General features: G+C 40.1%; 2 protein-coding genes and 1 pseudogene across 3 annotated transcripts; all 3 read left to right on the plus strand.

Annotated features, from left to right (window-relative positions):
* The first annotated feature begins 45,864 nt into the window (after positions 1-45,864).
* Positions 45,865-48,238, plus strand: LOC311509525 (guanylyl cyclase-activating protein 2-like). The gene is made up of 4 exons (XM_084574764.1): positions 45,865-47,179; positions 47,296-47,445; positions 47,754-47,862; positions 47,982-48,238. Exons 1-4 carry the CDS (start codon positions 46,982-46,984, stop codon positions 48,107-48,109), a joined length of 585 nt encoding a protein of 194 aa, XP_084430890.1. The 5' UTR covers positions 45,865-46,981; the 3' UTR covers positions 48,110-48,238.
* A 631-nt stretch (positions 48,239-48,869) lies between these two features.
* LOC311486074 (guanylyl cyclase-activating protein 2-like) lies at positions 48,870-50,545 on the plus strand (annotated as a pseudogene). Its single transcript has 4 exons — positions 48,870-49,407; positions 49,560-49,699; positions 50,170-50,281; positions 50,403-50,545. The product of its transcript is annotated as a guanylyl cyclase-activating protein 2-like (transcript).
* A 2,220-nt stretch (positions 50,546-52,765) lies between these two features.
* Positions 52,766-58,943, plus strand: LOC311486124 (leucine-rich repeat serine/threonine-protein kinase 2). Its single transcript, XM_084541886.1, has 8 exons — positions 52,766-53,926; positions 54,653-54,971; positions 55,257-55,362; positions 55,466-55,659; positions 56,078-56,577; positions 57,594-57,751; positions 57,839-58,013; positions 58,847-58,943. Exons 1-8 carry the CDS (start codon positions 53,130-53,132, stop codon positions 58,920-58,922), a joined length of 2,325 nt encoding a protein of 774 aa, XP_084398012.1. The 5' UTR covers positions 52,766-53,129; the 3' UTR covers positions 58,923-58,943.
* The last annotated feature ends 10,196 nt before the right edge of the window (positions 58,944-69,139 follow it).

Here is a 69,139-nt window from a genome sequence, read left to right on the forward strand (position 1 = left end):
TTATTTGTTAGCTTCACTATATACTGCATGTACCTTTTGATTATGTCTTTGGAAAGAGTCAATTTGAATAATTGACTCAATTTACTCCCACTCAGTTCCAAATGAGGATTGATGTCACTTGGTCTGTTTTTCCCTCTCCAGGAAAATAGAGGAGGGTTAATATTTGAGAGTTTTTTTTCCCCTCTGATCCTTTGCAGAGGAATCCAAGTTAGTATTTGTGGGTATTGTATTTTTCTCATTTGCGTGACTTATCTAAATAAATGTTTGTTTTCTGCAAATCTAGCGCCTGCATGCTGGTCCATTCACACTTCCACACAAATCCCCATTGTTGAGAGTCTCAGTGTGTTTGGGCCTTAACAGTTGCTGTAACTGCAAGGGAAAATGAATAATAGTATTAGTTGAATATTTTTTTAAAACAGAAGCCTGCAGATGGCAGTGGCTAGGACTTATTAGCTGGAACAATGGGATCACAGCATGAAGCCTTGATAACAATTTCACACATGTTTTTATTATCGTGTGTCCAGGTCATTTGGAGACTCCAAAAGAACCCTTCGCTTAACTGGGATAAAAAGGCTGCACCTCTTCCAACGCACACTCGTACTCACAGCCATAATACTGCACAGCTGTCTCTCCTGAGCGCTTATTAAATTGCTCATTCCCGCTTTTAATAATTTCAACAATGCTGCCTTGGCCGGCAAACTAGCTCCCTCTCGTCTCTCGCCAGGGCTCATATCTTCGTGCTTTCTGGGTTGGAGCAGAAACTGACCGATGACTCAGAGCAGAGAGACACAGCACACGCCAAACCTCAGTCCATCACAAATATCTGCTATATTTGTTCAGACAAACCAATAATGTTGCAAAGTACTGAGCAAATATTGTTCCTACTGCCGTCTCTAGATATTTTTTTTATTGGCAGATACAAATAAAAACGCGGTGCTTTTAAGACCTGAATTCTTTGTTGTTCTTGACCCAATTGCATATTATAGGTTATGCATTTTCCTTTTCCATACACTCACTAAATGTTTGTTTTTCAAATTAAATAATTTACATAGAAGGCATTTCATCTTTCGCCGAGTATCAGCTTTGATGTTCTGTGAATAAATGAACCAAATCATTCTGTCATACACATATACTCTCCCTCTCTAAGCTTCATATTTTTCAGCATCGTTCAGGGAAAAAAAGACGAAGGCGGAGAAGTGGAGAGAGACATAGAGGAGAAGGGAGGCATTGTGGTCATTGTCCTCTGCGTATGTGTGTGCCTCATAAGAGCCGGCTAAGGGTTTGGACATCGTGTATTTATGCCTTGGAAAAAGCTGCATGATAGATAGAAAACGAAAATGGCTCCTCGGTAAGTGCATCCAAGCCTGAACTGTCTGACTGGACTGCTTATTCATACACAGAACTAGCTTAACCTCCTCATGTGAACCTTGAAATAAATTGCTCCTCCAAGTGTAACCAATGCGCTCTCAACTTTCAGAACGGTTATGACTGTTTTGAAAGGGTACAGCCAAAGAGTTGAAGCTGGTTCGTCTCTGCAGACCAGCTTCAAAATAAAAGCTTAGAATACACTATATTGTATTCTCAAAGGATCATGTAGCCATATGCACAGTAGGTAATCTCTGCAAGGTAAGTAACTGACCTTATACTATATACTCTACAATGTTATAATGGCGGCACAGTGGTGTGGTGGTTAGCACTGATGCCTCACAGAAGGAAGGTTCTGGGTTTGAATCCAGGTGTGTGGAGTTTGCATGTTCTCCCTGTGTCTGTGTGGATTCTCTCCAGGTACTCCGGCTTCCTCCCACTGTCCAAAGGGTTAGGGTTAGGGTTAGGGTTACCCCAGGGTGTACCCTGCCTCTCGCCCAATGACAGCTGGGATAGGCTCCAGCCCCACCGTGACCCTCCAGAGGATAAGTGGCTACAGAAAAAAATAATGACTGTTACAATGTGGCTGGAGATCTCTAGAGATCTCACCAACAAAGTCTTTCTAAGGCACCACAAAAGGTCCTGAGAATGAATATCCATTCATTATTATTGGTAGTGTTTATATTATAATATATTACAATCTATTCACTGTATCACTCCCTTTGGGCTGCACAGTTATTCAGTGAGTGAGGATGATGTTCTTATGCTATGTCGAAATAATAACTACCTTACCAGTTCTTCAAAATGTTTCCCAAAGCAGATCATATGTGTAGACCATACAGGTTTTTCTGTTAGCAAATTGAAGTCAGAGCAATCCCCATGTGCTGATGTGACAATCATCTGCTGACAACATAGCTCTTTTTCTTCAGGAACTAACCACATCCACTCTATTGGTACAGGAAGCCAACTCACCTGGACCACTCTTGGAACAAGGGATGCTGGCCTCAGGTTGATGCCTCATCCCTCAGTAGCTGTGCAAATGAATAGTTTGACCATGAATTATGACCTTTGTTATCCATTAGGCTACTTGTGTTATTGATTTCGTTATCAACTTGTAATTATCAACCACTCTTCATCTGTGTGTAGTTACATTCGAGTGAAGGTTCGCCGTCATCTGGAAACGGCAAAAGGAGTCATTGAACCCTCCCTCTCAAGTCAGAGGTTGTGACTATTAATGGGATGTCAGAGAACGGACGGATGCTCTGAAATAAAAACCCAAACAGTTAGTTGGATCAGTGGTGAAACGTCTTCAAGAAAACATTTCTGTGGGGGTTCTCAGTCACCCAGGTCATGGTTTATCCAAAAGACAAGCTTAAACAAGGACAACCGGGCCTGTAGAGTTTCTTTTTTTTCTTTTTTTTAAAGATTTATTTATTAACAATGCACAAAGTACAGTCTCCATTTTTTTCATATAAAATAAAATGACTCTAAAAAAAAAACTAAAAAACACATAACACAGTAACTTAAGTCGTGTACTATGTTGCCTATGTTGCACAGCCTATGTGGCACCCTATGGAGCCTATCCTTTATTCTCCTTACACTTTTGGCACATGAGGGAGACGTTCCCATTGATCTTATGTAATCTGTGTGGGGTGAGAGAGGTTCTGTGGTAGATATTAAATTGCATTTGTCTATGTTTAGTGGAGATCAGTACAGTTTGGGATTTTTCCAATGTGTCTTGCCAGTCTGCATCTTCATAATTACAAGCTAGGCCTGTCTCCTATTTGCTTTTAATCAATAGTCAATATCATAAGTTGGCAGATTTCTGTTCAAAATGTTGTATATAGAGGATATCAGACTTGTGTATCAAGCAAATGCTTCTCAAAGGGGGATTCCTCCGGCAAATTTGGGAAGTCAGGAGAGTTATCTTGGAGCCAGTATCTAATTTGAGGGAACTTAAAGTGATTGTTCTACGATAGATTGAATTTAGAAGATAACTGCTGGAAGCCCGATAGTATGTCGTTTCTATATAAATCGCTAACTGTTTCAGTACCTTTCTGCAATAGGGTTCCACAAAGGGGTCTTTCTCAGTAACGAGATGTCCGATCCCAACAATGCATGAGTTTCCTGCCACGCCCAGTTTCCTGTTTTATTTTGTTAAGTTCTTGGTTTCCTGTCTTACGTCCCTTCCCGCCTTTGTGATTGTCTTCCCCGTCTTGATTAGTTTCACCTGTTCCTCGTCACCTTCCTGTCCTGTGATTTCCCACCTTTGTAATTCTGCTCCACCCTGATTGTTTTCACCTGTGTCTCCTCTGCCCTTGTGTGTATAGTCCTGCTTTTCCCTATGTCCTCTGTCGCGTCATGCCGTTTTCCACTGTTTCCCTGTGTTTCCTAGCTCTGGTCTTGTTATGTTACATTCTTGTCTTTTTGAAAGTTTTGATTTTTGTTTTTGGCATACCTGCTGTCTCAGCAGCGCTTTCTGTTTGGGGCTTGTTTTTTTTTTTTTTTAATTAAATTCAGTTTTTGCCGACTCCTGCCTCGTTATACCTCTCCTTGAAAACAATTTTTTTGTTATTTAAGAAAGGTTTTTCTTAGAGCCCAAGACGGAGATATTTTTAAAGAGGTACTTTTCAATGCATGTTGCTCTATAGAGAGCCATCTGATGTCTCTACTCTCAGCATGTAACCAAATCCATATTGGACGAAACTGAGATGCCAAATAGTACGGGCTTGTAGACTTTCTTATCCAAGTAGCTTCTTCAATTCTTTGGGGAGTTGGGTTTGTCTACCTGAAACTTGCAAGACTAGGGTCTGTTAATGCCCAGACACTTACTTGTAAATGGATGAATCTGCTTTCTATCTCGTTTTCCTTATGGAATAAATGGTACTCTGAGGACCCATTTTTGACCAGAGACTCCAGTCTAAAGGTGGTGTTAGGGTGAAACTTTTTGAAGACAGATGTTAAGACTGCGTTATTGGTGCCAGATTATGTCTCATTCAACCATCCCTGTTCAGAGAGAGATTTTCCAATTTGACATAGATAATTTCCTTTACTCCTCTGTCAAACCATCTGTGTTCCCTGTCTAAAATGTGGACTTCATTGTCCTCGAAGTAGTGTGATTTGTCCTTGCAGGTGGACTTCTGAGTCCTGGCCTGAAGAAGTGGCTCTCCTGTGTTGAGTCGTTCAAGAAAACTCCATTCTAGTTGCCTTTACTTTACATTAACATGCATTACTTGTATTGATTTTTAAGGAGAAGCAGTGACATTAACATGACTCCCTTTCCACACCTGCACACACCAGCAGCTGTATTTTGAGTCTGAGCCAAAGACACAGTCAACGCATCCAAGATTGATACACGACTGGTTAGGCAGTTGCCACTCATAATCGTGTCTTATCAAATCAATAAACAATCAGAGATGTCTAACATAACGGTGGCTTGATATCTGTCATTGATGGATGGCCAGCAGTGGCCTGACGTTACGCAATGTTGCACACACGGTCATGTTATTTAGAAGTGGGTCTATAGAGATTGGCGTCCCTGCAACACTCTTGTTGTTACTGTCTGTCTCCACTGGTGACCATCAAGCAAAGGCACAAAAAGACCAAAATAAAAAATAGTGCAAAATCTTAAGGCCTTTATACTACCAAAGCACGACAACATGGGACAAAGATCTCCTTTGTTTTCTTCAATGATTGATGTGCCATGATGCAGACTTGAAGAATGTATTTACTGTGTGAGTCATTTGTGCTGAAATTTCTTTCTTTCATTTTTTTCCCCCTCTCGATGGATCACAGTCTTTGGCCACACCGGACAAGCAGTTCAATGCTTAGCAACTATTTTCAGCACATGCCTTACTATCAAACACATGTTTCATCATTTCATCCACAAGCATCTTTTCTGCCACTCACTTTAAAACAATATTTTGCTCTTTTTTTATTCGTTGTGTTTCTAATCCTACGCTTTGTTCATACCCTTATGATCCCTCACTTGTTCTTCTGATCAGTCCTCCCCCTCTTTTCTTGCTTGCTCTCTGTTCACTAAGCCTTTAGAATGGGGAGGCGCGAAACCCCAAAGCATGAATCATTAAAAGATGTGAAGAGAAAAATAGATCACTGCAGATGCACCTGCAAAAATAACAGTGTGCAATGGAGGGAGAGGGAGATGGGGACAGAAGAAGACAGGGGGGGAGGGGAGCACTTGGCTGCTCTTCATCGTCATAAGACAAAGGATCTGTCCTGTTCTTAGCTGTAGTGATTATGTCTTCACAAGTACAGCAAGCCAGCACAAAATAAGCTGCTGATGATTTCACTTTACATTCATTTATCTTTTGTGGATTTTAGACATTCTGCTGAACATACTGCCCTGCTTTTAAAGTTGATAAAGATAATGCTTGTGTAAATAAGTGAAGGGTAATGACAAAGTGAAGCTGATAAAGACCAACAGAGAAAGTTTTAATTAAAAATGATCTACAATGTAAAATGTACTTGTGAGTTATGTTTCTGTTGGGGCTTGTGAGTCTCTGCCTTAGCTAAAATATAACATCAGTAAAATAAATGTCAGCATATGCAGTGAAAATGAATTCACCCCATGTTTACCACTTTATACAGATTTACTATTCATACCATTAGCCATGTAGACCTAGAGATCGAGGCTCAGCTTGTCAGTAGGCAAGGCAGGAAACTGCCTTGGGGTTCCAGGCAAGTAGGGCCCCCACCCCCAGGTCTAAACTGCAGCAGCGGCAATTTGCTAACTTTTAAATGGCAGTAGGAGACCTCCCTAAGGGGCCTCCATCTGACACGACAGTGCACACTCAATCCCCATTTGATGTCAAGTGCATGACTCTTTATAGTCGTTAAGAATGACAACGGCGCCCAATTCCTGATGAGGGAAAGTTACTGCTCTGGGAGTGAAAAAAGAAAGAAAATAGAAAAAGGAAACGAGAAAGCAAGAGAGTGATAATTGATGCAGATAATCTTGATTGATAATAAAACTAAATTGCTAACTAAATGCTGCTAGTCTAGCCAGGGTCCTGAGCTGAAACCCATTAGTCTAAGTTATTCCATGCACTACAAAGTGTAGTATTGACATATTGTATTGTAAGTATTGACCTTTCTACAATAATCAGCATGACATTTTCTTATTATTATTTGTTTCTTTTAACGGTTAACGAGGGGTTGTACAGACTAGTCAACTAGTCCATTAGTCTACTTCATTGCTGTGCATTGACGCTTTAAGCAGGAAGTCAACTAGTCACTGATCACATGACAATAACAACATGGACGACTCCGAGAAGACAGGTGAAGAGCCCAGTGAGTCGTTGAAGCAAACTAGCAGTGGTACATCAAGTGTGTGGAAATACTTCACTAAAGATGGAGCCCATACTACCGTGACATGCTAAATATGTAAGTAAATGCTAGCAGAGGAACGGTCCAAATCCTCTCGAAGGCAGTCAGTGAGTGATTTTTCCTAACACCCTGCGGTAACAGAGAGGAGGCTGCAAAACAACAATATGGTGGTAAATTTAATTGTCAAAGTTACTGGGCCTTTAGCTGTTGAAGCACTATTAAATGCTGCTGACGGAAGCAGCAGGCTATACAGTGCACAGTATTGATAAGCTCATGTGTTTATGTTCAGTGCTGTTGTGCTCTGTTATTTGACATTGTTGCTGAAAAATCTCTATAGCGTCCTTTGTGTTAGATGCTACAATATATATTCAGGTCAAGAACATAGATTTCATTGCTGCAAAACATTACTTTCTACTGTGTTGTCATGTGTTTACGCCATCGGCGACTAGTTGACGTTGACTCGACTTTCACCACATATTAGTTGACTTTAAAAAATCAGGTCGTTCAACCCCTATTACCTACACAGCATTAATAACTTATGACTGATGTTACCTCTTGACCCGTTTTGTATTCATGCCTTCCAGTGTCATGAACCAAAGTTCTATCTGATGCCTGTACAGGGTCTTAACACTCCATACATTACATAGTGTTGGCATGGTAACATTTTTACGTCCGTTTTTTAGTGTTGGCAAACTGAGCAAACAGCTGTAACACATATTGTTAAACCCACATTTTAATAGACATGCTGCTTCCACGGTATTGCACTTAATAATTATTACTGCGTTATTACCCGCTATATTTAAAGTTTTACAGACCCCGTAGGATATTTTGCTATGTTTTCATGCTAATAATCAAGCTTCTGTGTTACGCCTAGACCTAAGAGGCTAGTTTAACACAAAATGCATGTCAGTTTAAAAAAAAAAAAGAAAAAAGAAGAAGAAGAAGAAAAAAACTTTTGAGGGAAATTGATTTTCGTGCTGGCATGAGAAACATTGCCATGAGCTTATATCCTTTTTTCTTTCCACCTATACATGAAAGATTCAGACCCGTTTTCTGGGCATTGTCAAAAGTCAAAATGAAACTGTTATTGCCTAAAAGTAAGAGTCTAAAAGGTGAACTGAGGAAAAGACTGAAACACATATATTATACGCACACGACTGATAATAAAGTTTCATTTATTGCTTTCATACATTAAATGAAGCTTACTTTAACAACAACGTAGTTATGGAACATCTGTAAAAGTAATGTTTCTTTACTTTTTTTTTTCTTTTGAAAGTATGGTGTTGTTTTAAGGTTTCTTGGAAGCAGGTTAAATTACCTGTCATTAGAGCACCTCTTCCTCCAGCTGCGAAGGAGTGACCTCTGGGTAATTATTCTCTCCTCTCCCGCTGCGTGTCAGACAACTGTTTTACTGCTTCATGTGGATGATGGTGCGCTTCTGGGCTTACCATCATTAGATTTAGCTGTGATTAGACCTGTGTTAAGAGCAGATGAACTGATTAGGACTTAATAGAGACCGGACTCACCCATTTGTTATGGAGTTGGAGGGACATTTTCTCATTTATTCTTGTATAATCATTAGTTGACACTCAAAGGTGCCTTTTAAAATATGCTCAAATGGACATCATTACATTTTCTCAGCTGGATGTTCATAGCTCTCTATCTAGAGTAGTTTTTACAAATAGTTAGCCATCAATTTAACGGCTTTAAACAACATGTTTTACCATCCCGCGGTTGACCTGTAGGCTTGTTCCGTATTCCGTATGTTTTCTAAGCTAAATTAAATTAATTTTCGAGTTACAAAAGTTTGCAGGTTCTTCTTTTTTCAACATTTTAAAGTTCCCTGTTCCAGCGTAATTAACTGACCTAGATAATTCAAAAGCTATGAGAAAATATGAAATTGGAGAGACGACATGTTCACAAAGACCCTAAATAATCTTTGCCAGGGCTATAATTCCCCTGCACACATTTGTACATTAAAAGCATTCAATCATTGTAAATGTTCCTCCTGTCCATCATGGTCACAAAAAGGGTTCGCCTCTAAAATGAAAGCGATGGCAGGCAAAAATCCTTGTTGTACGTTAAAACGCGTCCTAATGTTAAGCAGAAGCTAATGAAGATTCAGCACTCTCAGTCAGACGGATCAAATTGATATGTTTCAAGGTTACGGAATAAAATTCGCTCTGTGTTTTTCGCAGACGCCGTTCTCTTGCTGAGCAGCGGTGGAGACTCATTAACAAAAGGAGTTGAATTTTCTACTAAAAGCTGTAACTGCTGATTTGACTTTGAATGCATCTTTTCACAGAACGGGGACTGTGGTTTCCATTCACCGTCCCTCGCATTTAAAATGTTTTTAAAGAAGGGATCTCTTTGTGCGCATTATGAAAAATTTGAGCAGCCGACTGTGCTTTATTCTACAAATGGGCATTTACGAAGTCATCTGTTGATGCAGATATCAAGTCCCCGAACGGCTATTATGTAGGCCTTGAAGTGAGTGTATTTTATATAAACTCACACTGTTAACAAAGAATGGAACATTTTATTGGTTTTTAAATTGAAGTTGAGTTGACAGAAAATATATCTATTATTTCATTTATTTATTTAAAAATATATATATATGAATAGTTCGCATTCAAACATTAATGTTGCTGATATTGCCCAGCCAACGTATTTAAAATTTTGTTACAAGGGACTTGTTAATGTCATACTCATCAGACCACTCTATACCAGACAGTGGTGTATTTTATACACTGTCACTTTGAGAATTCCTCCCCCTCAACACATCTTGGCCTAAATGCTTCCATCAGTGTGTGTGTGTGTGCGCGCGTGTGTCCATTAGTGAGGCCATTTGCTGCCCCCGCAGCTTGACAAGGCAGGATGAAGGACCTGCATCCACCCCCTCAGAATTAAAGCATTATAGCAATTTGCCTGCTGCATATAATTAAACGCAGCCTCCCTTGGAATTAGAATACTTGGCACAAAGTAATTGCAAGGAAGTTTGTGTATATACCAGCTGTCTTTTTAAAGTTATGTGACTTAGAAGAAAGGGCAAAAGAAAATAAAAAAAATAAAATGCCTGAACTGATAAAGATCAGCACTATTATTGAAAAGGGATTCAGAGCTATACATAAACATCAAGTGGCCTGGACTGTCTTTTGTCTAAGTCGGTGACAGAAGTGTTTTAGGCCTTACAGACTTCAAAAGGGTTCCGCTTGCACTATTTCCTGTGTGTTTCATCAGATAAAGTCTTCAGATTTCTCTTCATTAAGTTCGGGGGGTGCTGTTTTGCTGCATGCGGAACGTCAGCATCTTGCAGATGCTCTTCAGATTGTCTACTTTGAACCAGGCGGAAAACAGACTCATCATATTTAGCTCGGGAGGGCTACAAAACACCGCTGGCTGGCTGTGTTGCTGCCATTGCATCACCTTGACTTCCCCACTTTGGACTACTTAATTGCGCCTCGTGCTTTGACTGTGAATAAGCAGGGCGGGCTTCCATCCCTGATGTATCATTTTACTCTCAGAATGACTCAACGCTGCCTTATTCATGCATGACTGTAAGAATGAGATGAAGAGTATGTATTTGTTTAGATATATTTTACAATTATCCGCAGGCGAAATGGCTACAACAACGTTTTTTGGATGGCCGGTTTGTCTTTTTGGCTGGTGAGCATTTTCACCACGCATCCCACTGTCAAGCCAAAGGAACGCTGTCATTTGGATCATCTCCCCCTTCTCGCTGTTGGTACTCGTGTTGCTGTCCTAAGCGTGCCACGCAGCTATCGATTCTAGTGAAATGGCCTTTGACTAGAAGGTGGCGCTGAACCAGCAGCACATCACTACTCTGTATTGATCGCAATTCCTGCTCTACAGAACCTTTCCATGCTTGTTTATTTAGGGCCTCTGGTGTGTTGACAGACCAAGGCAATAAATGGCCGGGCACACAGTAAAAGCATGTCAAGCCGAGTGGGGAGAGACCACGAGTGATTAAATGTGATTCATTCACTCTTGTCAGTTATCGATTGCTCGTGAGCATCGGGGCAGGAGGGTGTCTGGTGTAAATAAGTAGGCAACAAATTAAAAACAAGACAAAATATGAAACAGGTGAAGTGCATGGGAATAAATATCAACAGTTTGCGTAAGCTTTGCATCTGGGCTTAATCAAATTAGGCACATGTGCTCTAAGATACCACTGATTAAAGGGGAATTACCGTTTTTTTTTTACAACCTGGACCTTATTTCTGGCACAAAATACGATCATTTACTCACCCATATAACTTTGGTGTCATTTGGAGTCGTTCGGACAAAATTTAGATTTGCGTATATCCATATATTTTGTTATGATATGCTAGTGCTATTCCCCATTGAGTCCCACTATATGGATATGTGCAGATCTAAATATAGCCGAATGACACCAAAGTTATATGGGTGAGTAAACAACCGTATTTTATGCCAGAAATAAGATCCAGGTTGTAAAAAAACGGCAATTCCCCTTTAATTAGTGTAATTTGGAGTCGTTCGGATGCTATTTAGATCCGCGTATATATCCATATATTTTCACTAGATGGATATTACGCAGATCTAAATATCGTCCGAACCACTCCAAATGACGTCACAGTTATATGGGTGAGTAAACAATCGTATTTTATGCCAGAAATAAGGTCCAGTTTGTAAAAAATGGTAATTCCCCTTTAAATCTCAATTATTGAAATAATAAAGCATACAAATGGCAGCAGATGCGTATCTTTCAGTCTCTCTTGTGTTTTCTTGGTCATGAGAGTTTGTATTTTCTCATGACAGATGTTCCAGCCTACTCGTGATATGTACCAATGAAAACCACTTGATTCAATGTATATTTCACCCACTGCACTCTTTGGTTTTCTGTCTCCTCGGAGAAGGACAGGCTTTCATCCATTTGTTTGGACATGGATTTTGGAGCCTAACACCGCAACCTGACAGGGATTGTGTGATTCATTCTGAACACTCTGTGCTCCTTTCACTCTCAGAAATCCTCATTCCGAGGCGTGTCTCACCAGCAGGTGCTTTTCCAAGTTGTCACTAGGGCTGTCGGCTTTTGTGACATTCAATTACTCCTTCGGTGCCTGCCATCACAGAGGTGCCTCACCTGGAGCACAGGAGGTCACTCCATCCCTCCGCTGATTGGTTGAGTTGGCCTGGTCAAGAGAGCAACTTTTGCAGCTTGAAATGAGACGCTGAGCGCATCTGACAGGGATCAGCGAAACAAGACTTTCTTTTCTGATATATATATAGTTTTGCAGTCACAAGAGAAAGGCATCCGTGTGTATGCCTTCAATACTGGGTATTCACAGTCCCTCAAGGTTTATAAAAAGGCGGTTATTGTTGTAGAAGCAGATAACTCTCCTACACAAAGGTCTATGTCACTACGTCTGGAAAATTTTAATTGAATCTCCTTGAAAGTCATTAGTAGCAAGACCTTTGTGTCAAACAAACGTCACTGTGTCCCTGTTGTTGCCTTGACCTTCTTCTCTACAGACCTTGTGCAGTCAGACCTGTTGGTTTCATTCCTGCAATAAAAGTATACGTTGCGGTGTTGTTGTGGCCAGAATTTTTGTTATACGGAAAATCCATGCAATGGAACCACCCCAATCAGAACAGACTGGTCCAATCAGAAGGAGTTTTCAATCAGATTGAAAGAGGTGGTGTAAAGCTTTGATAACCTCTTCAATGTGAAAACATTAGCGCCTAATAACTATGGAAACACTTGAGCCGTTTTTCTTTGGAATAAATACATTCCTTCGGGTGACATGAGTTCCAGTTCCAGTTTCTCGGAGGATTTTTATTCAGAAAGAGCAGAAAATCATACAGATGTGTCTGACGACTCGTCACACCACAGCAAATCAGTTACGTGGCAGCACACCATGTCTGCTAAAATATTACACGCACAGAGTAAACATCAACAAGACCTTTAAGATGCACTACTGAGAAATGTTTGAACCACATTAAAACTCTTTTCAGGGTAGTTCTCGGTGGTGGTTTCCTAAATGTCAACTCAAAGTTCAGACTTTCCTGAAAATCACCACAGACTTGGGATATGGGATCCCTTTGAGGTACGTGTGTCATAGCCTATCCATCCATCCTTGGGGATTTGTTTTTGATAAACACGTCTTCATCTTGTGATGGAGAAATTGTTTGGGCATCCATTGTACTATACGTGCACCATATCATCATCATCTGACCACCAGTAGCAACAAAATCTGTTTTGCTTTTGTATCTTTGAATTATGCGCCGACATCATTTTTCCAGCTTTTTACCATCCTGATATGTCACAAATTTGGGGCAGGCACAATGAAGCTATCTATGCGTGCACTTAGTGGTGCATGATAGACAGCACACATTTCGTTCTGTTGCGCATTTAAAATCACAGTTCACTGTGTCCTCTTTTGTGATGCTTAAAACATGCTAATTGGTAATGTTGGCTTAGGAAACAAACAGTAAAATGCCATGTGAGGAAGCCAGCTCATTTCATGTGGGGAAATGTGGCTTCATACTGATGAAAATTGCTGCTTTCCCAGTTTCTGACCTTTGCAAATGTGTCACTACTGTGCTATGTGTGTGCGTGTTTGTACTCGCGGAGCTAAATTCTCCCTCTTTTGATGTCAGAGAATGGGTATCCAATCATTTGCATTAGGGGACAAAGGGTTTTCCTTCCATTCAATACACCAAAAGATTTAATTTCCTACCTGTTCACAGTCTGCTTCAGTTTGTGCTAATCCGGTGATTTTCCTCCTCCAGACTCATTTATATGTAATATACCAGGCAAATTTTACTTATACTAGAAACTTGACAGAATACAAACCCATTACACATTTGCACAGAGAGCCAAGGCTGATAGCAAGAGGTCACCACAGGAACCAAAGTTGCTATGCTATGCATTTAGTATAGATTTGAGTCTAGTTAGTACAGTGAAGTATTTAGCGTCCTAATTGTCTCAGTTCTGAGATAGCGTCTTTAAAAGTTCAGCCCCAAACTAATTTAGACTTGTGATTAGCTCCTGTCACAGTTTAATTTTGTCAATTTAATTGCTTTTCTTTGGCAAGGTTACCTCTCATGTTTGGATAAAAGATTGATTCTTTAAGCTGTTATTACAGCAAAGCCTGGAAATCCATAATCCTTCTGTAAAGTTGCAGACACTCTGCCGCTGTGTGCCGTATCTCTTAAACACAGAACGTTGAGCATGAGCAAATTAAGTGCAAACCTGTAAATTAAAAGCCTCTTGACATTAAGAGGACTAAAGCGGGTGCATGGCTATGTTGGCGAACAGCTGCTTCTATGATGCAACCACGTTGAGATTTTTTAATATCTTGAAACGTACATGCTGAAGTCCAGTTTTGCATGCAAGTGATGATTATTGACCACGCGTACACCTTTAGAGACGGGGGGCGTCAATATGTATTCTGTCTGCACTTGTGAAATGTCATTCCTTTCTGCCCAAGTACTGTTCCAATTCAAAGTACGCATCTGAACAAGTGCAGTCGAAATGTCGGGATGTGTTCCTGCAAGTTACCTCTGGCTGTTTTATCGAGAGGTAACTTGTGTGGACTTGGCACAGCCATGTATCCTAGAGTGCATACGGGAAGCATCATCAAAAAGTTCCAGCTACAGAATGACCGTACTGCATCCTCCCGTCCTCCGGAGTTTGTACTGCGGTCAAACTTGTCTGAGAAACCAAGTACACAAGTCTAAAGTTCACGTATTTGATTTTGATAAACATTGTGGGTATTTTGGATATAGTTTCCTCTTACCATGTGACAACCCTGGTCATATTGTCCAGTCTGTGTTCCAACGTTGGGTTTGTGTCAAAGATTTTTGGGTGTTACCCTGCAGATTCCTGGTTGTTTTGTTCCCTCTGATTTGGTATACAGTATATCCACCATGTTGTTTGTGGTTCACTTGAAACAATCAGTTTTAGTACCTAACATTGTCAGTGACCTTGTGAGGTAAAGCTTTGAAGTTGGAATCAAAACAACAGAATTGGCTATGGAAAACGGTTGTACTGAACCATGAAAACTAGATAGATAGATAGATAGATAGATGTGATTTGTGTCTGTATCTTTCCCATGGTACAGATGTTGGATAAGTCCAAACTTGAGAGTGAACTAGCAGCTCTTGGCAACACCTTTCCTAAGGCATTGAACAAAACAGAGGGGCTCACTGGCTTCGCCACATTACTCTGTCCAGAAGAAAAGTTCTTGCTGATCACATCTTGTTTCCTTTTATGCTATAAAAACGTAGTTTGTTTAGGTCTTGCACTTATGTCCATTATAAATGATCTGCGACTTGGAACTTTATTATTTAATCTTTTCATGTTCATTCCACAATCACACTTCAGTCGGTGTGAGTAATGTCACAAAATCGCATCAGAGGCCTGTTTCACAGAAATGCAACTCAGCTTTCTCCTGAGGCACCAGACTGCTGACTCAACACCCACCTCCTCCACGCCTTAACGTCAAAAGCGCTGCCACAGTATGACTGAAAACTTGGCCAAATTAGACCTTTAGTCACATCGGTACTTAAACGTTGGCTCATGTTTAGTTAATGCTTTCATTACGCTAGCTAATATCACAAATGCCTGTCTGAACTTATATTCTTACTGACGAGGGCCGGCACTCTGTCAGTTTAACTGCGACAATGTGCGGGACATGTGTTATGTCACTTCCCTGTGTCTGTGCACGTGCACGATCATGTGCCACGTTCCTGCAGATTTGACGCTTCGCAGTGGCCAGAACCACTTTGCACATGTCAGAAAGGTTATATTCCGATAAACTTTTGAGAGTTTAACCCTGTAAAACCCAAATATAGAAAAACGCAAATGGGTTTTGCTTTTCCCAAACCAGTATACAACATGAATAATAATCTCGTGTTGTTATGAAGAGTCATTTATTCCAACAACATGAACTTTGACATATATTTACATTATTTACAGTGATAGTCGAAATCCATGTCCACATCACTCTCCGTTTTGGATGATGGCAATCACATCCTGCACACTGTACCGAGGATCTCTCCTTGCTGGTGGCATTCTGAAATAGAAAAAATAAAATTGAAACAAATGTATATACAAATAGCACACATGCTTATTAGATTCTAGATGACCAACAGGGAAGATGGGGTGGTGGGGAGACTGATTTCATTATGAAGTGTTTACACATTGCACTGAAGTAGCCTATTCACATATTTCACTGGTCACACAATACTGTATGGCTGACCTAATGTAGACTGTAATTATCATCCTAATAGGAATGCATGTTGCCTCCAGCTTACAACCACACATTACATTCATGAACATTAACACCTGTTCCAGAACAATGCCACAAATGCACCAGGAGCATCCCCCACAACTGCTTTGACTATGAATTGATATTAACATTTTCTTATCAATAGAGACTAAGACAAAGGGCAGACATGCACAAACAGAATTTCTTTGTGAGAAAGTCCTGCATTCTGCGATAAGAAGAAAATACTGAGAGTGTTGAAGGTGGTTAGAAATCATTATAAGTAAATGAAAATGTTTAGATAAGGCAATATATCTTTGCACTTTAGTTTCTAATACAATAAAATATGTAAATATGTAATCCAATATAAGGCTAAAGGCTAGAATGTGTAAATCATGTGTAGTTTAAAGCTATATTGACGTTCCTCTCAAGACGTTCCTCTCAAAAACAGGGCTGTTTTGACTACCACTCTCACCCAACGTTGTAATATTGCAACAATTATGAAACAAGCTCTAAATAAAATGTAGGGCATATTTTCCACAATAACTACATATGTTCATGTTCTAGACACTGTAATAAACACACAAAAAAAAAAAATATTCAAAGCATTTATCTTACTTGAATCAGATGAATCCAGTCCAGTAAATCGAAGGGATGTTGCTCGGTCAAAAAATTGGAGGTTGTGTGACTTCTTGACCTGAGGGCGGGCCTTATATACAAATGTTGGATCCAATTGCATTGTGAGAACAAACAATAGGATCCAATGATCATGTTAATGTGGTTGAACCAAAAATAAAAAAAAATATAGAAAAATTTAGAGTTTTTTTGGGGATATCCAAAATTGTTGTAATTCTGCAACAGTGGGTCTTACAGGGTTAAATGCATATTGGATCATTTTATTTAGTGTTCATGAAAACCGTTAAGCTGGAATCTCTGTTCAGATTGATTTCAACCAGGCTGAAGGAGACTAATTGTCCATCTGAATGCTGTCCACACATTTCTTTCACTGCAACTGGTGGAGCTGTGTCCGAACTTTGTTAGTGATCAAACGGATAAAATAATCACGTGTTCACAGATGATCCGTCTGGGCTTGTGTGCAGACCTTGAAAAATATGACACAGTTCCCACAGAACTACTTCTGTCGTCTGTTATGTTTTAAAAAATTTTAACAGTCAAATGCAACACTGTGAATGTCTTTGAGGAGAGACCATGCAAAAGTGTGATTCATTACACCTTGCTCCTCTTCATGAGGACCGCTCACCCTTGACCGTGGCTGTTCTTAACGTGGCAGTTTGTACAAATTGAATCATCTGAATCCTTTAGAGTTTGAAGGAGGTTATCAGTTTAATACTACTTACTACACACTGCTGGAATCTACAGCAGCATCCTTAGCAATACTATTACATTTAAGCTGACTTCAGAGGCAATGGAGGGGACTGTTCAGCAGGGGTTATTCAGTTAGTGTCTTTTAAAACTACTGTAGAGATTGCTCTTTTTCACTGTAACTTAACATCATTTTTGAATAAACCTACTCACATCCTTAACAGAATGCGAAGTCGGCATGTGAGGCAGCAAAAAATAAGTTGTAAATGAAAACTCTTGAAATATAGATGACCTGGATTATCAACGAGAAACAAGCAAAATTAAGTGCCATTAATTTGTTCTTTCAACATGATCAGGAACATTAGCGGCTGCAGAAATGACTGCCCTCAGCATTCTACTGTTTCCCTGTTGCCGCAGAGCTGCTTCCTTCCTCGTTTTTGAAAAGTAGGACAGGAAGCGTGGAGTCATGATTTTGCAGTTGACTGGGCTCAACATTATTAAAGTCGGGGGCATACATATTGCCATGTCACACACTGTATATTTCAGCGGTATATTAGAAATAAACTCTTCTGGAAATATTACCTGTTAAAAAAAAAAAGTAATTATAGGCATAACCAGCATTGGAAAAGTGGTAAGCTCAGACCCTTTTCTTTACCTTGTCAGCTCTCATTTCCAAACTGATACGCAGCAGTTTGCACACCAAATCTTGAATCGTAAAAATGTTAAATGCGGTATGTTTACGGTGCTTCCCGCTACACTCACTGAGATATTCCGATCGCGGCCCAGCTTTCTGTGCACTGCTCAGTGTTTAATGCTTTGCTGCGTTAGTTTTAAATGTGCACGTGTAATTAAAAGATAATTGCAAGCCTCCAGTGCTAATAAATCAAATCCACCATCAATTTCCATATTTCCTTCTCTGTTTTATGCCCCCTATATGGCACAGTCATAAATGCATGCACATTGCCGCAACATGGAAACAGCATGCACCATAAAAGTAAGAAGACAATGAAAAAAAGAAAGTATGCCCCCGTCGCACTGTAGTCAGAAACGATGCATATATAATAGATGAATATAGCCAGAATAATACACAATAAGTAGGGAACATAAGGTTCATAAACATTCATTATATCTGCTGTTGACACACACATTAATAGGAATGGGAGCTATTTTTCACACTTACAAATTAACGTAGAAAGCATAACATTATTCTTCGGGCTGGTCTCATTAACACCTTGGCCGACAGAATTTTCTCCGAACAAAGAGTACAGCTCACGTGATAGTTTGCGCATGAAGCCATCTCTTTGATCAGTTACTGTGGCTTTGTACAAACTGCTGTCACAGGCGTATTGTCTGTGTAAGGCCACACATTCTCCATTACAATCCATCTTCATGCTTCTGTTGCAGCAACAAGGTGAAATCGGCTCCTTTCGAGTTGTAATTCATCCTTTACTCCTTTTGCAAGACACAAATCCTTACAGTTTCTTGAAAGAGTTTCGTTGGCGCTGTGTACAATAACGGCCACGTCAAAAAGTCAAAAAGTAATCGGTACAAGTGGAGTAAGATGTGTGAACATGCTTGACAAAAGAGATTCAAAGTATATAGCAATGGCAGTAAGAAATTAGCATTTAATCAAACAAGCTCTACCTAAAGTTGTGATGTTGTGGCGTACATGGCTCTGGCAGCCAGAGTTGGTTTAAATTCCCTTCTGTTTGCAGCATAAGGCTCACTGGGGTGTCACACAAAGCTACAGACACAGCGGGAAATGTTGACAGTTCGTGGCTTTGGTCTTACAGTCACTTTTACTTAAAAAGGTTCCTAACTGAGTGAAATGATCCGGAAGTATCTGAGTAGTAGTCCAGTTCTCCTAATGCTAAAGAAAGAGGCTTCAATTAGCATTGCATATGCAACCATCAAAAAGGAAATTAGAGGATTTCTGCACAACAGCTATATTCGAAGTGACGCAACATCCGGTCACTTAAAGAAATGTCTAATGCCATAACTTACTGACATGATTGAATTTCTGCATTTAAATAGGGTCGTGATTAAGGTTTTTCACAAGAAGAGTCCACGAACAGCGCCCTCTTGTGTTATCAACAAGCACATAAGTGGAAGTTAGCTTTGAGTTCACGCTTTGTGACATTGCGCTGGCATTTTAAGATGTGGATGCGGAAGTGGATGCTTAGTTATTCATTCATTCATCCATTCATCTTCTGTAACCGCTTGTCCTGTGAAGGGTCGCGGGGGGTGATGGAGCCTATCCCAGCTGTCATCGGGCGAGAGGCGGGGTACACCCTGGACAGGTCGCCAGTCCATCGCAGGGCTAACACAGAGAGACAGACGACCATTCACACTCACACTCACACCTATGTTGTGATTCCCATTGGACTCATCCTTGCATTATACCTTTGCATTTCCTTCGTGAAGATACAGTTGATTGCTTTTATACGACAACAGTAGCATTTTGCGGGCACATCTTTTCGTGATCTAATCTCAAGCTCAAAAGTTTTAGGGCAGCAGGTTCTCCGGGTTATTTTAAGTGGTCTGTGAATAAGAGGTGCTCTCAGTGGTTTTTATAATTGGAACCATTTAGTTTCACCACAATAGACCCACATTAGCAACATCCGTCACTGCATTATTACATAGCCTGGTGCTGGATTTTTCTGCTGGTCATGTTAAGTGCCCTGTGAATAAGATGTATTTTTAGTGGTTCATTATTGGAACCTTTCAATTTCACCACCACAGACGCACTTTAACAATATTTGCCATTACGTCATTCCTTGACCCTATGACATTTCTGTCATAAAAACGTTTTGAAAAGACAGGATGGAATTTTTGGGGTCTTTTTTTTGGACTACTCAATTGCATTTTTCCCACTCTCCTTTATTGTTTTGATGTGCCAAAGTTTGGTTTGAAAACGTGATAATGCTTGTTTGCGAGCGTGACATGACCGCGATCAGCAGGCAGTAGAAGGTGAGAGAGATGACACCGCAGGCGAAAATCAAAACCAATTACAGATTTGGGGTATTGGTTCTAGGGGGTGTGCAGGCGGCAGCAGCAAGTGGCAAAAGCGACGGCAGAAAAAGAGTCTGGATGGAGGGAGCAAGTGATGATGTAGATGACAGAAGAGGGAGTGAGCTCCTCGAAGCGCCTGTGAAAATCAGTGGCCCCCTGGGAGACCAGCTGAGCTCAATTACCAGGAGAATACAGTTGCAAGGGGAAGCCGAAAGGATACAGCATCGATCTGTCACACACTGACAGCAGGGAAGAGAGCACAGGCGGTGAGGGAAGGGTGGGCGGCAGACTAGAAACGGAGTGAGAAAGAGAAATGAAATTGGAATAGGGAGCGAGGCAGAATAAATAGTGTGGTAAAGGGAGGTATGAGGAGGCCTAAGACAAACAAATTCTGCAGTTTAAAGATGAATTATACCCCCTTAAGTGAGTACATAGGTAGGATGTATAGTGGAAGACAGAGCAGTTTATGTTAGCCAACAGTTCTTTCTATAATGAACAATCACATTCTGATTTGACAATCTGATTCTACTACGTAGGACAGCAACATCTGGGGCTGAAGAGTTAAGCCAAAGTGCAAGTGCACAAATGCAGTTCCTCAAATGACCACTTAAGTGAATCAGTCTTTGTAAAATCTATGGTTAAAATCTCAGTTAAAATGTCCAGTTTTACAGGAGAAATAAACACTTTTACATGCTGATACAAAAAGTATCAACCTGGACCTTATTTCTGGCATAAAATACAATCATTTACTCACCCATATAACTTTGGTGTCATTTGGAGTCATTCGGACGATATTTAGATCTGCGTGTATCCATATAGTGGGAGTGACTGGGGCACCGAAACGCAGCCTCTAAATAACGCATTATCTGCCGCTAAACTTGTTCTTTTCTCCAATATTTTGTTATGATACGCTAGTACTATTCCCCGTTGAGTCTGGAGTTAAGTTATATGGGTGAGTAAACGATCGTATTTTATGCCAGAAATAAGGTCCAGGTTGTAAAAAACGGTAATTCCCCTTTAAATTATATCAAGGCTTAAAGTTATGCATAGCTAAAAGTAAGTGTAAAATCGCACGTGGGTGTCCTCATAGGTGGCTAGACGTCTGTCTCTGCTCCATTCACTCTACACCTCTTTGCCCATTTTTGAATTAGCCAGGAGTTAGGTGGACTCTGACACTGCCAAGATGGCGACAACTGGGCCCACCACAAATACCTTCAAAACAACTCTTCAGGAACTAGAACAAGATTTGCTCAGGCTACCAACTGTCATTTTCAGAAGAAAAAGTTGGCAATATGACGCTACAAACCGACACCTGGTTTTGATCTCCAAGGGTGCTTTCACATCTCGGTCGTTGTTCCAAAACCAGGAGCGATTATCCTTCAGGTTACTTTGTTTTGGCTGGTGTGAACGCAGCATTCACACTCCAGGACAAAATAATTGAGCTGAGCCCAGTCGGAGAGGATCTCAGCATTGTAATCGCTCCCCGGAGGAGTTCAGTTCCAGTGTGAACACACGTTATCTGCTGATCAATGCGACTACCTTATAAATATATAACTAAGTAGTTCAGCTGATGCATCTTTAGAAGAGTTCACACCAGTGTCAGGTAGCCCGCTACTGATGCTTTTGAGGTGTGTAGCTTCTCCTCATTTATGTGTAGTCAGTGTTTGCGAGGCTTAGATTTCCTGAAATCCCATTTATCCTGCAAAATTCTAACCAAACGCAAAACTGTTTTCAAGAACATACTGTTGGGGACACGTCAGAACTTTTTCTTGATTGCTCTATCTTGATTGCCCTGTCAGCATGAACCAAACCATGATTAAATGCAACACTGTTGTCATGGTTCTGAGTTTTTAGTATTTCCTTGTATTAGGTTTTCCATAAATTTCCTGTTTTTATTTTGTACATAAGTTCTTCCTTTGTGTTTCTTGTCTTGTTTTACTTCCTGTGTTTTCCCCTGGATTACTGGATAGGTTTCTTCTTGTGTGCTCCGACCTTATTCGTTTCACCTGTGTCTCATTAGCCCCTCTGCCCATATAACCCTGCCTTCCCCTTTGTTCTCTGTTGAGTCGTCTGCTATGTTACCTCTGTTCTGTGATGTTACCCTCTTTGTCCTACACTCACGCTTCCTTGCGTTTCAGTGTTTTCGTCCTGGTTTTGGATGAGTGTTTTTGGATTATCCTGCCATCCCTGCAGCGCCTTTTGTTATTTTTCATTAAATTCGTTATGTTTCCTACTCCTGCCTCAGCCCTGCGTCTCGCATTTGGGTCCAACTGCTACAAAACTGTGAATATACGCCAACCAGCCACAACATTAAAACCACTGACAGGAGAAGTAAATAACATTGACCATCTAATGACAATACAATGTTCTGCTGGGAAACGTTTGGGCCTGGCTTTCATGTGGATATTCCTTAGACATGTACCACCCACGAGACCAGACCAGACACCCCCATCCCATAGCAATGACACTCTTTGATGGTAGCAGCCATCCCTAGCAGGATGCAGCCTGACATAGACACACACACAAAAATGGTTGACCTGGCCTCCAAATTCACTAGATCCCAAACTGATCAAGTATCTGTAGGATGATCCACAGAGGCCCCTACCCTCAACCCACAGGAACCAAAGGCCCCCACTAACAACATTCTGTTACCAGACATCACAGGAAACCCTGAGAAGGCCCATCTGTTTTATTTATGGAAGGTATTAGGTATTAGGTTAATATTAGGAAGGTGGTCATAATGTTATGCCTGATCAGTATAAGTAAAAAGCCCCATAAGAAAGCAAAGTTTGGCTGGCATCTGCAATGACATACCAATCCCCCAAATTTGTGTTGCGTTCCCTTATTTATACAGTCGATGGTTATAAGTACTTGGCCATTTTATAATTTTTTTTTTACTTTGGCACTCAGCAGGTATTTTTATATTAATTTTATTAATGCAATTTTGAAACTGCACTTATATATGGCCACATATTTGGGAGCAGATTGTGCCTGACTTCTTTGAACCAACAGATTACCCATTAAAACTTTTTCTTTTTTTTTTAATTTAAAAGTTTTTATGGAGTTTTTGAATGAGGCCTGAAAGTTTGCATTTCAAATAGTTTGTTCCTGTCACATTTTGCAGAGTTTTCTTTGAAAGGGCTTCACAGTTGAAGCCAATTTTCATTGTTAACAAGATTGTATTTGTGTAATGAAACAAACACGGAATTTCAATCAATGTCAGGAACACAACTGCTTTGAAACACATTTCAAAGCAGGGAGTTTGTGGTATTTTCTTTGTGTATCTTATGTAAATTATTTTTTTCGAAGCTTAACAACTCTGAAGTGCGCAGTTTATTTTGCTGTTGACTTTTATCATATCAGCTAATTTTACCATTTCGTTAGCTCCTCTCACGTGCAGCTCTCCCCTGTTCCTCAAATAAGCCAGCAGCACCAAAAAAGTATTGACCATTTCTTTGAAGAAGTGAAAATGAAAACGTTCTCTCGCATGAACTTGTAATTTTGCACCTGTCAATGCAGATACCTCACATGCACTAATGAGGCTGTGAAATCGTGTTCCAGGACTTATTCACCCTTGAAGCTTAAAGGGCAAATCATTCTTAATAATTCAGCCAAACTTTTGAGTAGAACATGAGCAGGATTCAGCCGTACTGAGAGGAAAATGAAATAGCTGCTGGAAAAAACTTATATAAGATGCACAATAGTCTTCTGTAGCATTTTTGTGTTTACCTGATCTGTGACTGAACTGCTGTCACTTCAAAATCTGAAACATATACACGCTACTCAGTGTGAGACAGTTTACATGCTGAGCAAATAAATTCACATTTAATGTGATAGTACCTGCTGTTTTGTGTGCTATCGCATTAAAAAAAGGCAAGATTGAGCTCTGATGAAAACTGCGTGGAAAGGGTGGAAACCACACTAGCTAGCTGGCTAGCTTGCGTAAAATAAATTCACTGCACAGGGTAGTTTTAATATTTTGTGATATCTGATCTGAATTTATAAAAAGGAAGTGGGGATAATTATTATGTGGGAAGTGCAAGACAAAAACATATATCAGCGATTTTATAAATGGTGTGAAACTGCCCTGGTCACTGAAATGCACAGAGAATGCAAGACTAATACGAAGAGAAGGCATAAGGATAGCAAAGGCAAACACAGTTGCAAACATATAGGCATGAACATCATCTACAAGCAAATATGTCAGTCACTACTTGGCACCACTTGAATCGGCACAGAGCCGAAACAAGACATGGTAATAGACTATTACGCAACATTTAATCTTGAATCATAGTAGTACATCATTCTTCTGTTAAATCCCTTCAGTTTAGCTAATCTAAGCAGGTATTCTGTCCTCACTCAGCGATGCTTTCACTTCAGAGATGTGCAAGCAACATCTGGAACTGCGATGGCGAGTGCAGTGCGGTGATTCTGTGGGCGTTTCCGAGCGCACCTGCTATTTTAATCCATGCATGCGCAGCAGCGCGCCATGCAAAAAGGTTGGCTGAAGTTGAATATGGTGGTGATCAATAAACCCACTCTCAGATCCACTCTCAGCCAGTCTCATTACAGGTCTCAATGCTCTGTAACAGCTGCGCCGATCACAGCGACGCATGAAAGCAGCTCGACGCCAGCTCCAGGTAATAGGATTGCTCCCTAATGCATTTCAAGTATAAAACACAAAAATGCTACCTTTTACAAAAAAAAAAAAAAAAAAGTTGGAATTGAGGCAGTGGCACACAGGAGTGATTAGCCACTTTAATCCATCATCTCCCACATGAACAACAGAGTACTGGGTCGTAATGGTCTGATGTGTGTCATATTGATTGGGATTACTTTGTAGCGGCCTGGTGTCATTTGCACATGAATAAGGCTGAAAGAAGGTGAACAGTTGGGTATAATGGCACCGCACTCTGATTCAGTACTACTCAAGACCAGGGCCTGCAGGTTTATCATAAGTGACCTGCTCACTTTGAATGACCCGAAGAAGCTTTGTATGCAGTACAAAGCAGATGTAGATTAATTTATAGATTCTCTTCCGACTTCAAACACTGTTCTAATTAATTTTTAATACCAGTAGTTCAGTTACATTAAACACGTTATTCCATCGTTGCTCTGTATTTTATTTTTTCTGAGTATTTAGATTGATCCTGTTGATAAAATCCCCAGCAGCACACTGAGGTCATACCAGAAATGCATGGTTATTAGACATCTTTCCTCAGGGCGAAGTCCTGCTAGTTGCTCTGCAGGCTGCACTTAGCCACACTAATGCACCGAGCTTAATGCCCACTCACCGTGACAATGCTAACGTTATCGCGTTTATCTATATTATCAAATGTACGTTGTGTTTGGACGTACCCAAAGCACCGAAATTATTCCAGTTCCCTTTCAGTGGGACATAAATGTGTGCAACACATGGACAGGATCTCAAGATGGAGCATCAGAATTGCGTTCATGCCTTTTGCAGATGATCTGGTTCTGTAGGATTTATCAAGCTGTGACCTTCAGCGTGCACTCAGACAGCCATGTGCGAAGCATCTGGGATGACAGTTAGCACTCTGCCACCATATCAAATCCACCATTTCCTGCTGGAAAAATGGTGCGTTGTTCTCTGCAAGATGGGAGTTTTTGCCCCGAGCAAAGGAGTTCAAGTATCTAAGGGTGATGTTCACAAGTGATGGTATACAGTGGAGCAGGAGTTGGACAGTGGGAGCAGGGAGCTTAGTCAACCTATCCTCTGTGGATCATGAATGTGTATAAAATCTCATGGAGATTCATCTGTAATTAATGTAGTAGTGGAACCATCTACCTCTCATCAATGCCATGAAGCTTGTGTGGCCTAAAATATTAATAAGGCCTGAAAAGTTTTTGTAATCCATGCTAGAGAATTCATAAACCAAATCCTCCGGCGCTGCAAACAAATCGATGTCTTTTAGACAGATTTTATGAAAACATTATGCAGGTCTTTGCTACATTAGCGTGACTCTTGCTTATGAATCAGAATATCATGAGTTTCCTGAGTGCCCCAAGGCGAGGGAACTGCTGCTCGCCAAGGATGATCTACAGCTGTCTGAGTCACTGCTGCCGTGTGCTGTGTCTGCTCACTGCAGGATGCTTGATACTTGCATCATGCATTCACCTTTAATGAAGAGTCTATAGTTTGTGGAAAGCCTTCCTGTTTGTCTGAATTAAATCTGGTGATCTAAGCGGTGTCCAGGATGTGTGCTTGTCAGCAAAAAACGTATGTAAACCTTTTTCTGAGTGCTAGAGAGATGCCGTAGAAATTGTGCGATGTGCGAAAGAAATTAATTTTGCCATTTCAAAGTGAATGGAAGTGTCACAGCCACAGGTGTTGGATCAGGCTCATTTTCAGATGCAATTATGAGATTGGACCAGGAGGGTTGGTGAGTAATCATTTGTGGAAAATCAGATTTCATAGAGTTTTGATGGCACACAGTGTCTCAGCACGCTAACGCAGCGGATATTCACATGTTGACTAGTGTGTCTGACGGGGAGACGGTCACGCCTGATTGATGACTGACCCCCTGCAGCATGTTATTTTTTTTTCCCTGGCTCTAATAAGGTTGTCTTTTATGCAGCGAATTGTCAAAACTGTCTCTATTTTTCAAGGTTTTAGAGATATAGAAAAGGAGTCCTTTAGTCAAAGCAATAAAATAAAAGGTTGAAATTGCACCCACGCACACACACACACACACACACTGCTCTGAGCCTTTGGAGTTACTGTCAATACATTTCAAAATAAAACATGGAGGGACATAAATGTAATGCTGTAACAATAGGTTTTTATGATGCTCAGAAAATACAAAACTGACTTGCTGGCTCCAGAACTGACTGCAAACAGCTGACCTATGCAAATCTGTTAAATTTTACCCATGCAAGCGAGGGTTTTCTCTACCATTGTAAGACATACAGTAGGTGCACTGCATAAGATTGCTGAATTACTCTTGAGAGAAGGGATGGGTCCCTATAGCAAGTTTCATTTCTATTCAGCTTCGAGTTGGTGAAAAATATGTAGCCAAAGAATCTTTTCTTGTCTCTTTTGCCCCTTCCCCTGATACTGCTGGCTCTGCAAGAGAAGAAGACACTCGTGGCATATATGGGGACAGTGTTAAACAAAACAAAGCAGCTGAAAAGCAGCTGGGAGCTTACACTAGTCACCCTGATATATGCTGTCGGCGACGGTTTTGTGCAAATCCTCTTTTCCACGAATCTCTGCAATGAAGATGGAGAGTGCTTCATGACCCACAGAGCCACGCTAATGCTCTATTAATAGGAAATATGCCAGGTTGAAATAAATCTGAATTGTGCTTTAAGAATTATATTTCCTTGTACAGGTTGCAGTCACTCAAAATTAGTTTCAGCAGAGGCCCCTTTTGTTGTAACGTTATATCAGCTAATGTTACTTTCAACTGATCCAGGTTCCTTTCTATGATATTAATTAGAAAAGTATTTATTTACCCAAGTATCTCAGTCCACTACACAACTCTGTACCCAGGGGTAAAGTCACATCAATCATGACCATAGACAGTATAAAGATGGACAGCGGAATGGCTCCTCTAAAGTGAAGCCAAAGCAAGTAGCGCTCCCCCTGGTGGCCGGTTGCAGTATAGGTCATAAGCTCCGCCTCCATGTAAGTGGATGGGATTTGCACCAAACTAAAACACTAAAATACATGTCAAATAAATTTTTTAAAGGATAGTTTCTGTCATTTTAGGTAGTTAATATAATGTTGATGCATGTTCAAGTGTCAATTTTACGTTTCATTATAGTTTTTAACAGGATGTGACATAATGGCGACTACCAGTAGCCATGCCTATGTATAATCCAACATTTTTTTGTAACTGGTGGAGGTAGAACAGAGCGTATTATTAATTAAACGAAAAGTCGAGTGAGTCTGGCAGAAGTGCGGTCAGGTCATCAATAATTGTGGCTATGTACTGCGCAGTGGCAAGATGGCACCGCCCGTATGTGCAAGGATGTGGCAAGACGTTGTCCATATTTATATACAGTCTGATCCTGACCATTGCGTGCGATTGAGAAGCACCTTTTTTTCACATACAGTAGTAACCAGGATGCTTGGGTGTTGTAAATTTCATGACTTGAGGTCAAAAAAGCAATTGATCCCTGTGTGTTTGATTAAGCATGGAAGGTCTCTTTCTCATGTTACCTTTCATGTAAAATGTAATACAATAGCACTGTGATATATATATATATATATCCCTCCTGTAAAGCTAATGATCAGTATTCCTCAGTTTTCAGACTTCAGAGAGACGTCTCTTGTTCATTTTATGAGCCTCATTACAAACTTTATTACTTTCTTACGCTACGTTCCTGTCTGCATACTTGAAGCAATTTTTTTTCTTTGCTTTTATCACGATAAAATAAAGCTGAATCCCTTTTTTGATATGAGAACAGAAGTACCATCCATGCGGAGTAAGTCGCTCCCAGGTGTATAAATTTATTAGCCTCTCTTATATGTGGTTTTTCAGAGTTTTCTGGTCTTCATCAGAAACTCTTTGGCATCCTGCGGTGAGTTAGATTACCCGTCCTCTCAGGAAAGTGATATGGACATTATGGTATTCATTTTCCTTCTGTGTGCTGATGAGCCTCGAGCTTTAAACACTGTGAAGGTGTTCATACAAGGATATGCCCAAAGGGGGATTCTGAATATGTGGACTTTTCATTCGTTATTGGCTCTGTATTCAGTCCGGCACCTTGTTAGAAATGGATTTTTTATTTTTTTTTTTCCTACTATTCTGCTGACTTCTCAGACTTGACAATGATCCTGATTGGCTATGAAAACCAGCAGGTCTGATTCAAAGAGTCTGAGATTGTTTTCCTTACAGTTCATTTCAGTGTGACAAGTTTGACATCCTTCCAACTCCATTATCTCTCTGGAGAGCATCTGGCCTGCTTGTTATTTTTCAAACCTGTGCTGGAGCAACTCAGGGCTTCCTTCAAAGACATATGTTATTTTGGATGTTAATTTAATCAGGCGTACTATGTATATTTCATTGCCGAACATTTCATTGTGAAGAGAAATAGTATCAGGCTATTTTGAAAAGTCCCACACTGACAGCAGCTGGTCCACATTAAGCAGAGAAATAGAGCTTCTAACTTAATTGCTCATTAAAGGGAGGCTTATTAAACTTGCATTGTAATTGCATAACTTTTTTTGTGCACAGATAGACTAGCTGCCCGAGCACTGATGCACAATAATACACAGCCAGCACGCTAGACAATAGATTTTTCCACAGCCGGACGCTGCTCAATACTTCATTGTGAAATACAAATTACAGAGAATTTGCCCTTCAACCTTTAAATCTGACATCACAACACAGCCATCCCCTCACCCGGACAGCTTCAATGGCTCAGATCATCCACAAGCTTAATGTAGCAGAAGCATCAACTGCCAGCGACAATCTGGCCTGCCTTTCATTATGGTGTCCTCAGGACAGAAGTGATTATGCGTGGAAGTAATATGACATCTTCAAAAAGGCCGTGAGACTTTGAAGAACAGCGTGCGCTTATGCATGAATGGAATAAATGAACTTTAAATGCTACAATAGGAAAAAAAAGGGCTTTTGCTGGTATAACCAGCAGTAAATAGGTGGCGGCACAGTGTTTTTTTGTTTCACATAAGTCGAAAAAGCTGCCAGTCCAGGTTTATGTGAAGAGAATTTGCAATTACAGTTGTTACATATGCTGAATACTGTAGGAATGTGAATGCAGAAGGATTCTCTGAAGGGATTTTTACCCAAGTCCGTGCGTACATACAAGCCGCGTAGTGTACTCCTCCTGCTTGGACTGAGTGTGCATATTTTCATGTGCAATGCTTAGCCACTGAGTGTGTCTGTGTTCGCCAGACTGCTGAGGGCCCCAGACATCAGGTGATGTTATGGCTGAACAGAGTGCTGGATAGAAAATGTCAGGGATTGCAGCACAGGCGTAACACGCACAGAGGAAAAATAATAAGCACAATGCTGACGCGATTTGGGACGTCTGACTTAAGATTTTAGACAAAATAATAAATAAATAAAATAACAAAACAAAATGTCTATAAATAATGCTTGTCTGGCGTCAAACAGATTGGAAGCAATCGTCATATTACATTAATATATTTGTAACATCAAGGATTACACTGACATTGCTCCCAACCTCTGTGTGAGTGGTGTTGTATCAATGTGCAGATTTTTCTGGCACACACTTCAGTTAACTGATTATAGATATAGATGCATGTGAGTCTTACTCTAAAGGTCACCAAACAGCTTCACATTGCTCACCGAGGGAATATGAGGGAAGTCAAAAGTAGATTTAAGCCACTGTTGCAGCAAACGCTCGGTGGTAGTTTCATTCTGTGGGCTTTGGTCAAGACTATACAGACATTCGTGCTCAGAGGATGAATGCTGCTGACCTTGATCCTCTGCTTTCTTGGAGCATCGCTGCAAGGTTGTGTAACATTTTTTGATGCAGGTAATTAGACTCAAATGGAAGGCTCTTAGACAAAGGCAGGTAAAAGTCAAAAAGCTCTTTGCTTAATTCAGACTGGGTTCACTTGCGGAGAGGCAATCAACAAAGGCAGACTAGGCAGAAGGAGGAGGTAAGCAAACTTAGGTTTAAGTATGGGAGAGAAAAAAACTAGAGAAAAAAAACAGGCATAAATTCAACTCGAGTGCAAAGACAATCTAGCAAATTATTACTATTAAAGGTCAGGAATATAGACTAAGGAGGGGATGAGGTGAGGAAGAGGATGAATCCTAATGACTCTGGTGATCCCCTTGACTTTTTCTCCAGTCCTCCCACCTTTTATCCATCGAATTATCTCAGCATCTAATAAAGTCACCGGCACAAAATATTCTACAGACATTCACAGTTCCTAATGACTTCGGTGCTGCCTTGAATTTCTTTTTGTGTCATGTCGAGTTAAAATATGCAACAACTACTGAAGTGACTTCCATGAAAATGGATACAGACACATAATGAATTGTAATAACTTTTGTGATGCCTTACTTTTCCTGCAGCACTGTTTAGTTCAGCAAGCTATTATTTGTATTTAGGTCAAAGCAATGCTGTGGTTATTATATACTGCGAATATTTAGACCAGTGGAGGCTCCGGCAAAATTTCTAAGGGATGGCAATGCTAGCAATGTTAGACAATGTTGTAATAATGTGACCCATTCACCGGCTTTATTAACAGTTGGCTAACTAGACAGTGTCTCATCTAGTTCAGCAATTGTTTTATGTGATTCAACTCAGGTGGCATTACCATCAGTAACCTCTAGATGGCAGCCATTTAGCAGTTTAGCACCATTGGATCATAGACTGTATGAAATATAGACTACGCGTAACACTTTGCTGTGCTCTACTTTTGCCAGATAAAAGAAATGCTGGTTTATACTCTGTACTTATTTATTTATTTCTTTATTTTTTCTTCCTCGCACTTTTCTATGGGACCACTTTTCAGAGTGGTTGTCACGGCAACTGTTAGTCATCATCATGTCACGTCCTGTTTCTATAGCTTCAAATAACTAAATCGAAAAATTGACACTTGAACATGGATCAACATTATATAAACTACCTAAAACGAGAGAAACCATCCAAAAAAATGTATTTGACGTGTTCTGTGGTGTTTTAGTTCAGCCCAAGTCCCATTCACTAACATGGAGGAGGTGGAGCTTATGACCTATACTGCAGCCAGACACCAGGGGGACTTGCTCTACTTGCTTTGGCTCCACTTTTGAGGAGCTGATGTGTCATCCATCTTTATATACAGTCTATGCTTTTGATGTAAAGGCAACTGTTTTGATACTGATGATAATTGTCACAATCATCTGATTTGGTTCATCACATTCCATATAAGGAGCAAATCCAGAAAAAACATTGATCATTGCACTTAATATACAAGATGTTCCATCACCTCAACTCAGGGACATTCCTGCTATAGCAAAAGAAAAAAAACTGCCTGAAACCCACTCATATTGCATGAGAACTATCTGGCCGATACGCAGCCATGTTGAAATTGCCCAAAAGGGTGGGCCAGCAGAACTACATGGAACACAGCTAAATGCTGATTGGACTATATTTAGAGACACGTGGACAGTCTACAGTCGTGACAGTCACCGCCAGCTAGCTTTACCCTGTGGTTGAATATGGCAGAAAAGAAAATCTATATTTCTTCTTACTCTAGCAAAGTGTTGCACCATTGGTCCCAATGGAAAAATAACGCCCATGTTGTAGACTTATTTTTATCACTCCAGCTTGTCTCTCTTGTTGCTAATGTTGGCAGTACAACCCTGAAGATGTACATGTACAAAGTAAGATGCAGTTGCTGACCTCAGTTATGAATGGGTACAGTAGCACAACTTAGAAAACAATGAAATTTACAGATATTTGACACATAAGCCCTGTGATTCACTGGCAACCTGTCCAGGGCGTGCCCATCTCTTACCCCATGCCAGCTGTCAGAGGCTCCATCTCCTCACAACCCCCTTTGGGATAAGCCTTCATAGATAATGGATGGATGAATGGATTTTTGATGTATTTTTTTCTGCCTGCTCTGTTGTGAGTACAAAGTTTATGGGTCGTTACATATCAACATTATGGCACCTCAGACGCTTAACTTGTGTCTCGTTACGCATTTTATACCTTCTGTGTGTTGTTATAGGCAGCATATGACATGCAAGATGATTAGGGCTTAAGGACAGGGGAAGGCAGTAGTTCATTGCATTTGCGTCATTGATTCATTTATCATCTATTACTGCTAATCCTCTAGAGGTTTGCAAGTGGCCTGTCCCAGCTGTTATTGGGGGAGAGGCGGGGTACACTGTGGACAAGTCACTGGGCTAATACAGAGAGACAAACAACCATTTGCACTCATATAAACACCAATGACCAATTGACCTATCAAGCATCTGGACCAGCTTCTTCTCACGGTCCAAAGACACAAGACTGCACCGTGCCTCTTTTCTCTTTTCACCAGCAAACAAATGGGAAATTTGTGTAATTTAAAGCCATTTTTATTTACTTTTCTAAATACAACCTGTGATTGTTCGGTTTTATATCTAGTGAAAGGACCATTTTCATCTCTGTATGTGATTAGAAAAAAAACAAAAAACAAGCCCTCTAGCTTCTCTGCTCTTTGGTTCCTTTTTTTTTATTCTACCTCAGCTCTGTCTGGAACAATTTCACATGGCAGTAATTACAAAAACAGAATGCTTTTGGAGCCACTAAGCTTCTGGACAGCAGCAGATAAGAGAGGAGTTCTGGACTGCATAATGGTCAGGATTAACCTCCAGTACACCCTGACTTTTCCTAAAAGCAGGGACAGAGTGGCTTCCATCAGACAGTACATCTCTTCAAACCTTAATGACAACAAATCTGATTCGCAGACATTTATTCTAAAATGCGGTCGACAAAGAGAAGCCAACAAAGTAAGTGGAGATGATTAAGTCTCGCCACATCCGAGTCAATTTCTTTTGGTTTTCAGTGTTCACAAATAAAATAAAACTATAAATAATTATATTTCTAATATTTTGAAAGAGCAATCAAATTACTTACAGGTGACATTCTGATTTACAAAATTAAAAAAAAAAAAAATGAGACAAAATATAAAATGCAATAATATTAATAAAAGTAAAATATCAGACAAACATAGTGTAATTGCAGTAATTATGAATTCATTAGCGCTCACAAGACGCCACAGCGATTAGTAAAGTACCAGAACTGCTCAGTGTGTTCCGTACAACAACAATAATACCAGCAACAAAATATGTGGAGTGGAAGCAGCGGAGGAAGTACAGATGACAGTTAAATGAATGAAATAAATGTGCGTGCACTCACAGAACACTGGTAAGTCACTAATCATTCCTCCCTGTTTCCCTCAGGCTCTGTTTTTGCGTAAACTTCACATTGGATCTGAATGGTCAGTATTTCCAGTCAGCTGAAGCAGGACCCTGTCTGCGACCTTAATCATTGACCCAGACGCTGTTTCTGGAGACAAAGGACATGATTTACAGATAACCGCCATAGGCACACACACACACACACGCACACACGCACACATGCACACATTACTCCCCTCCCTTGTCTGCTTAGCCATGTGGTCGATATTCACCAGTGCATGTCACTGTGTCTGGGGAAGAGAGAGACAAAGGTTAATGATGGGGTAAAAGGGCAAAAACTCCCTCCCCTGTGTGTAGTTTGTACCCATTTTGATGGAGGAAAACAGGCAATGCACCAAGGAAGACTCCCAGGGAAAGTAATTGATGTACTGAGAGCATGTGTAAATTTCCCTAAAATGTCCTTGATAAATTCTAGCATGGGCCATATAATTTCTCATTAAGCAAACTGCATCGGAGTAGTTTCACTTGATTGTCCTCTGTCTTGTCTAAAATGGGAACACATTATACGCTGATTTACTTACAGTAGATTGTTGTTCTTTAGACATAATGAAAGAAATATGATCATTTGATGGCTCATGAATGCATTCTGCTAAAATCATTGTCAGTTATTATAGTTACCTTTTTACCAATAGGGAAATAAGGATCATATTTTAGCAGTTTTTCGCTTTACATTCTTACCTGTGCAAAGATTGTAAGGTGCTGGAGCTACAGCTTCACAGCTGGAGCTATAGCTTCACAGCAACGCTAAGAGCTGCCGCAGAATAATCCATTGTTAGGTAATATAAAAAACACATGCGTTCATCTATTTTATGACACTGATTCACAAGACAAAGAAGTGCAGGTGCAGGATCCCTGCAGGTGGTGGAGCAATAGATTGCTAGGTATAACTGAGAGGCAACCTCCGGTGATGAAAAATGAAGCTGACACAAAAGTGTAAAAAACTGTAGTTCCTTGAATGGCCACTAAATGAGTTAAATCACATAGACCTCCATGTTAAAATGCACAACATTACAGCAGAAATCAACATATTTACAATATAGCACAAAATAAAAAGAAAAGAACAAACAACATTGGTCTCTATCACTAATTAATACTACTAACTAATTCACTGTAAAATTGTATGAAATTAAATTATATGAAGGCTTCAAGTTGTGCATAATAAGAGCTTGGCTGCTTTGAGTGACGGGTGGGTGCCCACTAGCTATCTGATTAGTTCAACTTACACCCCACCTCTCTGTTTTCTAAAGGTCGGGTGTGAGTTGAACTGAGGTTCCAAGATGGCGACTATTGGCGCCAACACTGGGCTTCAAAAACTGCTCTTCAAGAAACCTGTGTGTGACATAATGGAGGGTTTTTGAATCTTTTAAACTGAAATTGTCCTTTAATTTATGATCATCAAATGTCTCGGCAGCTGTCACTGAACTTTAGGAAGTTAACCTAAATTATTCTAAAACTATAGAAACAATAATCTATAAATTACACCAGGTATGGAAGCAAGACAAATATAGATTGTTGGTAAAAAAAGATAAGACTTAATTGTTTCCTGTGTAAGTAGTCTAGTCCAATATATTATACAATATATATTGTGTATATATACTGTGTATGTATACAATTACTTTAAAAAATTCTGCAGAGGAAGTTTTGACAACCTTTTGAGCAATATGTTCTGGATGGATATTTAAAAACATCTATACGTATGTACAGTTTTCTGTGATATCTCTGTTCTACATTAACAACTCCAGGTCTACAGTGAAAGCAGGCTCCGTTTGGGAGCCCTGTTCCCTTTAATCCTCTTTAACTTCCCCCTGCTTCTCTCACCAAAGAGAAACTAGCAGCAGAAAATCATTTTTCTACTCCATAGCCCGTCAACAAAGGCTTACATTTGGCTCACGGCTTCGCGCAATTTACTCATGGAGAGCGTGAATTAGTGAAATGGAGAGACAGAAAGAGTGAGAGAGAAAATAACACATCAACAGCTGGCAACAGAAATGTTTAATGCCACAGTATTTTTTTTAATCCAAACTAAATAAAATCTCATGTGCTCTCCCTCAATTTAACTTTGTTTATCTTGACCCTGCTCCCTTAAGTGCCCCATAATGAAAATTGTAGTGGTGCGATTCCTCCTTTTTTCAAGTGACCAACTGCTCCGGACTGTGTCTTTTACATTTTTATCCTTCTTTGGCAAAGACAGGCTCATTGTTTTTCCAGCGCAACCCTGCATTTATAGCCCGAGTGCTCACCCGCTGCATGAACACAGTGGGTTCATTGAAACAAACGAGAGGGCTGCATTTTTTACACATTGCTAACATCGGCTTGAACAATCCCTAAGTGAGCTCATTCTGCTGTGGGAAGTGACATCTTAACAGGATTGCAGTATTTAACATTATTTTAAAATAGATCCTAAATTTCCTAATTCCTCGTCATCTATTTAGTTGCTTATGTGAATTAAACCAACTACATCTGATGGAACATCAGTACATTTGGTGACAAACAACATTATTAATAAGACCTAGAGATGGATAGAGTAGAAGGACGAAAGTAATGCTCAGCCTACATGAGACCCTTTGTTACCTTGCAGAAGAATGTGTGTGTTTTGCTCTTATTGTAAGGTGTATAGACCAGCCTTGATGCTGAAATGTGGAAAACTGCTTAGGTTTTAGATGTTTTTCCTTTGTTGTGTTCCAAGGTAGACTTGTGAGTGGTTTTATCTGCTTCCTCTCATGCAATCATTTGTCTGAGTCCTGCTCCAAAAGAGTAGACAAACAAGTAAATGTGCATGCTGCATACGCCAAAGGAATAGTGGGCTCCCCTATGTGTTTGAACCAGGAAATGAGAGACGATTTGCAGGGGGCCCCGTATTAATCAGGCACATCAGCTGTCTAGCATTATTTAATTAGATGTAAAAATAACCTGAGCGTGCTGTGATAGCTGGGCTCAGGGAAGCCGGTTCTGCTTTAAAACAAAGGGTTTATAAAATCCAGACTGATCAGATCAGCTGAAAGCAATGATGTGAATCTCAATATAGACAAAGGGAGATCAAAACTGACACATATCACTGTGACACTGCAATGCAAATGTGCATACAAACGACTGCCACTCTTTCGAGTTTTCAAAATTTCATTGTTTTCACAATTTGTCAGGTACCTCAGGTAAGCAGATTATGCTACTGACAGTTTTTTTATTCTCCATCCGTCCGTGAGTGTCGTGTTTCTAAACCATTAACAGCATGAAGATGGATGGCGGAACAGCCCCCCTGGTGGCTACCTGCAGTATAGGTCATAAGCTCCACCCCATGTTAGTGGATGGGACTTGGGCCAAACTAAAATCTACTCTTTCCTGAGAGTAGTAAAGAATAAACAAATAAATAAGTACAGTGCATAATCCAACCTTCCTTCTTCGTTGTAATTCGTGGAGATAGAGCAGAGTGCAGTATTAATTAAACAAAAACGCAAGTGAGTCTCTCCACGTTTCTCCACGTGACTCCACTCTCGGACCGTACTACGCAGACTCTGGCTCCAAACTCGCAAGATGGTGCTACCCGTATGCCCAGGAAACTAACGTCAGCTTGGCTAATGCAAGGGAGTGGGAACGTTTTGTCCATATTTATATACAGTCTATGCTCTAAACCATTTGACATTATTTTGCTGACTTAAAAGCATTGGGAAAAGACTCATTAAACATGGTATTACACCTCCCACTAGACAATATATATCCAGGGTTGGGTCAGATTACTTTGAAATGTAATCCATTACTGACTACAAATTACATGGCAATTTTTGTAATCAGTAACGTAATCAGTTGGATTACCAAAAACATGTAACGTAATCTGATTACTTTTAGATTACTTCAATAAATATGCACCTTAAGTAAAAGACACCGTCACAGAATTGATCAATGAATTCTCTTTTTATTTTTCTCTTTATTATTTCATTACATCTAAGAAAACTTTTTGCTCTCAGTAAAGCATTCCTTTGTGAATGAACTAAAAACTGTATTAACTAAAAACTTTATATTTATTACTAAGTACTTTCTTTACTCTGAACATATCCGTTTTTCAGACCATATCCTCATATCAACCTGTTTAACTATTTTCTCACATCATATTGAATGTTTACAACTAAAAACATTCCTAAAACATTTTTCTATATTTTCTCATATTTCTCTTTCTGAACATTTCTCATAACATATCCACAACATGTCTTTCAAAATCTCAAAATAAGTCTGTAAATAAGTCTGTAAACATATCATAGAACAAAAGTGAACATGTTCTTTTTAAAATGTAATCAGGTAATCCCCAACAATGTAACTGTAATCTGATTACACAATTTTTGTATTGTAATCTGGGCTGATTATAGTTACTTGATTTTTGTAATCTGATTACGTAATCTAGATTACATGTAATCCATTACTACCCAACCCTGTATATATCTATATACAAACTCACATCTATGGGTTACTTACATAGGTAGGGACATGATTCTAAATTTTGAGAGGGCATTTGATGATAAGATATCAATTTATCTCAAATGTAGCATGTACTTCAAACATAACAACATGTGGGGATGTTGTTCAGCTCCGGCCGGTGTTTCTGCCGCAGCTCTTCTCAGTTTGATTTGTCCCTCTGTAGCCTTTTCCACATACCTATGGGTGTTTTTCCTGCTTTAGCTCGGCAATGCTGCTGGGATCAAACTGTATAAATGATTCAGAATTTCCTATATCTCTCAACCCAGACCATGTCTATTATTCCCACAACATCCCTTTGTTCAAAAAAAAAAAAAAAAAAAAAAGAGGAAGGAAAAAAGAAATCTGCCAAATAAAAACACACAACACACACTCTCAGGCACTCTTGAGAAGGCGCCCCAAAAATAACTGCATTCACTATTTAGGAGGCGTCAGATGTGCTTGCAGGCATGAAACGCGTTGCTAAAAGGGAAGTGGCAAGAATGTGGCGTAAAGGATATTATTATTATTATTGGGTAGGTATGGGTTATGATGTTCCAAGCAAAATGTAGAAATGTTTTTTGGTCAGTGTAATGATTGACAGTGTTTTTAGATTGTTTTGAGAGAGAGATGGATCTGGAAGAACATACCATTGATTTTGGTGATGACATGACCTTTTGTTTTCTCCTGCCAACTGTTCTCCAATGAAACTTCCCCTTTCCATTACTCATAAAAAAAAAAAAAAAAAAAAAAAAACATTCTGTACATATTTATTCTCCCTTTTAGTTTCAGGCAACTCAAGGGAAGACATGACGGCCAACCGTTGGCATGACGCTTATCTATCTATCTATCTATCTATCTATCTATCTATCTATATATATATATCCACAAATGATAGAAACAGCAAATACCATTGATTTTGGGCATGTTATGACCTTTTGTTTTCTGCCACCAACTGCTTCCAACGAAAATTTCCCTGATCCATTACTCATAAACACACAAACCACTCTCTACACATTCATCCTCCCTTGTGAAAGAAACCAATTTCACCATCGCACAACAATCTGATTCTCTCGCTATAACTATTCTGTCATAAGACAGTGTTGTCAGCGAATGTAATGGTCAGCTGGGGAGATTATGGGGTCCTGATGAAAGTCTACACGCTGCTGAGTGTTTTTGTACGAGCCTATAATTTACGCACCCTGATACGTTCGCTTTCTGAGCAAGAAAAAGGTACGAAGATTAATATTTAGGTGGCAAATTATCCAGACTATCTCAGGGGACACCAGTCTCCACAGTGTGTGGAGTTTATTAAGTGTATTGTTCAGTTTTTCTGACTGCTGCTCATTGCACATGAGAAATGGGGATGTGATAGAACTAGGGGAGGGACCAAGGGACCTCTGTTATAAAACCAGCAAGAGATCTGCCCTGTCCTTGGGATTTAAACAAGTAGAATAAGGAAGTTTTATGACCATATGTTGACAGTGTCACGCGGAGAGAAATTAAAAATCGATGTGTCCTCCTATCATCCGTGCTACGCCTCAGTTTCATCACAAGCTCTGGTGACTATTGACCTCCACAGAGTATTCATCATGACATGTCAGGGGAGGGGGAAGAAAGTCTCAAGAAACACTGCTTCGACCTTGATTTTTATTCATTTATTTTGTTAAACGATTGATGAAACTGGTCATTAACTGAGAAATCAACATTAATCACCATAGGAGCCAAAGCATAAAAATAATCAACAGCCTCCCCCTCCCCGGTTTGAAGCAGGGAGATTTAAACACCTGTTCTTTGTCATTCCAGGATGTCCATTTCAAGGACAATTATTACAAAAGGGATTAAAACTCTCTTCTGTGCAGTTATATAATAGGCAATGGGATTTAGATTGACCTTTTCCTGATGAAAGATGAGTTATTATTTCCTTCTTTACCCCGAATGGAAGCGATACAAAGATGAGTGGTGTAGTTCACTTGTACATAACAGGAGCTACTTTCAGACCAACAGAATCCATATACAACAGCAGATGGAACAACAATGAAGCCATTTATTGAATCTATGCTATGCCACTGTTGGCCTTGTGAAGACTCATGATGGTTCGGTATTTTTCTTAATGGTGTCACAAGGCTATAATATCTCAAAGGTCACACGTTAATGTTAGTTAGTCATGAATGCTTTCTGTGCAATGTTTTAGCCTGGTCATGTGACTCTCAACTGTTTTATTTTATTACTGAAAGTTGACCAGTGTCAAAGACAGGATTTACATATAAGAGCAGCGAGAACCAACAAAACATATTTAATCCAAAAAAAGTATAGTGATGTATTTACCAGCAAAATATTCTGCCTATTACTTTCACACGCATTTATTAGAATAGGTAAAGTGTGTCCTGTGTCTCTAAGCCTTGATTGCAAGACAGCCTTTGGCATAACATGATAATGGTATAGGGTTCAACTTGATGGATCTGTTGGGTCTCTAAATTGCCCTCTATATGTGCCAATTTGGAAAACCAGTCAGTATTTTGCATGTTTGCTTGTGTAGTTTCACAGAAAGGCTTTCCTCTTCTCTTTTGTTACACCTCTCGCCTTGCACTCTCCTCGGGGTAACTGGTATTTACGTGCTGTCCTTGTTGTCGTCCTTCTTCTCCTGAATTCGTTGTGATATTTTTTACTTCTATTTACTACAGCAAATTTCTAGAATATCTCTGTAAGCTGAATTAAGAGCTTGTCTGGCCATGTTCTGTGGTTGATGGTTTGTGTTGTCTATTCATGTTCAAACTCAGGTACTAAGGTACATGCTGCACACCGTGTCTTAATAGTTGTTTTCAGATTTGAAGAGTACAATGCTTTCAGATGGGGGGGGGGGGGGCAGGATTGTTGTGGTTGGAGTGCATCTGCAGAGGATGCGTCCATTCTGCAAATGCTGCCTCACACATGGCAAAGTGTACACTCTTTGGAACACAACAAACGGACGTCCCAAATCAGTTGTTGCCCTGGCCAGTCTTTATTTTCTAACCTTCCTGCACTGCTCCTTGAAATTAACAGAAATAATCTAATAAATATCCAAATTGCATGAAGACACAATCCTTTCTCAGATGGTTCAGAGTTGAATAATAATAAGTCTGCTGAATTACATATTTTCCATATTACCGGCCGTTTATATGCGTCATTTTTGACCCCTTGTAACAAAACTCCTCTGAGTCATATTTGAAATCGTCCAAAGCATCACTTTATTGCCTAGATACCGGAGTGAACTGGTCTGCACACATTAAAGGCTCATCTGTATATATATATATATATAAAAAGAATCTAACAATTTGTCATCTGAACTTTTAGCAGGAAATAAGAAAAGAGTTTTGTCCCATATTGACAGCTGGTAACAGATGGAGGAAGTAGTGCTAGCAAGTACGGAAAGCTCTTATATGATATGAGTAATAGATGAAACAAGTATGATTAATGGGGTTTTGGTGAAGCCTTTGATGTGATTCTTTGTCACCACCTAGTGGTCATTACAGTGACTAACCACGTGAAACAGCAGTGATTTAGAAACGTGGTCCCAGTGTGGAATTCACCAAAAGTATTTAGCAAGAAGTCATTCAAGCATTGTGTAGTCATGTAGTCATAAAGTATGGCATGCTTTCATATTTGATCTTTTTTGATATACTTTCAGTTAATGTCTTTATTCTGTTCTATTTTATTCATCCGTGAACATGTAGTTCCAGCACTTAAAAAATATGTTTGATTTTCATTGATCTTTCAAATATCACTGCCATTGCGTGACCAAAGCTTTACATAGCAATCTGAGTCAAGCAAAAATTGTGGTTTGGTTTTCTATTACTGAACATACATGTGACACACCCACTGTGGTCTAAATGATCTTACACAAATAAGATCAAATGGAAAAAATGCAAAGAGGGCAAGAACACTCCCCGCTGCCATATGCAAAAGAGAGTATTTGACCTATCCATGTAGCCTTAGACATAATGTCTTATTATACATTATGTAAATAATGTCCATGAAAACATTCTGCAAGGAATTACTTGAATTGAATTGAATTGAATGAACCCTTACAGTATGAGGGAAAGATTTCAACCAAAAAAACAAAGTGCTCTCATTATAAATATTGCTGTATGCGTTGTGTAGTGAAACACTTTCACAATACCTTGTGTCATGTGAACCTAACAACACCTCCCCTGTGCAGCCCAGCGGTTCCAGCAGTGAACCAATGTCACCCTCTGCTGGAAATAACCTTAGAAGGTACGGCAAACAAAATAGTTCAACCTGAAGCATGTGTTTTGTTTATTCTTTTTTTTTAATCAGCTGATATTTACACCCCCCAAAAACCACTGTCACCATATTTTAAATGTATTTGAATTAGAGTTTCCGCGGAAAATAAGGCAGTGATATTGTCTTACACTGGTTGATGAACAAACACTAGTCACATTACATTAGCAAATACACTTAGTGGCCACACCTGTACAGTCTAATCATGTAATGCAACACAACCGTGTCAGTCCATAAATATGACAAGGATATTTTTTTCTTTGGTTATGTCTGTGTCATGCATTAATGGCCAAAGGTCAAAACAAATACAGAAGACTGGACTTGACTTGTTAAAATTTGAGTCAAATCACCTGACCTTATGTTACATAACTATGGATGAATAGAAGAGGCCATATGAGAGCAGTTCAGGAAGTGTGGGTAAGCCCTCCGCAAGGAGAATTCCCTCGTCAGGAGCATAATCTTGTTAAAGGATTGCTTGACTTGTTTGGGTTAAGCATAACTGAGGTCTCACAACAAATCATAACCTCTAACACAGACAAGCTTAAGAAATATGACCAGGTCTCTTCTTTTTATATATATATATTTATAATTTAAAGCAAATATACTGTACATTTACATCGGCCAAACAAAGTTTATGTTAATATTTGCATCTAGTTTGCTAGATGCAGATCTTTGGATTCAGATTTGTATTTTAAAGCCCACGTACAAGCAATACAGCAAAGTTGAATGTCACGCTGTTTTGTGCAATGTGCATAAAAAAATAACAAATGAACAACTAAAGCTGCAGAGGAATATGCAAAATAGGATGATATAATAAAATAATACTGCAATTAGCACGTTTACTTTATGATTACTGGTTTCTCTTTGGCACCTTCAAGACATGGATAGTAAAATCCTCTCATTTAATCCTCCCAGTGACACCCAGAGTAAAACCCTTTCTAAACTTGGTCACGGTGGAGCTACTAATTTTAGATCCACCCTGATGCCTGGCCATGTATCGGTTTAAGACCCCCAGTAGTTTGTCCAGCTATTTGCTTTTCACTTAAGTAACGAGACATTGCATGAAGTGATGCAAACTCACAATGAACAGGCTGTGGAAAGGTTTGTGTTTTGTATCTTGGACAGTTTGATATCAGCACACATATATCAGATAATAGTAAAGAAGAAGTAAAGTACCTAGTAGATTTTTAATGAAATATACTTGGGAACATAAAAAAGGTCATCAGTGGAGAAAGGCCACAAATAAGGATCTGGGATTAAAGATCGATTTATTTCCACAGGTTCACTAGCCAAACTCATTATCAGGTCTTAACTGATTACTGAGTCACAGTTAATAAGTTAAACAAACCATGATTGTTTGGTTGGGGAAACGTAGCCAGAATAGGACAGATGCTCATTTGATATATTCAGTGAAAGGCAGAGGAGACCTTGCAGTGGTTGGCCGACTGCAGAATTTTAAAGAGATTTGTCCTTAACTTTATCTTTTATCAAACCTACTTATGTTTAAAAGTCAGTAGGGTAAGGCGTGCTTGTTTTCACTTTGGTTTTTAATCCTTCAGGGACAGTAGACAGCAGCAGTCAGAGCTGGTCCACGGAAAGGAATATGTGTGAATATCAATGGCAACGCGATGCACGAACAGAATGGTAATTACTCGTCAAGAAAAACAAGTCGCAACACATGCCCTCTTTATTTCAACTCAAGAAGTCATCCGGGGCAAGCGCTCGTTCACAACGTCGAGCAACAGATAAAAATATCGGATCAATTAAAGGAGGCACAAACTGAAACCGAGTGTGTTATGATCATGGATTTAAAGTGAACAAACCTTACCAAAGAATACAGATTTAGAGTGCCTTGTCCTTGTCAGGAGTTCCAGGTGAGTTGAAGCATAGTCACTAAAAAAAACATCTACAAAGCTCAGTACGTACTTGAGGGACTTGAAGGGAAGGTGAGTCATTAGACTGAGGTTGATACGGCCCAAAGCACCAGTCCAGAGCAGAAGTAATGTAGGATGGCAGCTTCCCAAACAAGGCCTAGATGAACGATAACAGGCTGGCATATGTCCCAATAATTAAAAATGTAGCACACTTATATTTGCAGCAGAAGGGTTTTTGGATATCTATATTAATTTAAATGAATGCTTGAGGATATTTTTGTATTAATTAAATTATCCTTTTTGTTTCAGATCAGTTTTATATAGCTGCCACAATGCGATTAAACTCTGCTGCAGTATCTGTTTCCGTTGCATATACTAAGTCTGCCAGAGCCACATAATCAGATCAGCTAAGTCAAACATAACCGAGTTCTCTAAGGTTACAGCACCAAAGAAGTGAACACGGAGGAGCGACAGGATGTTAAAGAATGAAGGCATGACCAGCTAGCCCATCACCCTCCTTTAATTACATGCGGACACCGCTTTTGGAGACCTCCTGCTGAATGATAATCCAGAGTAACCCTAGCAGGGATTTAGGAGTGGATCGCACTCTTAATACAGTGCTCACTAACCCATGAGGCATCAGCAAGAAAGGAATTACATAATATATTTATCTGGGATTATCAAAGTTTTCCTCAATTCATACAAAGAGAAAATGGAAGCGCGTTCACAGTTCTAACATCTTGTGCATCAACAGCATAACTCTAAAGTGTTAAAGTCTCTGTCTGTATCACAGTTGTGCAAATCTCTGAACACAAATCATCATTTAGTATTACTTGAAGCTGCAGAGGAATATGCTGCCATCAAGGAGTGTCATTGCTATGGGATGGGGGTGCCTGGTCTGGTCTGGTCTAGGTGCATGGTGCATGTCTAAGTAACATCCACATGAATGCCAGGTCCAAACGTTTCCCAGCAGAACATTGAATTGTCACAAGATGGTCAGTGTTATTTACTTCTCCTGTCAGTGGTTTTTAATGATTTATATATATGTATGAATCACTGAAAGTGAATTACCGGATGCTAGGCAGTTGTTCAGTTGTTCGTCTCTCAAAGCACTGTTGGACCCTCCTGGTTTACTTGAACACACTGAGGGATCCTCTCAGTCCACAGGATTTGTTTTCCTGGCCTATCTGCCGCTCTAATGCAATCTAATTAAAAGAGATTGATATACCTATTCCAAATTACCGTGATCTAAAGCGCCTTAGTTTCTTCAGCTTCTTTTTTTTTGCAACCTGAAAAGCAACCCTGAGACTGATTAAAGACAGCAATAGACCTGGGCATCAGTCATTTGGCAGATAGATTAATGGACACAAAGCGCTGCGTCTGAAAGCTCTGAAACTCAGCTTCACTCAAACTAGAAGACAAATCAAACTTTTTAACCTGATAATGAACTACGGGATGAGGTATGAGATCACCAAAAGTGACGGGACAGTTCATCTTAAGAGGGTCATGCTGTATGGAAAACCATAATGTGACTTCACCTGTGGCACTGTATACTGCATATAATAAGGATTATCACTCTCACTCTTATGGACAAACCCTAGTGTGCTGCTCTATAGAAGTGTTGGCCTATTTTGCCTCCATCTTTGGGTTTTGTAACTAAAAAGAAAACAAGGTTTGGACTTAAAACACCGTGCAAAAACCTGTGCTTTTTAATCAGTTAACTTTACACAACACACCGGAAACTGAAGAAATACAGGAAGGAGTTTGTTCTAAGTGGCTTGATAAACTTGTCACAGGTCATCTGTAACTGTCTCAATTGCTTCTGTATGCACTATTGCCATTGGTGATGTGTGGTTTTTCCACAGAAGCGTCGATACATTATATGCCCTTGATTGGAATGCACATACCATGCATGTTCATGCTGATATCATTCCTGCCACTCATGTTTGACCTGGATCTACATTTAGCTGCAAACCTAATTAACTCAGCTAGAGGAAACCCCCACATACGTAATACCGCAGTAGTCTTGAGGCCACACTAATCACCCGCCTCATAGGACTCTGCTGGGTTTTACCACCTGATGCCTATTTCAAGTCTGGACGCCCTATCGTGCAGACTACACCCAAAGGCTACAGGGCTATGCTGCTGAATTACATCGTCAGCCATGGGACAGACACAGCAAACAGAGAACAGTGAGGAGATCGACGTCAAAGCGCTCCAGGACATGTATAAAAAGTTTGTCATGGAGTGCCCGAGTGGACTACTTTTTCTGCATGAGTTCAAGCGTTTCTTTGGCGTGGACCCGACGGGAGAAGCTTCTGATTATGCGGAGAACATGTTTCGAGCTTTTGACAAAAATGGGGTGAGAGAATGATAAAAAAAAAAAAAAAAAAGCTTGTTCTGTTGCAGCTTGACTTGTTTTAAAATCATCCAAAATGTTCAAACCTGAACTGAGCATTTTCTCTTTTAATCTTTTAGGACAATACGATCGATTTCCTTGAGTTTGTGGCAGCGCTGAATCTTGTATTCCGTGGAGACCTGGAGCATAAACTGCGCTGGTCGTTCAAGGTGTATGACAAAGATGGAAACGGATTTGTGGACAGGGATGAACTTCGGTCGATAATTGATGTAAGTGCTATGAGTCAAAACGCCTTATGAGTGTTCTATTGGCATCCCTTGGAGTATGTTTCCCTCATACATAATGGCAGTTATTTTCAGGTTAAATTGCAAATGATGAAGTTCAGGGTATACTTTTTCAACATCCTGATGAAAAATACAGTTAAGATGGGTTAGAAAAACTATGATTCAAAGCATATGTTCAAAGCATATCTAGGATTTATAGCCAAAGCCCAGTTTTATTCCATTGTTTCATTCCTGGATGTACTTGGTTTCTGTGTTATAAATAAAATAAATTTCTGACCATTTCTTCCATCTAGAGCATTTACCGGATTAAGAAAGGCTCAAAGGCCGACATGAGTGAGTCACAGCTTTCAGTGGACGAGGCTGTGGACCGGTTATTAGAGGCTGTCGACAGCGACGGAGACGGTGAGCATTCAGTCGCACGTGGCATTTTACACCGCAGCGAGCGCACCGCGGACAGGCGACAGATACAGAGGGATGTATTTAACACTGGCGCCGTTTTGCACATTTCCTTCGCCCCACAGGTAACATCACTATGGAGGAGTTCATCAGAGGCGCACAGCAGGACCCGTGGGTGCTCAACATGCTGAAGCTGGACATGAACCCTGCCTCATGGGTGATGGAGCACAGGAGAAGGAGTGCACACTTCTGAAGAGTTTAAAAAAAGAAAAACACCTCTGCCTTCCGCGTAGGGACAATGGATAAAGTGCACACTTTTGATTACAACGGTTACATCTTAACATCAAGATTCATCTTCAGTATTTGCTCAGTACATGTAGCTTCCTGTATTATTTGAACATACTATTTAAACGTATTGAAAAATGTTCAGTCATTTAATTCATTGCACATACTACACTCTGGTTTTGGCTTAGCTATCTCAAAGGATCCTTATGTAAATATCATCGTAATGCTTTTATATTGTTTTCTGTATTTAAGTGTGAATTATTTATGCTTTTTTACCCTTTTAATAACATTACAAGTATATAATCACATGCATATTGAAAGCACTGTCAGCTAATATTAATTTCCTTTTCAGTTGTCAAAGGTCGATTTTAAAACCAATGAACTGACTGTCAATAAAAACAAATACTATGTTAACGCATGAGTACTGCTATTATTTTCTGTTGATATAGGGATTAAAAGCACATCTCATCATGAGAATATTTCCCATTTTCTAGAACTGTACATGACGTACAGAGACCAGCATGCCCCACTCCTCCCAGTTAGCAACACCTTAAACCCCTTAGCGACACTTATGTCATTCAAGATGCAGCAACATTACGCATCAACAAAACACTAACTCACACTTGATAATGCAGCCTGCACCATGTAGAGTAATTGTGTTGTTTAAATCGGATGCCAGTAATACATTTAAAAGGATTCCCGTTTCTGTTTTTACTCTTTAAGTTATTATGTCAGTAAGTAATAGCATAAAGTGTATTGGTGACCCTGGGGCAGTGGAGGTTTAAGATAGGATCAGGCATGTGGATTACAGCTTTAAACTCAGCTTGCTCAAGACTTTGGCTAAAAATAATCTTCTCGGGTCAGGTCAAGCATCACATGAATATGTTATTACCCTCGACTCAGTTCTAGACCCCTGAACTGATCTCTAGGAGATGTCCAGCAGCCGCCATGACGTGGACACTGATCTGTTTGTTGCAGGCAGTGCAGCCAGTTTTAAGGACGTTAATTTGCTAAAGCATCCGGATAGATTTATTTTAAATGTGAAATAAGAACTTTGGATTCAGCATGGGGCAAAGTCAGCAAGCACAGGCACAGGAAGAGGAACTGGAGTTGAACAGCATACAGGACCTCTACAAGTCATTCATCATGGAGTGTCCGAGCGGATCTTTGTACCTGCACGAGTTCAGGAGGATGTTTAGAGTACATGCTGGGACACTGGAATCAGAGTACATGGACAACATCTTCCGAGCATTTGACATGAACCATGTAAGTTGCAAAGCTGCTGCCTACTAAAATGTTTCAGTCTTCAATTTAAAGTCCAAACAAAACAGCATGCTACAATGCTTGATTTCTACAAATCCCTTCTTTCCATGTTGGGGTTCCATTGCTAGTATTATTTTTTATTTTATTTTTTTCAGGACAACACAATGGAATTTATAGAGTATGTGGCTGCACTGCATATTGTTCTACGTGGAAAACTTGAAGATAAGTTAAGGTGGACTTTCAAAGTGTTGGTAACGGCCACCTCGACAGAGATGAAGTGCTGAAGATTGTTAAGGTCAAATTATCTTGTCTTCATGAAATCAATTCTTCACAGTCCCATTTCAACGTAAAAGTTTGCGTGTCATAGTAAATCAGTTGTAATGTCATATTTTGCTTTTTTAATGTGGACTCAATATCTACCAGCAAACTGGGCGTGTAAATAGATACATGTAGATACAACTGTTAGATAATTAGTGGTTGAAATTACGTTCTAGTCCAGTGCAAATGCATAACAACTTCCTTAATTTTAAATATGTATATATGGAAACAGTATTTTTGGACCACTTCAGACCCAAATCTGTACATACTCTAACATATTAGCAGAACTGAAGGTGATAAGCCCTATCATGAGCTTTCACGTGTTGACAGTAACAATACATGCTGATGTTTAATGAGTATAACGTTTACTATGTCTATTTCTTTGATACACTGTTGATAATAATGATGTTGTGCCTCCAGGTCAGAACTGTTGGATTTGTCTTTCAGATAATTCACAGGTTGAAGCAAGGTGACGTTTCTGATGAAACGGGAACCGAGAGACTCACTGCTGAGCAAGTGCGTGATCACATCTTTAAAGAGGTGGACGTAAACAATGATGGTAAGTTGACCTTCCAACCAACAAAAACACATCAACCGTGAAAATAAAAAATTAAAATAAAAGTTTCCTCAATACTGAACAACGAACGGTTAATTTAAAGATTGTTCTGTTTGTGCTGCAGGCGACATTACACTGGACGAGTTCATCCAGGGGGCTGAGAGTAGTCCGTGGCTGCAGAGATTTCTACATTTCGATGTCAATCCCAGTGTGTGGGTCCACAGGCACTTGTGTCACAGGAAACTCACAAGCGCCAAAGATTTGTGATGGACGTCAAAAACAATCTGGCAAGACTGCCAAATGAAAAGCTACTTCATTTTGAACTATTGGAAAAACATAAATACTTCAACCAGCAGTCTGTGGGAAGGCTCCTCTTGCCTGCATTGTAGAATAGTGTACTGCGTCTGTAAAGCGTTCTGGAAATTCAGCACACATTTGCATTTTGACACCATGAGAAAATCAATATATAATATGTGATTTTAGCAGAAGTTAAACATTGTGTTATACTAACATCAGTTTGTGGCCTCATCATCATTGTAAACTGTAAATACGTGAACTGAGTGTTGGTAACAATGCATATGTTATGCTATTAACATGTTGATGACATGGAGTGTGGACTACAATACTGAGGCAGCTGATTTAAATGTGCACTTTGGTAATGGAGTGCTGCACATCCATAAAGTTGGGAGGGTTGCAAAAAAGGAATTTAATAAAATGTCAGAAATGACAGAGGGGAGAACAACATATTGTGACTTTTAGTGTCAAACCCTGGTGTCAAACCTGTTATTCCCCACTAAGCAGCTGACAGGTAAAAATTCATGTCTTATAAACAATAACTGTTATTTTCCAAACTGGAAGTCTTAAGTCAAGGTAATTTTCAACAATATTAAAGACCTAAAGTGGGAATTTCAACCTTCCTGAACCAAAGATAGCCCTGCAATGTCCAGGGTGTACCCCGCCTCTTGCCCAGTGACAGCTGGGATAGGCTCTCTTCAGAGGATGAGCAGTTACAGAAAATGAATGAATGAATGAATGAATGAACCAGAGAGGAAACTATGCTGCAGGTTTCATAAGGGGGGTATTTCTCCCTAAGTCTACTCAGCCTTATGTGTAAAGGTGGTGCAGTGGCCCTTTAAATTATCAGAAGATTAAGCTAGACTCCATCATAAGTGTCCATAAGTCCTCACTTAACACAGTCCTGCTTATGTCAGACTGCGTGTATATTTACACACACTCACATGTACGTTCTTTGGGTAGTCCCGCCTTTTATGGAAGCTGTAGATGATCATAAAAACCTGCACAACGTTCTTGAACGTAGTGTATATTTAAAAATTGCTTTTCTCACACGTATGTGTGACCCATACCAACACCAAACAGGGAATTACTGTTCATTGCAATTCACTTATTTTGTCTTTTGTTCTTGTATACAGCTCAACATGTTTCTTTTTAGATGACAGAATGAACTCTGAACTGAGGATTGCACTGACTTAAATGACACATCCCATCTGGTGCCAGTTGTATAATGACACAGACTGATGTGATGCAACATTAAAAGTGATTTACAGAAGTGCTCTCTTCTCTCTTTTCTGTAGAGATAGTTAGAGAGTTACAATGGAGTAATGTAATTATAAAGTTGGACAGTTCCACATTCTTAAACAGTAATGTGTAATAAAGCAGTAGTTTAACGTAGCACAATATTTCAATCATGCAATCACTGTTGTAAAAAACATTTACACTTCTAAAAATACAAAATATGTTTTTCTTTTTCTTTTTTATTATTATTTAATGATCCATATAATTTGCATTTTGCAGAAATGAATCAGTATTTGAGTCTCATAAACACCTTGTAAAAAGTAAAACATTTTATATACCACAACTGATGTAATAATACCATATGAATTTGTATATTCAAATGGTACTATATTACATATTATATTACATATTGAAGCATTTCTGTTTTATGTGTTGGAGCAAATAAACAAAATGGGAAGTAACTCACTTTATGTAGCTTACTTCCCTATCTCAGGGGTGGGATCTAGTGGTTTTGCATCATTGGCAGCTGGCCCTCTCTGAAGACAGAACACTTCCCGAAAACATCGCTAGACTTGAACTCCCCATGACTTTATGAAGTAGATGCGTAAAGAAAATGTCCTTTGTAAAAGGTAAGCAACCTAACATGTACTTTGAACATTGTTAGAAGTCTGTGATAATTGATGTGGATGTTGATATTTCTGTCTGTCAAGTCAGAGATTTTGTATTTAGTGTAGTTTCAGAGTTTCCTTGCTGTTGCTGCTAAAAATGAGGCCACGTTGTGCTGTATGGTATACCACTGATCATGAACTGGTGTCAAACCAAAATCATCACCGTCCCAGAAAATGTAATAATAATTGCACAGAAGCAGAGCGTACGCACAGTTTTTTTTTTTTTTTTTTTTTACCAAGGTAGCAGCAGCAGCTCTGGTGTTTTGTGTGTGTCTACACTGCATTCAGAGATGTAGGTCACCTGCATTTGGCACAGCTGGGAGCTCAAAAAAATATTACTGTAGACTTGTATTTCAAACGTCTTTAAGTGCTACTGATCTGATTAAAGTTGGAGTGGATCTGTTCCATCACACATGGGAGATGGAAGACTTGAAATGGTTGTAGGTAGGCACAACTTCTAGACTGTTAAACCAGCTGAATTGACCAATCTCTTGTTCACCCAACAGTTAAGTAAACTTGCTTCATGAAACTCTGATCTCACACATACTGTAAACCTACTCATTCGTCATACAGGAACCAGTTGGGAGACATGGGATCTGTCAGGACAGAAACTGAAGTCCCTTCCTCAGGATCTTCTAATGCACGACACCATGTGTACAAGTGTGAACTTGCAGAGGAATAAACTGAAACGTGTCATTGGCATCTCCAGATTCAACAATCTGACAGAGCTTAATCTCTCCAGGAACAAGTTAATAGAATTTTCTAGTGAGATACAATACTTGAACAAATTAGAGACACTATGTTTGAACCAGAATAATATCAGGTCAATTCCAGAGGGAATCTTCCCTAACCTAACTAAGTTGAAGTACCTAAAACTCAACAACAATTGTTTGGCCAAACTTCCTTCAGATATTAACCAGTGTACCAGTGTCACTTACCTGGATCTTTCCAAGAACTACCTGCAAAGCATCCAACCACTTGTTGGTCTACCAAAACTGAGAACGCTTTTGGTAGAGAAGAACCGACTGACGGATCTTCCATCCGAGCTCTTCCAGACAAGTAGCTGCGAGCTAACCGTGTTTGAGGCCATGGGGAACCCACTGAGGTGCCCACCAGAAGAAGTCTGTGCTGGAGGGGTCATGGACATACAGAGCTACTTCCTTCAACTAGAGGAAAACCCCAACACACACTCTGCCTGGACAGTCAAGACCATGTTCCTCGGCTCTTCCATGGCAGGGAAGTCCACACTCTGCCGCAGCCTGAGAGAAGGGAAACCTGTGGCAGTGGCAATGAAGGACCGGACTGAGGGGATCGAAATCAGCCAGCTGTACACTGAGGAAGTCCGTTTTCTTCTCTGGGACTTTGCAGGGCAGGAGGAGTACTACCTGACACACCATGTCTTCATCACTTCACGAGCCCTCGTCATCCTTACCGTTGATATAGCAAGGTGAGCAAATGCACTGTTTTAAGAAGCATCATTTATTCGCAAATCCCATCCTATGTGTTTAGGTTGTTAGCCTCATCCCAGTTTTTTCCAGAGCCGAAACATTTCTGCATGAATAACTGATTGACTTCTGTAAATCTAATCTGCATTCAATTACAAGTTACACCTGGATACACCTATCTTAAATTAACACGTTCTAATACAAATTACGCTGCATGGCGGCTGAGATTTATAAGATCACATGACAGTGCATCTTGTCAGACTTCAAGTTATGGGATTGCGGATGCAAGCGGACCAGTCAGTGTGTCCTGTGAGGAACGACTGGCAACTATGGATGTGTTTTAGGTGTGACGACCGTCAAGAGTGACTTTTATGTGCATCAACATGCTAGCAACATAGCTACACTGACTGCAGTCTTTAAATGTTCTGCCATGTTAGCACCATGCCAAAACCAATCCGTGAATGTTAATTACTGGAAGACTTTTGATAAATTTTCATTGAACTAACTAAAAAAGATTGTATTTGTCCAACACTTTAGTTCATGACCAAATATGTCTAGCGCTAAGTAGTCAAGATAAGCTATGATCTTAAGCTATTAGCTAAGATGTAATTATTCTTCCGTCACTATGCTAGCATGACCATTCCTTCACAGAGCTTTTAACATGGCAGTAGACTGATACTGTTTACTTCCTATGGAGTCAGTATGATTTTGAGGCCACAGTGAAATCTTCCATTTTGTTTTCCTATCAGTTACAGCATTGTTGACCCACAATCCTTCAAAGACCAGCTGTGGTTCTGGATAAACAACATACAGCTACGCGTGCCAGATGCGGTAGTTATGCTTGTGGGAACACACTGTGACCAGTGTAAAGACCTGGATGAGATGATGGAGAAGAAGAATGACATTGAGGAGAAGATCAAAACCATGCTCGCAAACAGGAGGGTGGTTTTAAACCACCGGAAGCAAAACCTGGAAGAAAGCATGAACCCCTGCCTCTATATGGATCAGATGGATGAACTGGATTGCCTTTTGGACTACAATCTTAAGGTACTGATATGGATTTACACATACATTATATTAATCCTTATTTTTATTTATTATGCTATAATTGCTTTTGGATTTTAATGCTGCCTAATTACATTGCTTATATTGGTAAATCAAGGTCCCTTGGCTTTTGAATTGTGTTTGTGGACAAACCTTTCTTGCCTTTCCAGCACAGCCTCCCACAATTGCCCTTAAACTTTCCTGCAGGTTTTGGATCTTTTAACTCTCGATTGCACAAGCAATGAGGATATTGCAAAACTCAAAAGTCATATTTTGAAATGCATTCAGTCAGAGAGTGTGTTGCTGTGTTCTGAGAGCATCCTACCAAAAAGTTATGAAGAGGTGGAGCAAGCCGTTCACACACTTGTTGCACTGGAACTAATTCCTCAGCATGGTAAGTTCAATTTTTACTCCAAGGACTTCATATTCCAAGTGTTATGGAACATTCAGAGGGTGGTTTTACATCTGAGTTGAAATGTATTGATTCTCTCTGTCAGGGATTATTTTACTTGAAGAACTGAGTGATTTAATCAGGAACCATATTACACAGAGCGGAGAGCAGCTCCCCTCCATCTTGAAATTCCTGTTGCGATATCTCCACCGAATTGGGGTGATCATCTGGTACGAAGACATCGATGTGCTAAGTGACAGAGTGTTTGTCCAGCCGTCATTCCTCATCTCAATGTTCAAGGTCAGCAGTTGTTTTTTTTTCTAAATGTAAATTACCATTTAACTAACCTATTTTTTCAGATTTTATCTCAGCTTGCTGCTGATGAAAGATGTGAGAATTTGGGTCACAAACAAAATCAAGGCAATGATGCAGCCAAAGTGAACATGCAACCACGGTACAAGTTATATTTATGAAGATGGGATAAAGTTCACATTCCCCACAGCTGAAATTCCTGGTGGTTCTTCTAGCTTGGCTTTGCATTTCAACAAAAAAAACACTATTTTCATGGCTATGAAGCCAATTAGCAAGCAAAAACTAAAAAAAAAAGAGTGCAGTGCCATAACTCATAAGATTAACTAAACTCGTTATGTCCCTCTATCTAAAAATGGTCACATAGTTCACAAACAATACTTTCCATCTCTACTTTCTGTGAATGCAGACCATTGTGAGACATGACTTGGTGCAACAGCTGGAGGGTGTATCCAGAGACCTTCTCATGCGGGAAGGGGCTCTGGTGAAACAGAAGTTCACCTGGGTGAATGACCTGAAGTCCAGAGGCACTCTGCACAATGCAGCCATACGCATCTTGGTCCGCAGAGAGTTAGAGAAACTGGTCGACGATGACGACGACTTGATCAGAGAGGTGGTGGGAACCAAGAGGGATGAAGGCATACTACTCACCCTGTTGCAGTATTTTGAGGTTTGCCTCCCGACTCGTGTCAGAAGCCCCTTAAACCCACAAGCACTGGAGTTCTTACCTGGCGCAAAGCAGTGGGAGTCAGCGAGGGAGGCCAAGACAGATCCAGACGGAGCTTGTCTCTTCCCCATCTATCTGAAGGACGACCTCGTAGTGTGCCAAAACTGGGGCGAGGACAAGCAAGATGACATCAGTGTTCACTTGTACTTCCTTCCTGAGATTCCTCATGGGTTCTTCCACAGGTGACACGTATCATTATGGATGCTTTCTATATGATAGTATATGATTACAGTTATTGCTGGAATTAATAACGTTTTCAGTCTGCATATCGTTAGAGCCGTTATCCTGCATTTTTTCAATATACAGGATGACAGTTCTCCAATAGCGCGGCACATAGTAAAACAATGACATTACATGGTTGACATTATACAGTATTGTTTGTGATAATTGTGCAGATTACATTATTTGTCTTTGACTTTACTGTTTGATTCAGTAAAATGCAGATAAAATCTAATCTGCTGTGTGAGTGCAAAACAAATGGCGGTAATCAATCAAGCCAAAATATGCAGCGCAAAAGCTGCAGTTCCCCGAATGGCCACTTGAGGCTGTATTCAACCTCCACAGGCCTCATTGTTAGAATGCTTAACTTTACAGCAGAAATAAACATACTTACAGCAGAGTGTATATTCTTAGTCAATTTCCCTTGCAACATGCCTGTAGGGCATGTGAATTTTATATAACCAATACATATAACACATAAGAGTGCCTGTGCGTCACCTTCCACTCACACTCCACCCCATAACCGTTTTTTAATTAGCTGGAAGTTAGGCAGAGTAAGACTCATCCAAGACGGTGACTACTACTGCCACTTGGAAACCACACATCAGAAATCCAGTCAGTGAAGTTATGGACAGGTTTTGTTTTCTTTTTAGACAATCTGTGACAGCAGAGAGCAGAGTTTCCTGACTAACATGCTTTGCGTATTCTTTTGGCATAACAAATATGCTGATCCAGGTCACTCTTCAAGTCTTAATGGTTTTAGTTGGCTGCCAATAGGATTACCTTGAATATTAAAAAAACAAACAAAAAACAAACAGCTATAGCCTTCTTTATGTGACACTTTGTGTTTTATAATTTGATTCGGGGCGTGTGACTCTTTAGCACCGTTCTCTCACTCTTATCTATGAAGTTATCTGTCCAGCTACCAGTGTTTTAATTCAATTGTAAATGTGTCTAATGTATCTGCTGTAACCACCAGAGTGATCATCAAGACGTGCTCACTGTACACGACTCACTGGGCGGGGAGAGAGCAGTGTCTCCTCTGCTGTGGAAACCGACTGGCTCTGATGAGACAGAGGAATAAAGATGGAGATTCGTTCATAGAGATACGCTGCAGGAGACCCGAGAACAATGATGGTAAAAATCTATAATCTGTGTCATTGTGAGGCTAAATGATCTACACTTGCACTGCACAGGCAGCTGTACTCTCTTCTCTCCCCTCAGAGTTTCGGCCGATGTGGGATCTGATCTTGGCAGTGATGTCCAAGCTGTTTGTGCTTTCGAGGCAGTGGCCAGGACTGACCCACCAGGTACACACTGCCTGTCCGGAGAGAGGCTGTGCACACTACTTCACCTGGAGGGACTGGCAGGAACTCAACAACACTGACTTCTACAACCTGTAAGTGTTGTGTCAGTCAGGCTTTTGTGAGCTCGATTCACTGAGCTAGACGCCTGTTTCTTGAAAGTCAAATCCCCAAATAATCAGAAAATAGTTTAATAACACTGCAGTGTTTTGAATCTGCCTGTTGGTGAGTTTGATCATTACAACCCAAACCAAATCAATTTCCGCATTACAAACACTGTCATTAAAATCCATTAGTTGCAATGCGGCTGAAGGTCAAAAATACATGGAGAAAGGGTGTTGTATTCTCTCTGTTTATGAAGAGAAGCTGATGGTGTAAAATAGTGTGGAATAAGTTTGGGAAGTGAATCGGGGAAACGTATATGTACATTTCTCTGCTCACAAAATTACACTGATCAGACACGGTGTCAGTCAGTCAATCAGCCAGTCAGACAAAAGCTTAGCTCCTTGACTTTCATGTAATGGTTTTGGATGAGTGGCAAAAACAGAAGCAGAAGATAAGAGTGAAGATTTAAATCATATCACATCTAAACAAATGTGCTTATATTTGCAGTTAAATAGTTAATTTCATTTTTTTTTTGACACTACGCTCTTAGTCAACCATTAAACGTTTATCTCATTCAAAGGTGATACATTTTTAAAAATGTGCAAAAAAGAAACCATGCAGTTCTTGGGTGATACCCTTGTGATAAGACGACATGACTTCCTGATACATTTCCACCTGGCGGCATTGTTAAAAATCCAACTTTCTGTGGCCTTCCCCTCCAATTATGAATGGTTTTGAAGGTTAACGGTACCGGTATTCGATAGAATTACTAAGCTGGACACATTGCCGTTCATACTATGTCCATTTTGTTTGTTTTTAACAGTGTGAAGGAGGACAAACTAGTTTGCCAGGGGGGCCATACACGCCGGACAGAACTGATTTTTCCAAAGGCTAGATAAATGCCTGAGTCATTATTGAAGGTAAATTGTAAAACAGACCTGAATGTGTGCTTTGAGCTTTGATTAATCACGGATTTGTTTTCTCTTCAGTTGCAGCTTTGCAGGGAGGAAATAACCTTCACAGCACCACAGAGATGACAGATTCCAAATCACCATTCATTGTGGAGATGAAAACACACACAACTGTATCACTTTTTTCAAAGCGTTTAATTGTTATTGCTTTTTTTTTTATGTGAAAACCGGTTAGTTAATAATGGATAATCGATAATGGATTCTGTAACTGAAAGTATGAGTAGCAATACCACATTTGTAGCTGTTACATACTTGCAGCAATTTTTTGAACCATCTGAGCTCATCTACTTTATCAGTTGCTGCTTACTGTTTCTTTTTTTTTTTTTTAATTACTAAAGCATTTGTTTGTTCTGTGGTCTGAGAGTATATTCAAGAAGCCCACTGATTTGATTTTTCTTTCCATTCGTCATCAGTTGTCTCATTTGTGTGTGCAGTACTGACCTCTGCTGGATGATAAGGAACATGACAGACGGCACACTCCTATGTTTGGTCTGTGAGATTGTTTTACACTGTAAAACTAAATAAATACATATTCTAACAGCTTTTATTCTTAACACATCAATTGATTTGGAACAGGCTTTTAACAGGCTTGTACAGTAGGCACTAGGTATGATCACTTCATCTGCCTCTCTTCTTACCCTGATGCCCCCATCACTCTGTAACAGAGTAAATCTGGACTCATCAGACCACATGACCTTCTTCCATTGCTCCAGAGTCCTCCCTAGCAAACTGAAGCTTTTTTGTTTTGGTCAGCCTCACTGATTAGTGGTTTTCTTGAGGCTACACAGCTGTTCAGTCCCAATCCCTTGAGTTCCCTTCACATTGTAAGTGTTGAAATGCTCTTACTTTCACTATTAAACATAGTCCTGAGTTCTACTGTTGTTTTTCTTCAATTTGATTTCACCAGCTGCTTAAGTGATCGCCGATCACGATCAATGAGGATTTTAGCAATGGGAAATTATTCATTACACACAGTAACAAAGGTGTTTCCATGGTGGAGGATAGTATATTTAGCAAAAATACTGTGCATCTCCAAATTGTTTTTTTTTTTTTGTTTGTTTTTTTGTTAGTTTGTAGTTTGTTTTGATCTAGACAACCTTTATTTTTTAAGCTTGTGTAAAAAGCATTTAATCCTGCATCTTACCATTGGCTTAAAAATGTAGAAATTGGGAGATATATACACAAAATGTGAGAATCACTGAAGTCACTGAGGAGACTAAAACGTTAATCAAAGTACAAATGTGATTATATCCACTGCTGTAGACACATGTTGGATTTACTGAATAAAGAAAAAAGAGAGTTTCCTGAAACTTTGAGGTTTAATTTGCTCAGCATCGCAGATTCAGAGTTATTTTTGATCAGGCAATCTTTAAATCAATGTTGACGAACGATAATTGGCTAAAAAAAGCAAGAAAAAGTACAACACGCTCATTACAAACAATAACTTCAGTCTTAGCCAACACATACGGTTATGTGAAATAATTAGGACACCTCATTAAATATGTAGTTCTAAATGTCTGAGGTTTAAAAAGGGGCGTGCCTTCTTCAAAATGCTAAATAACGATGTGCTAATCATGTGCACCTGGTGTGATACACCTTTGTGTGCTTTTAGCCATTTTAAGTTCGAATAAATGTGGGGGTGTCCTAATTTATTCCTCACCAGAAACTGCATTTTTTTTTTAATTATTTTTTTTTTACATTTTGCAAAAACGTTTAAAACATATTTTGTTCAGTTTTACGTATTTAGCTATATTACTCAAATCCCTCGTTATTGTTAAAATATATAAAGAAAAAAAAACCAAACATTAAGGCTTTCATAGGGTGTCCTAATTTTTTCAGGTGCCCCATTCAGGCATTAACAAAGACAGTCTGGGCACGCGCTTGGGTCTTTTTTTTTTTTTAAAACACAAACCAGGAAACTTTACAATGCGTAATAATGATGAACCACAGTGTATTCTTTACCTTATGTAGCCTCGGTTTGTGCAATACGTAGCTTTGAAAATTTTCGTCTAACTATTCTTTGAGATTTAGTTTTTTAAATTAGTTTATTTTTAATTTATTTATATTTTATGTCGGCATTTATTGTAGGCTACATCACATTCTAGGATAGCCACGCTCCCTCAGTAAGATTAAACTGCTCTCCCTGATAAATGAATAATACGGAGGAAATTTCTGGTAAGGACAAAAATAAACCAAAAGCTCAGATTACTACTGTAGACAAGACCTCCAAATTTGTCTTAATTATTATAAAATGATGCATTAAACATACACTCATCAGGCATACTATTATGACCACCTTCCTAATATTTTGTAGGTCACCTTTGAGCCTCCAAAACAGTTGTGGCTCATCAGAGAATGGACATGTGCCTTCTGAGGGTGTCCTGTGGTGTCTGGCAGCTTAATGTTGTTGATCATCCCACAGACACTTGATCAGTTTGAGATCTAGTGAATTTGGATGCCAGGTCAACACCTTGTTCTGTTCTTCATGTGTTTTTTTTGAGTTGGTCCTAAACTGTTTTTGTGTGTGTGCCTGTGTCAGGGTAGGCTACATCCTGCTGGGGATGGCTGCTGCCATCAAGGAGTGTCATTGCTATGGGGTGGGGGTGTCTGGTCTGGTCTAGGTGGGTGCTACATGTCTAAGTAACATCCACATGAATGCCAGGTCCAAAAGTATCCCAGCGGAACACTGAATTGCCACAAGATGGTCAATGTTATTCACTCCACCTGTCAGTGGTCATAATGTTGTGGCTGATTCTAGTATTGTGTTTATGTGTGATTGAGACTTTAATAAGCTGCCGTGCAGCAATTTTGACTGAACTGAAGTTTATTGCAGCCAGATTTCTAAATGTATTTTCCGAATACATTTAGAAATTCGGCAAAAATTACTGACATTAAGATATTCTAACCCAGTTTAGCCAAGTTGCCATTTTCCCACAGTCTTCGAATGCAGCATCTCCATCCCTACATCGCCGGAGCTCACAGGTGTCACTGCCGGGCGGCTGAACAGCGGAGCGAGCGGAGACATGAGAACGGGGCGGCATGGCGGACAGAGACAAGAGGAAAGCCACCCCGCCGTCTGGCCGCAACATTCACGTGAACTCCCCGGTCAGCTTCAGGTAAGAGCCCCGGCGGAAAGAGCCTGGGGAGGGCGACAGATCGAGCCGCACGCCTCCCCGCTGTGGCTGGCAGGCAGGCTGCGAATGAGCCAACCGCGGCTCTGCAGACCCGAAGCTGCTGATGCTGGCTGATCGGAGCCGCTGCAGCAGCGTTTTTAGCTCCGCTAAGCTTTCCGAGTCGCAATGTGTTGTTGAGTGGCATGTTTTTGTGTTTGGGCGTGTCTGCTCCCGGGGGGAACAAGCTGAGCGGTGTCTTCCCTGCATCCACTTGAAACATGTTTTTAAATGCGTCGCATACTTTTATTTATTCCCCCCTCTGTTAATGTGCAGTTACCAGTTTCAGCTTCGAGTCATGCCTTTAGCCTACTGGCCTTTTCTTTTGCATGTTTTTACTATCAGTAAATTACCAATTTATCCATCCTTTATATATGTATAAATATCTATATCACTGCACTGTGCTGGTGAAGACATTAATTCATCTTTAGTTGCTTTCTCCTAACACAATCTGATTTGTATGGTTAAAGAATATTTATAGTAAACTTTGAAGTTTATTTGCAGTTGAAGAAAAAAAAAAAGATTTTCAGGCCTATTTCTGAGCCAGTCTTTTTAAAATGTCAGTTTAAGCTTAGAGTTGTAGAAAGAAAAACATAGATGTCCCAATAACTGGACGATTTTGGATCATTTAGGGTCATAATCTGGCCACATAATTAATTCATGCATGGCATATTTTCCCCTGCATCACTTCTTTGAAATGATGCAGTCAGTAACGCAGCACATGTCGTGACGATAGTTTTAAACATTTCTCTGCCTCGTTGCCTGTTTCACATTTATGCAGATTGTTTTCTGTTGTTGCAAATCTAACCGGACTAAAGCAGTGCTGCACCGTGAGTTCATCAGGCCAGGTGATCAGTCAGAGATCACTCAGCCTGCACAGGGTTTCAGCATGTCGGAGAGCCGGGCACGTCAAGGGATTAGCTGCATGCTGTTGTTATGTTTTCACACGCGCCGAGCCTCTGGCGGTGTTGCCTGAAGAGAGGCTGTGATTCTTCGGTGGCGTTACTGGGTGGATGGAGGCCTGTGATCAATATTCCCCAGTGAGACGGCAACGGACACACACACACGCACACAAACACACACCCTCAGGCCTGGTCTGTCCCTGTCTCATTAGCTGAGACTGTGAATAGCCAGATCTAATACCGTCTTTCTTTTCCCCAGGAGTGTTGGATCTTGTCTGAGAGAAAAATGTATAAAAATGCCTCAGAGTTGCACAGAACAAAACTCCAAACTGAGAAAATAAATGTAGTAGCTTCAGTAGCACAACTAATTAAAGACGCATCAGAGATCTGAAATTGAATTCAGACACACAAGATGTACATACACTCACCTGCCAGTTCATTAGGAACACTAGAGAAAACAAATGCATGCTAATATAACAGTCCTGCACTAAATCTTAGCTTCAAGAAGGTTATGGTATTCATTCATTCATTCATTAGTTTAAAATAGCTGAGAAAGTTGTTGATTCAACTGTAGGAGGCTGCAGTTGGTATAGAACTGTATTGTGTTGAACTGACGCATGTTTCTATTATTTTGGCAACCCCATTTTAGTCTGTGGGCTTGGCTAAATAACAGAAACACCCTCCAAAATGATCATACCACCTTTCTGATGCTGCGTCAACATAAACTGAACATTGTAAGAGTCACGAAGGGGGATTTAGTGCAGGCCAGCTGTATTAGACTGCTTTGGTTTTCACTAGTGTACCTAATGTTTTGTCAGTGAGTGTATGAGAACTACTCGGAGTCATTCATATTCATGTCACCTAATTAAAAAAGAATTCCAGCAACAAACAAAAGCTTGCTGTTAACTGTGAATAAAATAATCATGTTGTTGCACGATTCAAAACCTGATCCTGTTTCTTCTACTGATGTGTTATTAGAGGCCTAACAGTATTGATTGGAGTTGAGATAGACTACTAGAGAAAGGAATCCACATAATCCTCAGCCTCGGGGTTTGGCCCAGTCCCAGAGCAGCCATATGCTGGCATGTTTTTTCTGTCACCCTCCTGCCTCCCACCCGCTGTGGTCGAATCCTCCGCGTCCTCCCCGACCTGCTGCCGCCAGAGAGCAGCCGAGTCGATCGGGCGACGCCTCCGTTTGGAGATGTTCGGCGACTTTCGGCTCTGCGGCGTCTTTTTGAGTGTGACCCCATTTTGAGAATCCTAAAATATTCAGGATGTGAGCAGAGAGTTGGCAAGCATGAATTTGAAGTACAGTTGATTACACAGTCGGGAAAGAGTCGGTGAAGGAATAGGTTTGAATAAATTTTATAGAAAGCATGACAGTAACTTAAATCTAAAGAGAAGTCATTTGTTATGTTTTGTGCCTCAAATACAATACAAACAGACGGATGTGAAAGCAGCGTCAGAGTCTGCACGGAAATAGTCAGCACAGTGTAAGTCAAGTCAAACATCAAGCAGCAGCAAGTAAAACACACACTTTATATGAGTAGAGTCAGGATTTAAACAGCTTTACTAGCTCTTTTAGCTTGTATGATTTGGTCATTGTACTCGTCGGATTGCTTCTTTTTCTTCCAAAGCCTTTTGGAGATTTTCCTCTTCAGATGTCTGAGCAAACATTTTTTATTTATTTTTTTCCGTATCCAGCGCTGACAGCAGAGTTACAAATAGACTCGAGCGCAGCTTTTCATGCTGTAGGTGAAGAGAGACTGTTCAAACAGACCCACGCGGGCTTTCATGTCCCTAGAGATATTAAACACAATGTTGCTGCAGTATAGACAATCATGATACACCTGGGATGCGGGCTGCATTTAAGGGGGCCAGTGATTACGGAATTTTAGGTTCACGATTCAGTGTCATGCAAATTAAATAAAAAATAAAAGAATTAACTTTTGCAACATGTCTTTAAATGGGTCTGTTTTCCAGTCGTATTGAACAGCTGCATTTCTTCGGCTATGCACTGAAGTTAACAGCTGCAACAGAAATAATTAGCGACATGCGTTCCCCACTCAGATAATCCATAGCACACATCCGAATGTTCTTAGACCCATGAAATTAAAATGATTATTATTATGCAGTTTGAGTTCTGTGTGCTGCTCCTTTAAATTCCCCCCTCACTGCGTTGATCATCTGTGGCACGAGAGGGCGTAGCAGGAAATCTCTATCTGTGTGTGATTGTGTGTGTGTGTCTGTGGGAACAATTCATGCATGGAGCCTCGAGATGGAGCAGGTTTGCTGCTCTTTCTGAAGCGCACTGTGGGAAGAGAACGGGGAACAGAAAGTCATTGTGTGTCAGCGAAACAAATCCCCCCCTAATTCTGTATTGATCTTATTTAAAAAGAGGATTCTGGTAATGCCTGCCATCCGAAACGGGTATAAGGTGACCGCGTCGGAGTAATACATCTATGGGGACGTGGGTTTTTGTAGTTTGATGAAATGATAGTTCTTCAGAGATTTTTACTGAACAAATCATTCTATTTACAGCAAATGAAGCTGAAATAAAAATCTAGATTTGCTCCATTGGGAACTGATTATGGCACAGAAAGAGATCTGTCGGGCCAGTCAGACTGTTTGTGTAGGCTTTATGCGGTGATAGACAGATCAGTGACAGATTGTAGTCATACGGTTCACTTGAGTGCCGAATTTGGATGCGAATTTCAGACTTGTGTAATTCAGTAATCTGGAACAGCAAGTACTTGACGTGGCCTGCGAAGTGCATTCGAGGACACCTGGCTGTCCCACGTCAACACAAGTTACCTCCCGGCGCGTCTTCCGTGAATCTGCCATTTGGACTGTGCATGGTTTAATTAATACTTTGAAGTGGTAAGCGAGTGATAATGTCTCCCAAATCGAAAATTGCAGACAAGAATGCATGCTCTCATTTGATTACTAGTTCACTGGCGCTCCCCTTGTCTATTTTTTTTATTTATTTATTTGTAAATCTTTTCACTTGCGGCTTCAAAAAAACCCCAACGTGCCTCTGTTGACAAGCTCTCCTCGGGCAGATTCACAGGGTCTGGGATGTGAAAGTGATGCAAGTGCGAGAGAGAAAATGGAGAAATGAGATGGGGGGCCGTTTAGCAGGTTTTTGAAGTGCCGGCTTTCCTTGATTCACTGTACCCCATCTTTCATTGACACTGATTAATTCTTGATTTTAAACAGGGTTAGCTTGTGGTATACCAGCTGTCTTTTGTTTTCTGAGACAAAGAGAGGGATAGAGAGAGAGAGAGAGAATTTAAATTGAGCTGATTTGAATTTCACCCACATTCGAAGCTGACATGGAGGACAGTAATTGCTCTGGTTGCAGTTCCCTTCGGCCCTGCATTTACTGCTGTCTGTCAGTTCTGCTGACAAGGCGCGTTTCACCTGATGGTACCTCCCCTCTGCCTAAACAATACATGTTCCTTCCTCTCTCTCCCTCTCTCTTTCTCTCTCATTGCAAGGCACAAATATAACGCTTCCAAAACCTGATACCCAACAATGGAGCAGTTACTTATTTTTCACCCTTAAGAGAAACTTATTCATAGCATTACCAGCAAGTCTTTAATTTTGGTCCACATTCATCTGACCTTTAAACCTCTACTTTTTTTGCATACTCTTTGCATACTCCTTTTGACTCGTTGGAAGTCTGAACAGGTAAACACAGAGGAGGTTTGAAGTTTGCAGGAACAAACGATGTGTCTGCGTTCATCTGACTTCAGTGTAGTTCAAGATTATCAAAATTTCCATATCTCTTTTTTCTAATGAATCCATACACAAATATGGTTTTAGCACTTCCAGTACTACATAATGAACTGAGGAGGCTGCACGGTGACCCTCATGGCCGTGATGGGGTTAATTTGCCTCTGCTGACAAGCTAAACAAGGATTAAACGTCTCTCACACACACGGAAGACCGGGAGGCCTCTCTTTATCTGTCCCTCTGTTGATCTGAGGACTAGCATGCACCCATTAGCCACAACATAAAAACCACTGACAGGTGAAATGAATAACATTGACCATCTTGTGACAATACAATGTTCTGCTGGGAAACTTTTTAGACCTGGCATTTGTGTGGATGTTACTCGGACATGCACCACCCATCCAGACCAGACCAGCCACCCCCACCCCATGGCAATGACACTCCTCCTGCAGCAGAATGCAGCCTGACACAGGCACACACACAGAAGTGGTTTAGGAACAACTCAAAAAAACATGAAAATCAGCACAAGGTGTTGACCTGGCCTCCAAAATTCACTAGATCCCAAACTGATCAAGTATCTGTGGGACGCACTGGAACAAGACTAATCTACAGAGGCCCCTCTCCTCAACTCATAGGACCCAAAGTCCCCCACTAACAACATCCTATTACCAGACACCACAGGACACCCTCAGAAGGCCCATATCCATTCTCTGATGAGTCACAACTGTTTTGGAGGCACAAGGGAGACCTACACAATATTAAGAAGGTGGTCATAATGTTTCAAATGTTGTTCATAATGTTATAAGTAAAACACGGCTATTATGCAATGTATAGCCCACATTTATATATTGCATATACTGACTGTGTGAAGGTATAGCAGTTGGCTGTGTGGGATTCTTTCCCTGTCCTTTGGAGCTGTGTCAATTGATTTCGGTTCACTCTGGGGAGAAAAACATCATTAGAAGTTGACACGGCTCATAATTTAGCATGCTGAAAAAAATATCCTCTCCTTTTTTAGCTCTTGGTTTAACACTTTACACCTGTTCTTTCTCTTTGTGTTTTATCAGCTTGGATTTCTACAAACCTGTTTTGTGCCAGATAAGGTTGGAAATAGTGATGAGAAAAACAAACAAATACAGATACTAGATGTTAAAATGCTGCGTGTTTATCACTGCAGCGCACAGTCATCATTTTTATATAGATGCACAGTAGTGATTGGAGTGCTTCAGTGGTCTCGTTAAAGCCCAGTGACTCTGTTTATCGCGTCTTTCTTGGTTATGAGATGGACCGAGGTTTATCTTTTTGTTTGATATAGTTATTGAAGTGCGAGATGGCTAAAATGTAGTACAAAGCTTCCACTGACTGTCTTTTTTTCTAGGTTTGGCATTAATTTCTGTTAGCAATAACAGTCTTATAGACAACCTCTTGAATTCAATGTTATTTATACAGCGTCAATAGCATATAATACAAATAGTCTCAAGACCCATTACAATGCCTGGCCTGAAACCCCCAGAGCAATCACGAAGAAGACGTTGACATGGAAAAAAAACACTTAACAGGAAGAAACCTGGACAGTGGGACACATGGCTGTTAACGTGCTATACAGTAGAGGCACACAGTTGTGTGAGTAGTAATAGAGAAGAAATTAGATTAGAAATTAGAGGACAGGAGCTCAGTGCCTTAGAGAAAAGAAATTAGAGGATAGGAGCTCGGTGCAAGACAGAAGAGAGTAGAGGACAGGTGCTCAGTACATCATCCCCCAGCAGCCTAGGCCTATACCAGCATAGCTAAATGATGGTTCAGTCCAGCCCTAACTATAAGCTTTATCAAAAAGGAAAATGTGAAGTTAATGTTTGACATTGGGGAATATTGTGCTCTGTGGAATAAGGAGTATGAGCCATTTGATGATCAGGCAGGTTGTAAACCCATTACTAAGATCTAAGTGCTTCAGTTTTGCTTCAAAATAGATGTTTTGGATAGTGTGGATAAACTGTTTGGTTGTTTACAACCTGTGTGGTAATCCTGTATTTTATTCTGTCTCTCCAAGCATGGCCTTAATGTTCTCTCATATTCTCTTGGATATTCCTAGATACTCTTAAATAAAAGAAGACAAAAAAGAAAATTAGTGGTACATGATCAATGGGCCTCATGAATAATAGAGCATCACAGTGTTTTAGAGAGAGAGAGAAGGGAGGGAGAGGCGAGGGAGAGAGGAGTGTCCTCTTGTGCTGATGCTTTTCCTCTTTGGGCTTCCCGTGGTGTTGGATGATCTGCTAACACCAGCAGTTTCCTGCGGTGGCGTAGTAAATCTGATGCACACAGGACAGTGTAAACA

The sequence above is a fragment of the Chelon labrosus genome (genome assembly GCF_963514085.1).
Source record: "Chelon labrosus genome assembly, chromosome: 3".
Lineage (NCBI taxonomy): Eukaryota > Metazoa > Chordata > Actinopteri > Mugiliformes > Mugilidae > Chelon > Chelon labrosus.

What these genes read in the sequence shown, in the direction of transcription:
- LOC311509525 (XM_084574764.1), top strand. Translation starts at nt 46,982, where the DNA reads ATGGGACAGACACAGCAAACAGAGAACAGTGAGGAGATCGACGTCAAA. An exon ending in GAGCTTTTGACAAAAATGGG is followed by an intron (nt 47,180 to 47,295) that starts GTGAGAGAATGA and finishes TTAATCTTTTAG; the next exon opens with GACAATACGATCGATTTCCT. An exon ending in TGTCGACAGCGACGGAGACG is followed by an intron (nt 47,863 to 47,981) that starts GTGAGCATTCAG and finishes TTCGCCCCACAG; the next exon opens with GTAACATCACTATGGAGGAG.
- LOC311486124 (XM_084541886.1), top strand. Translation starts at nt 53,130, where the DNA reads ATGTGTACAAGTGTGAACTTGCAGAGGAATAAACTGAAACGTGTCATT. An exon ending in CTTACCGTTGATATAGCAAG is followed by an intron (nt 53,927 to 54,652) that starts GTGAGCAAATGC and finishes ACAGTGAAATCT; the next exon opens with TCCATTTTGTTTTCCTATCA. An exon ending in GAGACCCGAGAACAATGATG is followed by an intron (nt 57,752 to 57,838) that starts GTAAAAATCTAT and finishes CTCTCCCCTCAG; the next exon opens with AGTTTCGGCCGATGTGGGAT.